Source organism: Panthera onca, chromosome B3, assembly GCF_046562875.1.
Source record: "Panthera onca isolate mPanOnc1 chromosome B3, mPanOnc1 haplotype 2, whole genome shotgun sequence".
Lineage (NCBI taxonomy): Eukaryota > Metazoa > Chordata > Mammalia > Carnivora > Felidae > Panthera > Panthera onca.
Genome location: NC_138344.1, coordinates 32,163,694 through 32,224,641, shown reverse-complemented (window position 1 = coordinate 32,224,641; position 60,948 = coordinate 32,163,694). Strand labels below are relative to the sequence as shown.

General features: G+C 54.0%; 1 protein-coding gene and 1 long non-coding RNA gene across 5 annotated transcripts; both read right to left on the bottom strand.

Annotated features, from left to right (window-relative positions):
* Positions 1-11,286: 11,286 nt before the first annotated feature.
* On the bottom strand, positions 11,287-22,861 carry INSYN1 (inhibitory synaptic factor 1). 2 transcript variants are annotated; one of them, XM_060618101.3, is made up of 3 exons: positions 21,331-21,369; positions 11,994-12,068; positions 11,287-11,898 (listed from the first exon to the last, which is right to left on the bottom strand). In XM_060618101.3, exon 3 carries the CDS (start codon positions 11,799-11,801, stop codon positions 11,346-11,348), a length of 456 nt encoding a protein of 151 aa, XP_060474084.1. In that variant the 5' UTR covers positions 11,802-11,898; positions 11,994-12,068; positions 21,331-21,369; the 3' UTR covers positions 11,287-11,345. The 2 variants fall into 2 exon arrangements, with proteins under 2 accessions (XP_060474084.1, XP_060474083.1); XM_060618100.3 differs by adding an exon at positions 22,482-22,861 and having other exon boundaries at positions 11,290-12,068; positions 21,331-22,054.
* Positions 22,862-24,278: 1,417 nt separating this feature from the next.
* LOC132668905 (uncharacterized) lies at positions 24,279-36,469 on the bottom strand. Of its 3 annotated transcripts, XR_009605835.2 has the most exons (4): positions 36,163-36,469; positions 35,948-36,057; positions 32,180-32,423; positions 24,279-25,845 (listed from the first exon to the last, which is right to left on the bottom strand). It is a non-coding gene; the product is annotated as an uncharacterized LOC132668905 (long non-coding RNA). The 3 variants fall into 3 exon arrangements; XR_009605834.2 differs by having other exon boundaries at positions 35,948-36,469; XR_009605836.3 differs by lacking the exon at positions 24,279-25,845 and adding an exon at positions 29,682-30,387 and having other exon boundaries at positions 35,948-36,469.
* Positions 36,470-60,948: the final 24,479 nt, after the last annotated feature.

Sequence of the window (60,948 nt, the reverse complement as noted above, 5' to 3'; positions counted from 1 at the left end):
AATACCTTTTGCTCTTCCTCTGAGCCTCACGGGCTTGTGGGGTTGAGATCGTGTTCCCATCCCTGGCTTTCCCCCTTGCGTTGCTGGCTGTCCAGGCAGCCTGGCCCCACCCTGGCTGATCCCTGTCCTTCCCAGGGCATGCCTGCCTCTATCCGCATCCAAAGCTGATGCTCAGGAAGTGGCTCTCAGCCAGTGGCCTCTGGTTCATTTCTTTGCGCAGCCTTCCTTTATGTGAGATCCCAGGCTATGGTTGGATGGAGTGGCCATGATTCACTGGGGGAGATAACATTTATACAAACTTGACGTAGGAAGAGCTGTGGGGTCCAGAGGAAGGAGGAAGAAGTCCTGGAAGAATTGGGGAAGGCTCCCCAAAGATGGTGACATTTGAACTGAGTCTTGGAGGTTACTTGGACTTTTAGTCATGGTTGGGTGCAGGAAACAGGCACTGGATTTTAAGCAGAAAGAGGTTGAATGCAGGGTCCTGGGTGTTTACGAAATTGTTGGAAGGGCTGAAGGAGCAGGCTTGAGGCTGGGTCTCCAAAAAAATGCCTCCCAGAACACCACAGAACTAACCAGCTGGGACACGGTCAGAAAGGCATTGCGGTGGGCTGAATATCCCACCAGGTTCCCGGACGCTGTGAATGTTATTTTATATGACAAGGGAGACTTGCCGGTTGTTATTAAGTGAAGAGTCTTGAGATGGAAAGAGCACCCTGGATTATCCAGGAGAGCCCAATATAATCACAAGGTTCTTATAAGAAGGAGGCAGGAAGCAGAATCAGAAGAGGGAGAAAACAAAAAAGGAGATGGGATGACAAAAGCAGAAACTGACTTGAAGACAGAAGAAGGGGCCATAAGCCAAGGAATGCAAATGGCCTCTAGAAATTGGAAAAGGCAAGGAAATGGATTCTCCACTAGGGCCTCTGGAAGGAACACAGGACTGCTGACCTTGAGTTTAGCTCAGTGAGATTGATTTTGGACTTCCAACCTCCAAAGCCATTAGAGAGTAAATCTGTGTTGTGTTAAGCCTCTAAATTGTGGTCATCAGTTATGGTGACAAAAGAATATGGGGGGGGGGGGCGGGGAGGAATCATTGGAATCAGTGGGTTCGATGCTGCCATAACCAGGCCCGGGGATCAGAGATCGTGCTGCTGCCTTTCCGCACCCTTGACTTTGAAGATTCAATGCTGAAATGCTCCTGCGTTTCCACAACTGGGCTGCTGGCCGAAAACAGCCCAGAGCAGCCATCGACAGCCTCCAAATCTGCCTTCCGAGTCTTGCCAAAGTGCCTCTAATTGCTGGAACCTAGCTCACACACAGAGTCTCAGCTGCAAGGGGGCCTGGGAAGTGTCGTTTTTAGCTTTCCAGTCACAGACGGCCAGCAAGGCCACTAGGAGGGGGCAGGAATGGGATGCTGAGTGTTGATCAAACATGTCAGCCAGCGGGGAATAATGGATGATTACAATGAATAATATGCCTTAAAACCTGTCTGTGGGCGTACTCTGAAAGCCTCACCCCGGCCCACGCGCGGGTGTTGTTTAACTGTCCTCTGTAATCCCATGCAGCTAAGCTATTTGCCCAAAGTCCCACAGCAAGCAAGCGCCAAAGGCAGGGTCTGAACCCAGCTTTGCTTGACTGCAGAGCCCAAGTTCTAACTGCTATACAGGACCGAGGAGAAGCAGGGTCAGTCCATGAGGGAAATGGTCCCGAAAAGCACAAAGGCATGAGGGAAATAGGCACTTGAAGCCTGTTTCGTTGCCTTGAAAGCAGCTCGTTGCCTTGAATGGAAGCCGAGACCAGCCGAGTCCGGGTAATGCTCGTTGTAGTCCTAAAGGCCACCAAGGAACCACTGAAGTTTTCTTCTTCTCTTTCTTTTCTTTCTCTTCCTCCTTCTTTTCATAAGAGCTTTTACTTTATTTTAATTAAAAAAAAGTGTTTATTTATTTTTGAGAGAGAAAGAGAGGGAGAGGGAGGGGCAGAGAGAGAGGGAGACAGAGGATCTGAAGTGGGCTCCACACTGACAGCAGTGAGCCCGACACGAGGCTCAAAGCCACGAACCGTGAGATCATGACCTGAACTGAAGCTGGACACTTAACCGACTGAGCCACCCAGGCACCCCTTTACAATTTTTTTAAAGTTTATTTATTTATTCATTTTGAGAGAGAGAGAGAGAGAGAGAGAGAGAGAGAGCACACGTGTGTGCACGCACATGCGAGCGGGGTAGGGGTGGGGAGAGAGGCAGAGAGAGAATCCCAAGCGGACTCCTTACTGTCAGTGCATAGCCCGACGTTGAACTTGATCTCACAAACCGTGAGATCATGACCTGAGCCGAAATCAAGAGTCGGATGCTTAACAGACTGAGCCACTCAGGTGCCCCTCAAAAGAGCTTTTAAAGCAGGACGGTGACAAGCTATTTTGCATTTTGTATGTAAAGAGTGGCTTATACTAGAGATTGGGGAGCTGAGTCAGAGAGAACAGACTGAGTCCTGACCTGGTCATGTACTGAGTCCCAACTCTGGTCACACACTGAGCCCTGGCCCTAGTCACACACTGACCTGGGACCCTAGTAACATACTGACCCTGGATCCTGATCACAAACTGAGTCCTGACCCTGGTCACACCCTGACCCTGGCCTCTGATCATAGACTAAACCTTACCTTTACACTAGACTGAGTCCTATCCTTGGCCTCTTCCTGAGCCCTAACTCCGAGTGTAGACTAAGCCTGTCCAGCCGCTGAGTCCTTATCTCCAATTATCCTAGGCATGCCACTGGTCACTGGGGCACTCCGATGAGAGGACGGTTGATTCAATACAGATGTTCTCTATTGCTGTGTCCGTGGCCTCAAGCTCACGTCTTTAAAAAGTGGAGAAGTGTCAGCTTCCTCATGCAGGATGACTGGACAATGCTCGCTTTGTACCTGATGAACCGAGGAGGAAAAGGAGCAGAAAGGGGTGGGGGAAGAGAGCAAAGTGAGTTTCAAGAACACTAAGCTGCTTTTTCCATAAGGAAGGAAGCTCTCATTACAAACCCGTAGCTCCCTGATAACCGGGAAGGGGTGGGGTGGGGGAGCACAGAGGGACGACCTGGAGTGGGTGTCCTCTGCTGGGCCTCTCGGAGAGAGCTCAGACCCCAGGCCCTGCCACAGCCACACCCAGGTGGGGTCTTAGTGAGAAGCAGTCTGAGGATACCAGGTAAGCAGGGCAAGCCCAGCCCAGCCCAGCCCTCACTGGTGCCCACCGGCGAGGCATAGAGATGGCAGGAAGCTGCATGTCAGAGTAGGGCAGCTTTGTAACTGGTGCTCCAAGTGGATTGATGGAACAGCTACAAGACCTATTCGATTTGAAGATTCCTTTATTAAGAAGTATGAAATCGGGGCACCCGGGGGGCTCAGTCGGTTGAGCGCCCTATTCTTGATTTTGGCTCAGGTCATGATCTCACTGTTCGGGAGATCGAGCCCCTTGTTGGACAGTACGGGCCTGTGTGGGATTTTGTTTCACTTTCTCTCTCTGCCTTTCCCTGTGTGTGCTCTCTCTCGCTCTAAGTAAATAAATAAACACTAAAAAAAAAAAAAAAAAAAAAAGGAACTGAGGGCAGGTGGGAGCAGCAGGGTTATCAGACTTGCATACCTGAAGGGGCCAAGGCAAATGACTGAGGGCCGCCAGGGGAGGTAGCCCGGAGGTGGGGTTCTGTGGGCACTGGTGAGCACCCGTCCCACCTGGAGGGGGTCCTGGCCGCTCCGTTTCTGCTGTTTCCATGTGGGATACCAGCCCAATATTGTCAGATCTTTTTTTTTTTTTTTTAACACTTATTTATTTTTGAGACAGAGAGAGAGAGAGCATGAACAGGGGAGGGTCAGAGAAAGAGGGAGACACAGAATCTGAAACAGGCTCCAGGCTCCGAGCTGTCAGCACAGAGCCCGACACGGGGCTCGAACCCACAGACCGCGAGATCAGGACCCGAGACGAAGTCGGACGCTCAACCGACTGAGCCACCCAGACGCCCCATGTCAGATCTTTTTTTAAGACAATTTTTTAATAGCGAAATTGAGGGGATTTTTCTCCCCCAAAAAACTGAAATCTGATTTTTATATAAAATCCACTTAAAACAAAACAAAACAATGTGTGGGGAGCAAAACAGGTGTGCAGGCCACCAATGTGCAACCTCTGCATGAGAGGAAGAGAAATGCCCAGGAAAATTGGCTGGAGGCAGGGATCTCTGGGCTAGAGAAGTTCTCAGAGTGCTCCCTCTGGGGCAGGAGGACCTCCTGCAGCTTCCCTGATCAGCTCCCCGCCAAAGCCTGAGCCCAAGAAACCCTTCTATGAGGAAGCCAGAGGGAAGGGCCTGAACGGGGCTTTCCTTTTGAGAAAGGTAGGAACCCATTTGCTGAGTGGGCAAGAATGTATTCTGTGGCTAGGGCTCACCCTGGAAGACGCCTCCTCTTGCCTACACCAGATTTGGGGTGCAGTCAATGCTGAGAGGCATGACGCCTCATTCTTGGGCACTGGGGGCACTGCAGTGAACCGCTTGGGGAAGGAGTATCAGGCTGGGTACCCCTGGGCCTTGTCCTAAAGTTGTCTCCTCACCAGGCTGATCTCTCAGCTCATGCTCCTGGCTCCTCTCCTAGACAACTCCTGTCCCCCCCCCCCCCGCCCCCTCCACCCTGCCCCATGCCTCTGGGATCATAGGCTGTACCCAAACATCTTCACCTGGGACTCATCCTCTCTTGTCTGTTGGTAACTCTCTACTGTCACCCTGGGTCTCTGGGGCAAATACACCTACTCCCAACATTGTCCCCAGAGGGAGTGGTCAGTCTTGGGGGCCAAGCGGAGGGAGATGGTACTATGAGCAGACTGCTATCTGTGAGCAGGTGCCAGAGTTCTGTCCTGTCCCTTGCACTCCCGGGCCACCAGTGAACTTCTTCCCTTCGCTACGTCTCCAAAGTAGACATAGCATTACAACCTCCTTTGGAACCCTTCCCACAATCAGTATACTGCTTGGATCAGGGAAAATTCTCCATCCCTACAGAAGTCTCCTAGGAAGGCCCTACTGCTGACCATAGAGAATCCCCACAAAAATCAGGGTCCCCAGGCCTTTTCCCACTGTTCCTCTACACGCTGTGGCCTGTAGTGATCCCTGCCCTGTGTTGCCTTCTTGAGGGTGGAGGATAGGTGGGGCAGAGTAAACGGTAGGTGAGTTGGTTCCTGGAGACTGGAGTTCCGTGGCACTTCTAAGATGGCAGGTGACAGGAAGCGTGCCCTGCTGGGTCCCACCACCGTGTGGTTGCCCATGGCGGGGAGCTCCTGCCCTCTGCCCGTTCCAGCAGGGATAGGAGAGACAGCAGCCTGAATGGGGAACTGAGAGCCTCAGGCAGGTGTGTGAGCTTGAGTGTTCCTGGCAGGGAGGCAGATCCGGTCAGGCTTGGTGCCTGGGTGTGGACAGCATTGGCCTGAGGTCACCCACCTCTGTCTCCTTGGTTGGCATGGCTGGGGACAGGTAAAGTGGGAGAGGTAGGTGTTGACAGCGGCTGTGTTCCTCTGTGTAGTTGGCTTTCAGGGCAGGCAGGTGGGCAGAGTCAGGTCTCATCAGGATCTCGGCTAGTTCCTGTAGAAGGGAGCAAATGTGGCCCCAATGTCCCAACCCCTGTCCTGATGGGAGAGGAAGGTTTAATGAAAATGCACTGCAGGAGGGATGTTTAACCTGTTAAGGCACAATGACTTTCAAGGGCTTTAGCATATCTATTTTACTCACCAATGCGCTAATCATGCGCTGTTCTTATCTGTGCATTAAAGTGGGTCCCTATCACGATGGCCTCTACTGGGTAATGCATTACCCAGCTCTCTTAAATCTATTCTCCCAGTCTCAGACTAGACGGGAAAGCCGGATTCCTTATCCCACAGTCCAGAGGATGCAGTGGCTCTGAGCAGATGCTCCCATCTTTCCGAAATGGTGCCAGGGTTGGTACCCTGTGCTGTAGCGAGGCCTCTTTCTGCTGTCCACTGAATGACCGCCCAGCCATCTTTGCAAAGTTCCCCGGCCCCAAATGCCCCTTGCCCCCTCTTCCAGCTGCCCAAGTTCTGCTCCATTGCAAATGCATTCCATTTCAAGTCCCTCCTCCTCCCAGAAGCCTTTCCTACATACTCTAGCCCCTAACAAATGCCAGTTCAGTCCAGACCAGAAAGGGCTGAGGGTCTCGTCTTCCAGGCTCTGCTGGAGAGATGAGAAGAGGAAAGGTTACTCTAGACCTGGGGCTGTTTTCTGCTGGGGCAGTGCCCCAGACCCACAGGGAAGTGGGGGTAGGTTCTAGGAGTCCTGCCTCCTGCTCCCAGAAGCCTGAGGGGGCTGAGTGGAAGGAGGCGGGGCCTGAGCTCTGGTGAGCACTGGTGAGTTGTGGGGGGGGGGGGGAATCTGTGCTCTGGCAATGTCTCAACCTGCAGGGGTTCCAGGCCCCCCGAAGCACGGGGGAAGTGTGAAGTCTCCATCCACATCTCGTTTCTGTACTTAGGAGCTGGTTATCTGGGACAGGATACTATACCTCTCTGGGTCTCAGTTTTCTCATTTGTAAAATGGTGATAGTTCCAGTTACCTGGAGGGGTGTTGTCGGTGGAGCAGGGAAGATAATTTACGGTGCCTAGCACACCACGTGGTAGATATTCTGTGAACAGTAGCTCTTGTATAAATAATACTAGCCACGTCAAATCCCCGGCTCCACCAATTTTTGACCGTGCAACTTGGAACACGCTCCTTGTTCATTCATTAGCACCCTCACCTTTAAAATGAAGATTGCATTTCGTTCATTTATTCGATAAATAATTATGGAGCAACTTATTATGTGCTGGGCATTACTAAACCTGTCATTCACTGTTAGTTCAAAGAGGCGGCATAGTGCCTGGCGTATATGAGGTAGTCAATAACCGTCAGTTTTCTTACACAAGTCACAGCTGGCCAATGGGAGAGGGAGGGGTTGGCAGGGAGGAAGGGAACTCAGGAGGGGGAGGCGGGTAAGGCTGGGGCTGCCTTGAAATCCCAGCTTCCTCCCCACCATTTCCCCCTCTATCAACTTGGCCTCGCTCTGCCTCCAAGGGTGGGGGGTGGCGCTTGGGTCTCTGAATCGTTTTCTGTCCTTTCTGCCCGTGGTCCCATCAGATCACTTGTGCAGACTAGATCATCTGTCCACCTTTAAAATGGAGACAGTGGTGCCTCTTGATTCTCAGACACCGGGGACACTGCCATGTGCCCACCTCCTTAAGAGTGGTCTCCTCATCAAGCTGTTCTCCTGCCTCAGCACCTGGCTCCTCTCCCGGGGGCCAGAGTCTGGACCCAGTGTCGCCTCTGGATTCTCAGCACGGAAATTTCCCTCCCTTCCTTTTTGACTTTGTCCAGTCCCCAGCCATACCAGACCAGATCCTCACAGGGGAGCTGGGTGTGACCGTGCATAAGCAGTGTGAGACCTGACACACATGAGGTCTACAATAAAAGTTGATTGAATGAAGCCACAATGGATGCCCCCTCTGCAAATGGGGCTCATTCACTCAATGAACAAACATTTATCGGACTCATAATCCATTTGGTGCCAAGCTCTGTCAAGGGCCACGGCATTTGCGTCAACAATCACCAAGCTCTCCAAAGACTGGATGTCGTGCACAGGTTTCCTGATCTCAACACCTCCCCATCCCCACCGGGCCACCTGACTCTCAGACCCCTGGCCCCTCCCTCACCCTCAGAGACGAGACCATGGCTCCACCACCGATTTTGGCTGCAGCAGATGTTTGAGTGCCAGCTCATTGAATTTGGGGTCAAATTCTGGTGCCATGACTCACCCCGTGCCCTTCGGCGAGTTAACTTCTCAGAGCCTCATTGTCCTCACCTGGAACACAGGCATGACTAAAATTGCTGATCTCGTATTTGCTGTGGGGAATAAATGAGAGGAGGCGTATGCTTAGGACACTGCCCGGTGCATAGTACATGCTCAGTGAATGTGAGCTGTTTATTACGTTATGACCTCTCTCTGCCACAAGTGCTCACCTCCCTCCCCCTCTGCCCCAGCAAGGTTCAGCACAAGCCTGAGCACGCAGTAGCCGGTCAGTGAAATGATTTTCTGGAAACAGGGGGATCTGATAGACAGGGTGGGTGAGGATACCCAGAAACTGGCAGAGGTTTCGAGGTGGGGGTGAAGGGCAGTGAGGGGCTGTCCGTGGAGGCGCGGGCAGGTCTGGAAGAAGGTCTCAGGGATGACTGTGTCTGCCTGAGGGACAGGGAGCTCACTACTCAGCAGTGGTGCATTCCACGGTTCAACAGCTCTGACGGTCCCAGCTCCTTCCCTGCATGGCCACACTCTGCGTTTCAGGTCGTAAGCAAGCCACGGGCATCCCCCGCCACTGTCAGGGAGGCCCACACTGGGTGTGGTGTGATTACGAGAGAAGTCCATTACTTTTTGGTCCAGAACCTATACCCATTTCCCTCTTCCAGGACCCCCTGGCCCCTTTGGCTCATTTGAGGCAAGTACCCAAGTGGTGAACCAGGGAACAACCGACAGATGTCAGCCATGACCACATGTGATCACAGAGCCAGAGTGGGTGTGTGCGTGGGGGGTAGGGGGGGGACTGCCGGGAGAGGACAGAGCCTTACCCAGGGCTCTCTCAGAGATCTCTGGCTCTGGGCCTCAGTTTCTTCCTCAGTGAAATGGGGACCATTCTGTAGGTTTCTTTCCCCTGACTGTTGTAAAGATGAGAGGCTGTAAGTCTAGAAACAATCTTGCCATTGGAGAGGCAGGACAAGTCTAGGAGGTAGAAATGGATGTCTTCCCTCTTAAATACAGAGAACTAACTGAAGGTTGCTGGCGGGGTGTTGGGTGGGGAGATGGGCTAAAGGGGCGTGGGGCATTCAGGAAGGCACTGGTTGGGATGAGCACTGGGTGTTATATGGAAGCGATGAGCCACTAAACTCTATTCCTGAAATCATTACTACACTATATGTTAACAAACTTGGATTTAAACTAAAAAAAAAAAAAATTCTGCCGTGATAAATATGTTCACTACCTTGGTTATGGTAACCACACATGGGTGTGTACGTACATTCAAATTCATCCAATTGTACACGTTAAGGATATGCAGCTATGGTACCTCGAAAAAGCTGATAAATTACACCTCAATAAAGTTGGTTTCATATATATATAAAAAAAGAAGAGAATGTCTCCCCTCAGAGCTAGGGGTACCGGGCACTCCCTCACTGCCCCCTCCTCCTGGTCACATAGGGCAGAACCCAGCGGGCCCCTTCCTCAGGGCAGCCCCTGGCATTCGTGCTCCCAGCCACGTCCTATCACCGCACTGCCGGAGACAGAAGGGCTCAGACCCCTGGCTCTCGGGCCTGGCCCGGGGCAGACATTAGCACGGCCCATCTTACCCCCGGATTTCCACCCTGGAGGCCGCACCGTGGCTAGCTCTTTAGGACTCTGACTTCAGTCCACGATCCCCACGCTGCAGCCCACACATCCTCGACCCGGCCCGTATCAGGATGGGCCGTCCAGATAGCTTCCCTGGCCTCCGCGCCAGGTGGCCTGCACAATCTCTCTGTCTCCCCTCGGGCAGAGACAATGGTACTACCCGGCTGCTGGTCAGGCCCTCCTGGTACCCCTGTGAGGAGCAGAGACCCTTCCAAAGGGTCCCGGTGGGCTGTTAATCTGCTTTAATGGAAACGTGCAGCAGACCTCCCCCCCACCCCCGCCACCGACACCTCCCTGTTCTGAGCGCACGGCGGTGTATCGTGCTGACGTGGAGGATGAAGCAGAGCAGTGACCCACGGACAGCTCCCGTGACTGTGACTTCTTTCCCACACCCCCCTCAAAGCTCCTCATCCTTGGAAAACGCTGGAATCCAGGTTGGGGTCACACTGACCACAGTGCCTATCCAGGGCCACGGCGCTTCCCAAGGACTTTCACGTTTCCCATCTTGTTGAGGCCCCACAGCAGCCGGTGAGGTAGGTGAAGATTATTAGACCCATTTTATAGATGAGGTAGAGAGGCTCAGAGAGGCGAATGGGCTCGCCCAAGGTCACACGGCTGCTAGACAGCAAAGCCAGGTATAGCCTGGGAACCACACGCTCATGGGAGGCAGGGCGGCACGGGCTCTGTGACCTCGGGCCAGTGACTTAACATCTCTGAACCTCAGCCTTTTCATCTGAAAAATGGGGCTAAGGAACATTTCCTATCACATGAGGTTATTGTGAAGATTACATGAGATAATACTATAAAACATACTTAGCGTCGGAGTGGCCCAGAGGCCTGCCCAAAAGTGTGAGCAATGATTATGATTATGATCTCCAGGATATCCAGATGCTGTGCCTGGGTCGGCCCCCCACCCCAGATGAAGCCTTGTTACCTGCAGGCTCCCATCTTGTCTCTGTTGGTGTCATTCAAGACCTGCGAGGGTGGGTTCGGGGTCCTTGTGTGAGGAAGCAGGGGCAGAGTAAGGCCATGGGATTCCTCTCTGGGTCTGCCTGCCTAGAGAAGGAGCTCAGGAGCCTGCCTTTAGCCCTTTCACAGCCCCACAGTGGCCGCTGGTTGCCCTCTCACGTGGACCTCAGTTTCTGCACAGGGCCAACTCAGGGGCTGGCTGGCTTTGCCCTAGAGGACAAAGCTGAGGATAGGAGTTGGAAGGATGGGGGTGGTCTAGTCTCTCCAAACAAACCCCTTCCGAATCTAGTCTGGTCCTCTAGGGTCTGGGGAAGCCCAGCTTCCCAGCAGGGAGGCCTGTCCCATGGGAATAGCTTGCTCCTTCTCTGTGTCCTGGGGAACCCTGAGATGGAAGGGGAGTGGGGTGGGGTTGTGTATCTCCAGGTAAGTCTGCCTTTGGGAAGGAGACGCACAAGCCTCGGAGTGGAAAGTATGGGGGGAGGTGTGTGTGGAGTGATGCCACCCCGAGGCCCTCCATCCTGCAGTCAGACCTACGGTTAGCCCTTGGCCTTGGACACTGCTCCTTGGGAGCCTGCTACCTGTCGATGGATCCCCTCTGGGACAGGGCCCAGGCCAGCAGCCAGACTCCACCACTGTGCTCGGGGGCCTGGAAGAGGAGTCCCACCTAATTTACATGCTTTTGGACGCCCCTTTCGGGAGCCCTGCAATGAGAAGGAAGGGAGGGTGGTTCCGGCCGCACCTCCTGGGACCTAGATGGTGAGTAGGCATCTTTGTGTCTAAGATGAGCTCCGTGAAAGCTCTGGGGCCTTCGGGGTTGGATCCTTAGCATTTTAAAATTTTATTATGACTGCGTTTGTTTAAATATATATATATGTATATATATATATATATTTATAGCTCTATGTGCCCACTGCCCCCCAGCCCCCTCCCCAGCCCCTAGTTTTTCCCCTTGGCTTTCTGTCTGGCAGCCGTGTAGGGCAGCAACGTCTGCGTGCTTTTGTCTGACACTGTTTGGGTGCTGCTGTTCCTTGTGACCCTTCGGGTCTGCTCAGGGGCCAAGGTGGGGCCTGAGCGGCGGCTGGTCACTGGAGAGCGTCTCGGCTTGTAGGGAGCCGGGGAGGGCTTGAGGGGGCCCACGTGGGCCTCTGTACGGGGAGGCTCTGGGGACAGGCCCACCTCCTCCTCTGCCACCTCCTCCTCACCGTCCCCTTCCTCATCGTCACAGCACAGAGCGTGGTAGAGTACTTTGTCGCTGAACCGCACCCTCTCCCGTGTGCCTGGGGTCCGCTGGGGCAGCTGGCCCTTTGTGGGGCCAGCACTGAAGGCCTCCTCACTGGAGGAGTCCGGGGTCTCCACTCGTGGCCCATTGGGGATGGGCACGCCACCATTCATGAGCCGGTAGTCGGGGCCAGCCCCTGGCCGGGTCGACTCTGGGCCGTCCACGGAGTCCGAGGGGGTAGATACATCCAGGAAGGAGCAGAACTCCCAGCTGTCCGAAAGGATGTCAGCTGTCATGAAGTCTAGGTGACCCAGGTCGAAGGGGCCGCCCACGCCCGCCTTGTCACTACTGGAGGTGCTGCTCACAGTGGCCGTGGTCCAGTCGTCTGGCTCCAGTTCAAAGTCGAAGTCTGAGGTTAGCTTATCGATCTGGCTCACCACCTGGCCACGGAAGGAGAGACGAGTGAGGGGGGCCTAGCATCACGCGGGTATGAGCGTGCCCCTGTCCCACCCTGCTAGATGCCTGGCTGATGACCCCAGAGGATGGTGACTGGGCTTGAGGTCACAGGTTCGTTTGCCCCAATGAGGGCCCACGCTGGACGAGGGTGAGGAGAGCCTGTCTGGGCCATTCTCCTATTTTCTAGTCCTCAGTCCCTCCTTCCAGACCCACACCCCATCCACTCACACACCCCTCTCCCCTCAAGCCAGCTGCTGTTCTGGTGCTCAGAGTTCCATCTTCCTTTGATTGAGAGGCGGCCATTTACAGAAGCTGACACTCCAGCCAGGCCACACGGTGGAGAGATGAGCAGACCACATGATGGATGAGTTGGAGAGGAAATGATACGGGGTGACCACGAGGAAGACTCTGCCCAGGTTTTCCAAAGCATCCTGGACCAGCCTGTGCCGCTGGTCAGTGACTGTCCCCCCTGAGTCTCCATCACCATACCCCCACGTACCCCAGAACCTCCTCCTTCTTTCCCTTTCCTGCCCCCTGATGAGTGGAGATCAACCCTGGCTTGTTGGGGAAGGAATAAGAAAACCCTTCATCCTGGGTCCAGGGCCGCTCATCACATGCACTCGGGGGGCGGGGGGCAGCTCGGTCACAGAGACCACAGCACCCCACCCATCCCACATGAAGCAGCACCCTGCCTCTACAGAGGTGCCCTGCCTCAGGACTCCTCGCCTAGACCCTGTCAGTGCAGAAATCAGGGATGAAGACAGTGAGGGGGGGGAAAGGGAGACCCCATCAGAGGGTCCAGAATGGGCAGAGTAAGAGAAGGGGGAAACGATTCAGACCAAAAACAAAAACAGCAAAACAACAACAATAGCAAAGCAGAGGGACCAAGAGACCCAAGGACAAAACATACACAGTGTGTCCCCAAGCTCCCGGTGCCTCTCTGGTGTTCTTTCCCTGGGGTCAGAGCAGTGAGGTAATGAATTAACTAAGGAAGCCCCTAGTCCAACAAACTTGTATGAGGATGACTGCTGTCCAGTGATGTGCTAGGTGTCTGGTGAGGGGTGGGGGTGGGGGATGCCCCCAAATGCAAGACAAAAGCAAGGGCATAAACAGTGGGCCAGGAGGTGTATGGGTCAGTGAGAAGTTTACTTGGTTAGGAGTCAGAGGGTCCTACGTGGGTGACCTGATCAGTCATTTTCCCTCTGAGGTCTCAGTTTCTTCATCTGTAAATGGGGAGGTTGGGTGAATGGTTTATTTCCAAGGTTCCTTCCATCTCTGAGATTCTATGACTCTGGATTTATAGGGATGACTGAGAAGCTGTTTTGGGGTGTCCATGCCTAGGGGTACCCACTCCCCATGGCCCCAGGCCCCAGGGGTGGCGGGATCATTTGGCTGGCGCCTGCAGAACTGGGGGAGTCAAGACACTTGGGTTCTAGATTCAGCTTAGACATTGCTCTGTGTGTCTTTGGGTAAGTCACACAACCTCTCTGGATCTCAAACCTCATTTGCCACCATTTGAATACAATGACTCCAGCACTACCATCCTCACCAGGGCCCTCATTGAGGAACGGTGAGAAGGGCAGTAAAGGGGCTCTGTGGGGCACTGGTGATAAAAATGACATCATCTCCCATCTCTGAGCACCAACTAAGCGTTAGGCTTTCCACCCATGAGATCATCACCTCCTGAGCTTCTAGAAATTGCACCCGAGGCACCAGTAACAGGGGGGAGCCGAGATTCCCACCCTCTCCTGCCGCTCCCCTGCAAGACTGCTCACCACCGTGAGGTGCTACTGTGATGTCTGGGCTTGGGCAAGAAATGTGGAGAGGGCCCCACCCTCCAATCCGGCAATCCCTTCTTGTGTCCCCCACCCCCGAGTGACTCCCCCTACCTCAGAGAAGCTCATCTTCCCCAGAAGCCCCTGTCCAACCCAAGCCCCACCTGAGGGGTGGGAGTCCTGGCCCAGAGCAGGGGCTCTCAAACCGGAGTGGGTTGATGCACACTGGAGTTTCTGATTCAGTAGGACCCGGGTGGGGTTTGAGAAGGTGCACATCCAACACGCTTCTGGGTGCTGCTGATCCAGGGGGGCATACTTTGAGAACCACTGGACTAGGGGTCTGGGGATTTAAGCTGGTAAAGACATAGCACCTCGGAGCATTGCCAGTCTCAGGGGAGGCCCTGAGTGTCTGGGGCAAATTAGGCTCTCCTGATCAAGTTCAGCCTGAGCCTTCTGCTGTGGAAGCATGGAGACACAGCTAATAGAAATGTCATTAAATGACTGGGTGTGACCACACAGGGTTGGCTGAGGCCAGGCCAAGCCCAGAAGCTGGGCTCCTAATGCCCGTGAGGAAGACCCAGGGTGCACAAGGCAGGGGCCCTAAAGCTGTCAGGCTTGGACATACTCCTTCCCACCCAAGAACTTCTGGCTGGCCACCTGCTCAGGCAGCCTTCACATTCAGGCCCTTCCCCTTCTCCATTAGAACGCCCTTCTCTGGTTCCATCCTGGGGTGTGGAGGGACAGGACAGAGGGAGGCTTGGGTTCAAATCCCAAGTCGGCCACATCTTGGCTAAGGAACTTGAAGCAGGTGATTTTCTCTCCCCGTGTCTGTTTCCTCCTCTACAAAAATGGGACGGACAATCCTCTCCTCACCAAGGTGATGGGGGTTTAATGGAACGTGATTTAAACTGTAGAATCAGCACAGCCAAGCACTTACGAACCTGGACTCTGGAGTCAGACCTAGCTAGGTGCAACCACCGAGTGGCTGTGTGACCTTGGCCAAATGACCCGGTGTCTCTGTGCCTGTGTCGTCATAAAAGCGAATTCTAGTAGTACCTACTTGACAGGACTGTTGGGAGTAGTTAATGACATGATGCCCAGAAAGCAGGTAGAACAACAAAGACTATCAATCTCCACTGTGCACCAGTGGGTGAAAAGGTAGAACCAGGCCCCTGGCACCAGGCCCAAGAGCTGATGGGAGTCACTTCTTCACCCACAGAATGGCATTCTGAGGGGGACATTTCCAATGCTTGTGGCAGCATAATGGGATATTCCAAACCCCAGCACATGGGTGGCACCTATGTTCTCTGCTCTGTCTCCGGACAGAGCAGGAGCAGAAGAGGGTCTAGACGCCAAACGGTAATGAAACTCAAAGGCAAAGCTGGCCCAGACCATTAGGGACAGGCACACCCACTTGATGAATGACATGAGTGAGGACCAGAAAGAGGAATGATGTGCCAAGGGTACCCAGCCTGTATGCAGGGCCTGGGTCAGTCCACAAACCCCACCACCTGTCCCTATACCTCATTTTGTGGGGCCAGTGGGGCGGGCAAAGGACAGGCAGGCCCCACATTACCTGCCCCTCTGCTTCGGATGCCTTGAAATCTGTGATTTCTCTCTGAGATTTAATAATCATTTTGCCTACATGTAATTTAGGATTGTCTTGGAGGACAAGGAAATAATTATATATACAGAAGGAAAGAGATGGGGAGAGAGCAAATGGAGAGAGAAATGACAGCGTAAAAATCGCAGAATCCTAGAGCCTCAAAGCCAGAGGACTGGAGTCGCTGTCGGCTTCACCCCTCTCACTGTGCTTGCTGAGGGGGAGACTGAGGACCAGAAACTGGAAGGAGCAGAGCTGAGACCACAAGTCAGGAGTCCTGACTGCTGGGTCTGGCACCTTAAGAACAAGAATTAGCTGATCTAGAGTAGGCAAGAAGGAACACTAGAAAGGCAGGGCTGAGTGCCGTGACAGACCGGCTCGGGGTTCCAGGCCCCGTCCCAAGGGCGCCCCCAACCTCTGTCCTGCTCATAGCCTCAGCAACCTCACCTGAACAGCCGCACCCATCTGCTGGCAGCTTCCTGCCCAGCTCCTGCTGCGCGTTGCATTCAGGGCATCTCAGAATCAGCCAACAGGACCGCGTCACCCCTCTGCTTCCAGCACCGCCCTGCTCCCCAAACCCCCGAGTGTCTCAAACACAAACCCCACAACTCTGGCCACAGGGACTTTTCTCTCCAGCAGGCAGCCACCGCCCTGCCAGGCGAGCCTCCCCAGCTCTACCCACTCCACCCAGCCCACTTTGGCCTCTGGGCCTCACCTGGAATGCTCCCTCTTTTTCTATTCACCCCATCTCACTTCCATCAGGAGTTTTCCCTGATCCTCCGTAGGGAACAGGTTCCCTAGGATAGGCTCTCAAGGCACTCCGCACCTTTCCTTAAAATATTTTCCAATATTTATCACTGCTGCAATTGCATATACATGTATGTTACAGGATTGATGTCTTCCCACTAGACAGTAAGCCCCATGAGGGGTGGGACTGGGAGCATCTTGTCCGCTATGGCACCCCTAGCTTGGCACAGGGGTTGGCACACTCCTCACAAATACAGCCATGGGATGAGTGGATGAGTTGAGACAGGAGGCTGATAAAAACTGTTGGGGCTGCTTTTCTGAGAAGGAGTTGCATGGTCCTATCTTGCCCGCCCCAGCCCTCTCTCCAGCCCCGGCTGAGCCCCCTCTCCAAGGAAAGCACATCTGTGTTCCTTAAGGCCCCAGAGCCAGGACCGAGGACCCAGGAGTCCCAGAACCAGCATCTCCCTCACCTCTGGCCCCTTCCCCTCACTCAACAAGCTGTTACCTCCTCCCCTCCCGCCCAGCTCCCCAGGCAGCTGGTTACATAACTGGGGATCTGCATTATTTATGACCACTGATTATTTTTTAATTCTGTGATTATGTTATTTATTGTCTTCGGGGGGGGGGGGCTGTGGAGTGGGGGGTGGGGAGAGTTGACTGTGATTCATGACTCTCATCCTGCAATTTGGCCTAATTGGCCAGGGAGCTTTGTGAATCTGTCCAAAGGAGGAGAACGCAAAGGGAAAGAGGGAGGAAAGGAAGGTGAGGGAAAAAAAAAAAAAAATAAGAAGAAAAAAATCCGCACAATTCTTGCTGAGCTGCGGGTGATGGCGCTGACCCACTTTGGCACAGCTCCGTGGTCCCCAGCCTCTCCTGCCCCAGCTGCTTCTTGGCTGGGCCACATTCATCTCATGCCCGCACGGCCCTTGGCTTTCCATGCCACGTCGTACGCAGCACCTTGCTGATGGGACTGCATGGTTGCCACTGGGCCTGTTCCCCATGCAAATCAGGTGGGGGGACCCTCCGCTGCCACGCCAGGTGGGCCACTATGCTCCTAAGTTAGGTCCCACCCAAGAGTCAGTGACGACATGACAGTCACCAGCGGCGAACTCGAACTCGAACTCGAGGATCACTTTTGAGCCCCCATGCTGAGTGACATCTTGGGGAGGAGGGGGAGGAGGAGGCCAAGTACCTGGTTAAGATGCGCTCACCATCTAAGGGGCCAAGGATAAGGGCCCTTCCCCTTGCCCTTGGGGTCCCCCAGCTGGTGAGGAACAGGGAGCCCAATGGGGAGGCAGATTCCCACCCAGAAACACAAGCAGGAGCTTCCTGGAGACGGTGGGGGATTCTCACTGAGGATTAATCTGAATTTCATACCAAGGCCTTTAAGGCTCTGTGTGATCTAGCTCCTGGCTCTCTCTTTGACCTTTCTTCCTGCTTTTCTCCTCCTGGTTCACTCCACTCTAGCCGCCCTGGCTTCCTTGCTGATTCCCAACATGCCGAGCGCACTTCCACACTTCCTTCTCAGGACCTTTGCACTGGCTGCTCCCACTGCCCGGAAGGCTCTTCTCCCAGATACCCATTCGTCTTGTACCTTCCTCTCCTTTGGGTCTCCGTTCAAAAGGCATCTTATTGGAGACCCCTTCCCCCCATCACCATCGCTCTCTACCTCTTTCCATGCTGGAAGAGGGCGACACTGCCCTACGGCCGAAGATACTGAAGGGTGCCAGCCAGGAGGCCAGGGTCCTGGCTCTGACCACTCTGATCATGGCTAAGAAGCTGATGTGACTCCAAAAGAACAAGGCTATCCATGGAGTAAGAAGCCGGCCGGTGCAAGAATATCTCCTTAATAATCTCTAAAAGATGTGGAGCTGGTTTTGTTTCCCTCACGGTGCATGTAATTTATACATGGTATCACATTTAATTCTTACCCTGGGGTAAGAATTACCCTGGGGCAGGGTTGTTACCTGCCCTGGGGCAGGGTTGTTACCCTGGGGCAGGTGGGCAGGCATAAGATTCAGTATCCCCATTTGCCAGAAAACAGAAAACAGAAGCCCAGAAAGGTGAAGTAACTTTCCAAAGCTCACACAGCTAGGAAGGGGGTGGAGCTTGGATTTGAACCCGAGACATCTGGCTGTAGAGCCCATGCTCTTGGCCTTAAGGCTGTGCTGCATCTCTATCTAAGTTGAGATTCGCAGAAATTTAAGGAGTCTGGAGACCCTGCTGGGATTGGCCTGGCGTCCTGGAGTACTGGAGAGCCTAGGAGGGATGAGGGCTAATTAATGATTGACAGTCACATCCCTCTGGAACACAACTTCAGCTTTCAATGCACGTTTACATTCTTCACCTTACTTAGTCCACGAGGGTACTTTCCTCACCCATGGGACAGAACTTGCTCCCTATCACCTGGGGAGCCAGTGACAGAGCTGCAGCAGGGGTTTGGGAGGGTGAGCAAGGTATGGGAGAGGGAACTCCAAAACCTTTAGGGGTGTGAGTGTTAGCGCCACCCCCCCCACCTTACCACGTGCCAAGCCTCTGATAAACCCTTGCAAGACCACTCTGAGATGTGAATGATCAGCATCCCCATTTCAGAGATGAGTAGACTGAGGCTCAGGGGCCTCAGGAGAAAGTGCTTTAGGGTCTCCCATCTCTCTGTGAGTTTCAGGCTTTGTGCTCAAGAGGATGAGGAGGGTTTGCCTTGATCAGTGGTATGTGCTCTCCTGATGACAACCCAGCTGATGAGCGCTGACCCGGTGGTATCTGGGGAAGGGGGTATAATGAGGGAAGAAGTGCCTGCCACCCTCTAGACCTTGGGTCGACCCATGCCCCTGATGGAAAAACGCCACACAAAGGGACTGAGAAGAGCCAGGTAGATCCAGCTTTATAAGCCCCCTTTCAGGATCAAGAGCCAAGATTGCAGGTTCTAGGGAACAGAGGGCTGCAACCCTTTACCCCAAACTAATACCTGGCACCCCCACCGGGTAACCCCATTCCTGATAAACCCCATCCCACAGGAAGTCAGTTATGGTGTCTCCTCTTCTGCCTGGGCCTCCCAGAGCCTTACCTGCTTTCCCCAACACTTGTTTCTGCCCATCTCCCCATGTCCAGACCCTGCCTGGGGGCTGGGGGAGCTCTGAGGCCTGCCCCCCTCCCAGCTGGGTGCCATTGGCAGCGGGCAGGCTGTGGCATACGGGGTAGACGCTGGTTGCCGTAGCAACCTGCCAAAGTCTTGGGTGGAGGCACATGGCCTGCAGGGTGTGTAGGGGGAGGGAACTCATCTCTCTCTGTCCTGGCTCAGGCCTCTGGGCTGCACGGCCTGTGACCCTGAAGCTCTGCTGTGCAGGACATGGGGCTGGGTCTACATATGCTGAGAAGGGAGAGAGGGAACATCTAACAGATCTGCAAATAAATCCTAGTGCTTCTGATCTCCCTGCCTCATCCTCGAAAGGGCATCCCCTCAGAGCATCACAGCACGAGCAGAAGGTGTCATCTCTAGAAGGCCCCTGTCAAAATGCAAAAAGGTCACCCACTAGTCCCCCTGCTCCAGCCTCAGAATAGGCCACGGGAACCTGAGTTCTGGGCTTAGTTCTGCCACTAGTAGGCTCTGTGACTTTGGATAAGCCCCCAGCCCTCTCTGGGCCTCAGTTTCTTCAAACAGAAAATGGACAGGGCTGGTATGGGTGATCTGTGAGATGTCTTTAAGCTCCGGGTGACTATGCTTGGGGAGACAGGAGAGGCAGATCTCAGAAGATGCTCAGTTGAGAGTAGGCTCCGGGCCATAGGACTCCCAGGCTTAGAGTCCATCCTGGCTCTTTTCTGGGTGGGCCTACTGGGGCACAGGTCCCATGCCCCTGCCCAAGACTGAGACTCTGGATGGTTCCCATGGCCCTGATGGACCCACAGGAGCATCTGGAAAAGATGGGGTAGAGAGGGATGAAGGGGAGTTGTAGTCCTTTGGACCAACGAGTTTGGGAGTTGCTCAGGGGCATCTGGTCTTCGACCACAACGCTGATTCTGGGCTGAGGGGACTGCCCTGCCTCACCTCAGTTCTTGTTCCAGCCTCTCCACAACCCCTCTGCTTGGGACACAGCTCCCTTCAAACATGCCCTGCTCCTTGGCTCTCCAGGCCAGAGTGGGTACCCACCATCACTCCCCTCTCCTCAATCCTCCAGGAGCCTCCCTGCCCAGCTGGCTGCGGAAAGAATGAACCCATAACTCCCATTCAATCACTCTCTCTGCTGTCTCTGCAGGGGCCCTGGTTACAGGGAGTTGAAATTTGCCTAAAGCCCACCTGGCCGGCTTAATGGCACCCAGTGGGCAAATTCAGGCCAGCGGCCCAGAACGCTGGTCATGCATTTTGGGCTCGAACACAGCCCAAGGGGCAGGGCTGAGGACGTGTGTACCTCATTACCCCAGCGATGTGGGAAGCAGTAATTAAACCGGGCTCCACTTAGACAGAGAGGGACACACATCCCGGGATCTCTCAGTGACTTTTCAGCCTTGGCAAAAACATTCACAACTGTAGACGGGGATGCATGCCTCTAGACGAGACTCCTGCCCCTGCCAAGGTACCCAGGAACTCTGGTACCCACTAGTGGCCCCCCAGACACATTCCCACCTCAGGGCAGGGCAGGCCTAGCTGGCTTTAACTTTTTCCCGGATCAAGGGTTCTGAGTATCTGTGTGATTTCTGGAGAATGCTCAGAGCTTCTCAGTAGGGCCAGCAACACTCTCTCAGAGCCACCTTCTGAGTAGGTCAGAGTCTGCGAGGCAGATGGTGGGGTCAAAAGCCAGCTTGGGCCCCAGAAGAGTGTCTCCCACTAAGAGGCTATGGTAGGATTTAGTCTATATTTGTCACCTTGGCAGCCCGGAGGGCTAACCATAGGCCACGGGCCCACAACACATTGCCCAACTCTGCAACACTGAGGCCCCTCCAGTCCTGGAGTATGGTGAGATTTCTAGCAAAGCAGATTTGGCGAAAGAAGAAGGAAAAGGAAGTCCCCAGCAAAGTGACACAGGTGCACACAGCTGTGAGTACACATACACACTTAAACACGGATGAGCATGTTTTGGTGCCGGGCCCAGGAAAACTGGCCTGGGGTCTGGCCGGCCCCTCACTCACCTCCCTTAGCTCCTTGGCCACCTCCTTGAGCTCCTGCAGGATGCCCTCAAGCTGCCCGATGACCATCTTCATTCGCTGTCGAATCCGCTCCCGCTGGCCACCACTGCTGGGGTCGTCACTGGGCTGCCCGAGGTCCGGGGTGCCCCGAATGTTCATCCTTTACCACGTGGCTGCAGGCCTGCCCATACTCCCCCCAGCCGGGCACACGCTGCGTCTGCCTCCACGGAGCCCCCCTCGGCCAGGCAGAGCTCCACATCTTAACGGCCCCCCAGCCCACCCTGGCCCTGGGTGGCCCTCACCCAGCCCCTGCCCCCTGCCACCCCGCCTCCTCTGCCTCTGGGTGGGGAATGGGACACCCAGAGGAAGACAGAGTCTGACAGAGGGGGTCAAGGTGAGGACACAGGAGAGCAGGGGGAGGGGCCTCGGGTCTCAGGAGTGGCCTCCAGGACTTGAAGTGCCTGAACGTGTGCTGAGCTGATCTCTGGCTGAGCCTGGACACAGAGGCAGGGGGATGACTCTGCAGGCACTAAGGGTAGGAGATGCCCTTGGGATGGGGGAAGGCAGCAGTCATCCCTCACAACTCCTAGGCAGTTGCAAAGGCAGAGGTCTCCTGAGGCAACTGACACCTGCAGAGGGACGGTGGCTGGGGTCTTCCAGATGTGGAGGGGGCTCCAGCTGTGGGCAGCTCTGAAAAGGGAGCTGGTCGGAGGAGAAGGGCAGCCCCCTGCAGAGAGAGCAAGCCTGGCGTCAGCCCTCCCAGGCTGCAGCACCAGCCGGCAATGCCGCTGCCTCCCTCCTCTCGCCAGCCTGCACCCTTCGTCGCTGGGGAATTTTTTTCTTTGTGGGGAGGGGTGGTGGAGGCAGATGGTCTACAGCATAGCCCCTCCTCTAGAAGGAAAAGGAGCCCCTGCTTTGGAGGCAGAAGTCCTCAGCCTGCGACGGGGCACCCTGCCCCAGCTCCCCCAGCTCCCCCGTGCCTCCACTCCCCCCCTCCCCACCCCCAGCCAGGCCTGGTCCCGCTGGTTTGCCAGAGGGCCTCTCCAGTCCTTCTGTCCTCCCTCCCAGTGCCCCCGGGTGCCCTCACTCGCAGCGGACCCTCCCTTCCCCAGCCCCGCCTTCCCTCAGAACCCCAGCTCCGCTCCCGGACTCACCAAGGGTGGGAGCACCGGCCTTTCTTCCGAGCAGCGTCGGGGGCCAAGCCCCAGGAGGAGGTTGGGGGGCCCCCCCAAAGGCTCCCTAGGGCGGGCTTCTCTCTCTGGACCCTTCGGCCCCTGGCCTCAGGGAGGTCCTCAGAGCCGCCACGGGAGACATCTGGACGGTGGGAGGGGGCGGGGCCTCCGAGCTCCAAGGAAGGGGGCAGGAAAAATCTCCCCCAACCCCCGCCGGGCTCCGGGTCGGGACCGAGCGAGGGTCCGGTGGGCTTGGGGCTCCGAGGCCACAGGTGACCCGGGCGCAGGGCGACCAAGGCGACGCCGGGCCGGTCCCAGCGCGTGAGCCAAAGTCGGAGGGATCGGAGGGCGCCGGGATCCCCTCAGCCCACGCCCGGCATCCCCCGGGCTCTGCACAGTCCGGGATTCGCTCTGTCCAGTCCAGATCGGCCGGCTCCGGGCTCCGCCGAGGTCTGCCTGCCCTGCCCCGGAGTGAGCGGGCACCGCCGGGCGCCCGGGGCGCGCTCAGCCGGGACCCAGAAGGTCCGCGCTCCGGCACCCGCGGCGCCCGGAGCGGCCGCAACGGTCCGCTCCGCCCGGCCCAGCCCGGCCGCCCGCCCGCCCGCCGGGGGCGAGAACGCTCCCACCGCTCTGTCCGCGGTCGGAAAGGTCCGGAAGCCGCCGGGCCCCGGGGGGAGGGGGGAGGGGCGGTGGCGGCCGCGGGGACCGGGTCCCCGCCGGGCCCGGCCGAGAGCGCGCGAGGCAGGGGGCCCGGCCCGGCTGGGTTCGGCGGCCCGGGCGCGGGCGGGAGCGGCGCCGGGCGGAGCAGAGGAGGCGAGGAGAGCGAGAGGAGGAGGCGAGGCGCCGGCGAGGGAGGGGACGGGAGGGGAGGGGGCGCGCGGCGGGCCCGGCCCGGCCGGGGCGCTCGGGGCTCGCAGCCTCCGCTCGGCTCCCGCCGCCCCCCGCCCGCTGCCACTCGGCTCGCCTGCCTGCCGGTGGGGCAGACGGGCGCGGGGTCGGGGCTGGGCCTCCCTCCGCTGCCTCGCCCTGCCCTGCCCCGCCGGGCTCCGCGGGGCCTGGGCCCGCTCCCCGAGCGCCGCCGCCGCCGCGCCGCCCGCGCCCCGGCCGCCCCCGGCCCGCCCCGCCGCCCCCCGCCGGACTGGCCGCCCGGGCGGGCGCTGGCTCCCTCAAAGGCCGCCCGGCTCGCTCGGCTCCGCTCGCTCGGCGCTGTCAGAGAAGGGGCCGGCCCTGCGCGCCGGGAGGGAGCTTTTAAAGCGACACACACGCCGCCCAGCGCCGAGCGCCGAGCGCGCGAGCCGGGGGGTCTCAGCACCCGGGTGACCGCCGGGGTCCTGCGCTGTCCGGGCTGAGGCGGACTAGCCCGGCGGGACTCTGCCCGACCTCGGGGCGCGGAGGGGCAGCGGGCTGGGGACTTAGCCCTTCCCGCCTTTCCAGGCAACCCTGTTGCCCCTTCCCCCACTGCGGTGCACCCCAAGCGTCTCTTTTGGCTAAAGTTTCCCGCATCCAGACCCTCCCCTTTCTCCTTATCATATCTCAGCCTGCCCCAGAGCTTGCGTTGAGGCAGATTAATTCAGAAAATAGAATACGGACAACCTTTACCGAGCGCCTACTGTGTGCCAAGCTCTGGGCTAGGCACAGTTGGGAGCTGGAGGCTCCGGTGCCCGGGTAGGTGTTAGACACTGATCATTTCTTCGGTTACTCATCCATTTACTCAACATTTATTCAGCGCTTTCTGGGTGCCAGCCTCCATGCTAGACTCTGGGGTCTCAGGAAGGAAAGGCAGCATTTTAGGAAGCTCACAGCTCCTGGGGGCAGTGGGGGCACTCCTGAGTAAGCTGAGAGGTGGTAAATGCAGGACAAATGCAAGTTCTAGAGGAAACGGTAAAGGAGTGGGGAGGGCGGGGAGCAAGCCAGGTCAGGGGCTGGCAGGCTCCCTCGGGAGGCAACCTCTGAGCTGCATGGGGAGGGAGAAGTAGGAGTTACCCCGGTGACTGTCAGTGTGGAGGAGGTAGGGATGAGCGCTCTGGCAGGGAGGAGGGTTAGAGCCGAGGCTCAGAGGCAGAAGTGAAGAGAGGGGATTTGACGCCCTGGGCCCTTTAGCGATGACCTGTTTGACAGCTCTGTGGACAGTGGATTAGAGGAAGACCAGATCCTGGAGAGACTTGGAAGCCACAGTTGGGCGCTTGGATTTTCTCCTGGGGCAGAGGGGAGGGTGATATCAGGGAGGAACCTGGTCCTGCTTGCCTTGAGAAGCAGGCAAGGCCTCCTCCTGAGAGGAGACCGACTGTGGCCTTGTGGATGGGGGAGCTGAGGGCTAGGCCACAGGGAGGGGACCAGTTAGGAGGCTGTTGCATGAATCCAGCCGAGAGAGGAGGGGCCTGAGCGGGAGTAGAGACGGAGAGGAGGGGATGCTTTGAAAAAAAATTTAGGAGACTAGAACAGGGCTTAGAGTCTGGCTGGACTTTGAGAGGGAGGGAGTCCACAATGCCTCTTACAGCTTATGGCTTATAGCTGGGGAGGCTGGGTAGATGCTTGTGCTGCCAGTTTTGTCGGAGCACAGAGAGGAAGAACGCATCTGGGGTGAAGATGAAAAGTCCAGTTTGGGACAGGTGGAGACATCCTGAAGACAGTTGAGTATATGGATCTATGTCTGGCCTTGAGGGTTGTTTTTTTGTTTACTGAATCATTATTTGAGGGGATGAGATTAAGCAGGAAGATTGTGTAGACTAGTACTAAAAGCAGTAGGTCCAGGCTGGAGCTTTGGGAAAGAGTCCCTGGAACAGGGACAGTCAGGGAGGTAGGAGGAGAATGAGAGTAGGGTGTCGTGCAGGCCTGGGAGGGCAGGGTTTGGAGGAAGGCATGGTCGGCCATGTCACAGGCTGTGGAGAGCTGCCGGGAGGGAAGGAATGGAAAGTACCCACTGGCCTTGGCACTTAGGAGGCCACTGGTGATGTGGCAGGGGAAGGTTTTGGGGGTGGGGAGGGAGGAGATGGAAGGTGGTAGGAGCCATATGGTTGGGCACTGGGTGCTGACTGGTTTAGTGAGGAATAGAAGTGAGTCTAGGTGACACTGACAAAAGTTCAGATGGCAGGGAAGTAGAGATCTTGAGCTAGAGGTGGAGGAATGATCAAGAGAGATGGGGCTGGATGGTTGTTTTGAGGCTGGCCCCACAGGGAGACCGAATTCCAGGGGCAGCGAGGTGTTAAGGGTACCAATGGTTTCACTTGTGCTCCAAGCTCTCTCAGAGGTGTGTGCACAGGGGTCTTCTGCAAGATTCTGGGTCTTCCAGAAGCGGTGAGGGTGGGAGTCCAGCTGCCTGGGGCGGGGGAGATATCCTCCTGGGGACCTGGGGAAACGAGAGGCCCCAGCAATTATCACTTAAAAAACTGTGGTAAAATACACATGAAATTTACCATCTTAGCCATGTTTAAGCGTGCAGTTCAGTGACACTAAGTGCCTTCACATTGTCGTGCAATGACCACCACCATCCATCTGCAGAACTCTTGTCATCTTGAAAACCTGAAACTCTGAATGCAGTAAACAATAACTACCATTCTATTTTCTGTGCCTACGAATGTGACCGCTCTAGGTACCTCCTAGAACTGGAATCATATAGTCCCGCCGACCATTTGCACAGAAGCTATGATGCTAAGACTAGCCAAGATCAAAAATGGGCTGAGCCTGAGGAAAGAGAACAAGTTTCTCTAGCCTGAGGTCCATGGAACCATCTGCCCATGTCTGGAATGGGGGAGATGTGTTTGAACTGACAGTGTTAGGAGACAGAGAGCTTGGTTTCAGAGGGTAAGATGTGAATGCTTAATACCTAATCGATCTTGGGTCTCATTAATAGAAGTGAGTTGTGTAGAAAAAGGGAGGTGACATTTCTTCTGTCACCTGTGGGGATCAAATATCTAGGACCCCAGTCCACTGGGTGAATCCCTAGGAGGGCAGCCAGGATGGAGGAGAGGAGGGGACTGGTGTAAATGTCCTGTGAAGAAGGGGTGGGCTGGTCAGAGCAGGCTTAAGAAGAGAATTCTCAGATTATAAATCTGATTATAAATCTCCAAAGGGCTGTCACAGGTGAGAGGGAATAACTAGGTTCTGGGCGGTGCTCGGGCTTGCCTTCCTTAGAGTTTGGAGATTAACTCATTCTCTCTTCCCCTCAACCTCCCTGGCCGCCTACCCAGATGTCCCAGCCTTCAGATTTCTGCTTAGATCCATATCCCATCCCCCTGCCATCTCCAGACAGCCTTCCCTAGTCCTTAGTTGGCAGAGAAAAACAGAAGCACTCTTTTGGCCCTTAACCAAATGTTTCCCAGGATGTTCATTTAATGTGCTGGCTGTGTGACCTTGGGCAAGTCACTTAACCTCTCTGAGCGAGGATAAGGAGCCCATAAACATTTTTATTTTTCCCTATGTTGGCTGCCTTGCCAAAAAGGAAAAAAAAAGTTGTCTTCTAATGTCTCTTTGACTCAGAAAAATAGGGATGATAATGGTACCTACTTTCCAGGGTCATTGTGAGCTTGGAATAAAATAATGCCTGTGGAAGTGCTTGGCCCAATGCCTGGCACCTGGTAGGTACTCCATGGATGGTAGCTGCCATCAGTTCTTCTTAACGGCTTTGTGTCTACAAGCCTTATTTCTTCGGGAGGCTGTGACCTCCCCCAAGATGGTGTCTGTGTCGTGCCCGCCCCCGTCTCTCACATGGACCCGTGTAGTGGACTGTGACGGCGACATTTACCTCTTCAGCCCGTTTTCCATCATCCCACTTCTGACATCCCCTTCCTTTGGGAAACTCCCCCGTGTTGTCACATAGACCTGGTGGGTTGTCCGTGGCAGAGCCCGCTACTCCCACTTATCCTACCCCATTGCCAGCAGGTGGGCTGCAGGTGTCAAAGAGCCTCATCCTCTAGCACCAGGGATTGGCCCAAGGGGTGGGCACACTACCCAAGCGGAACCAATCAGACTCGTTCCCGGAGATTGATATGTAGATGCAGGGGGGAGGGAAGCCTTCTTCCTACCAGGATGCAAAGTTTGCTGACAGCCAACTCTCCCACTAACTGGAGGAGCCAAGCCAGGCAACAGAGGGGAGAGGAGTTTAGAGAGCACGCTGGTGGCACTGAGTCCCAGTCTTGGCTTTTATGGCCTGGCAGCCTTTCTTTCAGTCCTGGGAGCTGCAACTACATCCTATCCATCTCTAAGAGCCAATAAATCCCTTTATTGTTCCAACTGGTTTCGTTGGGTTTGTGTCTCACACAACCAATAGGAGTCTGACAAACACACTCAGGGAATGCTGACGGATGACTGAGTGATTGGATTCCCGGATAGGGTGGGATGTCAGAGATCCTGCAACCCGAGGGTTGGGAACCGCTGCCGTGTGGCCATGGAAGGGGAGAGTGGGTACTGGAAGGTTTTGCATCAGGCAGACTTGGGTTTCAATTCCAGCTCTGCCATTTACTAGCGGTGTGATCTTGGGGAAGTTACTTACCCTCTCTGAACTTGAGGTTCCTTACCTGCAAAATGGTCAAAGTCATAGAGACTGCATAGGGTTGCCTTGGGGATGGAATGAGATAAGAACAGGAAGCACCAAGCATTGTGCCCCAGGTGGGGGCATGGGAGGCAAGAGCTAGAAAAATGGTAGCTGTTTTTATTAGCCTGCAATCCATTGTGACTGATAGCATAGGACTGAGACTGGCATGCAGGTCAGGAGGAAACCAGGATTCAGTCTGCAGGCTGAATTCTCAAAAAGAGTGGGTCCTGGCACCAGGGAGGCAGAGCCAGAGCCAGAGAGAGCACGTTCAGAGAAAATAGATAATAGAGAAGCTCTCACTTTGGCAGTGGAGTTGGAAGGCCCACATGCTGGCTTTTCTGTTAATCACGTGACTTGCTAAATCTTCCCAAGCCTCAGTTTCCCTTCTTTCTTGGTAGATATCAAGATACCAAGTATCTTGGTAGTTATCTTGAGGGCTAACGCCATGTAACATGTTCAGCACAGGGCTTAGTAAGTGTTCATAAATATTGTTGTCAATATTTGCAGCCTAGGGAAATTTCTGAACACAAAGGTGGGATCGATGGATAATATTATAGGCAAACTTCCCATGAGAAAATCCCCAGGTAAAGGAGTGCCTATATCTGATCTCCTAGGAAAGGCCATTTCGGAATGAGGAGGCGACGACATGTGTTTTTCTGCAGCTGGACAGCGGTGGGGCTCCTATCGAGGAAGTCATGTCTGGGGACATTTCTGTCACCTTCCTGCTCGCTGTAATCTCCCCAGCCAAGGCAAGGTTTTCCAAAGATTTTTGTACACTGGTTGCCTCTTCTTCCTCACTTCCGATCATTCCTTAAACTTCACAGCCTGGTTTCAGCTGTCATTGCATTGTTGAAATCACCCTCACTGAGCAAGACCTTGTGCTTGCTAAGACCAGCAGACCCTCTTTGTCCCCTGTCCACGGTGATCGTTTTGTGGTCCCGACCCTGATAACTGGGGCACCCTCTACTCTATAGCATCATAGCTCATTTTCTCCTGGTTCTCTTCCTACCTCTCTGAGTGCTGCTTCTGAGTTGGCTTCAAGGATTTTTCTTCCTCTGGTCCTTGGGATGTTGGTGATCCATGGGGATTCTCACTAGGACTCTCTTCTCACTCTGTACACTTTCCCCCAGGGCAGTCTTCCACACTCCCTAAAGGTTCTTGACTTCCAATTTGCTATTTCCAGAAGAGACTATTCCAAAATTTTAGACCGTATTGCCACCTGCCTGCTAGACATTTCCATGAGGATGTCATGCAGGCACCTTAACTCAGTGTGCCCAAGCCAGAACCCATTGTCTTTCCCACCCCCAAATGCATCCCCTCTTATCTCCCCCATCTCGGTCGACGGCGCCACCCTCCAGCCTTCCACATAAGCTGGAAACTTGTGATCATCTTAGACTCTTGCTTTCCCATATCCAACTGGGCACTAAGTGCTGTTCATTCCACCCTCTTAAAATTGTGTAGACAGGTTTCTTCTCTCTACTGATGACCAGGCCCTGTCTTGGACCCACTGGCCCCTGCATTAGCTGATGGCCAACTAATGGATCTGCCAACCTTCAGATTTATTCTGTGGAGTCCACTGTTGCTGGAATCAGCCCCCCCCCTTTTTTTAATGTTTGTTTATTTTTGTGAGAGAGAGACAGAGCACGAGCAGGGGAGGGGCAGAGAGAGAGGGAGACACAGAATCCGAAGCAGGCTCCAGGTTCTGAGCTGTCAGCACAGAGCCTGACATGGGGGCTCGAACTCACAGATCACGAGATCATGACCTGAGTTGAAGTCGGAAGCTGAACAGACCGAGCCACGCAGGCGCCCCATCTGACATCAGCTTTCTGATCTACCTGTTTATGACCCTCCATGGCTTCCCCATTCCTACAAGGAAAATCCGGTGTCCTTAGTTTGGCATTCTGCTCTTTTCAGGAGCTGGCCGTTGTCTGTCTCCGCAACTTCCTCTCTGTGGCCTCTTGCTCCCATCGCTTCTGCCAGGAGGAGCTACTCGCAGCTCTTCAACACACTAGCCAATACACCTGCTCTCCTCTTTGGGTGGAATGCCTGCCTTCTTCTTCTCCTGGAGACCAACCGCCAGAACCTCCTGACATATTCTCGCCGTGCGTGAGGTCCCTCCTCTGCACCACCACAGAGCCCTTGTCCGCTGCACGTGCGGCACTTGCCACACTACACTGTCACTGTGAGTCCGACCCTCCCCCACCGGACCATGAGCTGCTGGAGAGCAGATACCTCCGTGTCCTTGATGTCCAGCAGAGTCTGCTGTAGTGACTTCTCAAGCCATGTTTCGTGAATATGGAATCTCTACAATGCTTATTTGTCTTACATCTTTATGAAACAAAATAGCTTTAAGGTGACCTGGGATGGAAAAAGCTGGAAAGAAGGAACAGGGCATGTAACTCAGCACCCCCGCCCCCAGGCCCCAGTGCACATTCCGAGGCTTCACACCCCTCCCTCCCCTGAACCTTTGACACCCAGACCCCGCTAACAGCATTAGTCTGCCAACAGCATGAGCAAGCTGTGTTGTTATCATCCCCTCCTGTCTTCTGGGGAGTCTTATGTTATCCATTACCCCTCTCTCTCTGTTCTCCTGTCAGTGAAGTCACCGTCCGCCCCCTGCCCCCCGCCTCTTTCTCCTGGTTTCTGTCCATCAGCATTTAAACCTGCTTTCTAAACTCTTCTGTCTTAAAAGTAAGATCCCACTTCCCTCTCCAAGCACTGGCTCGACTTTCCTCTCTCCGCAGCCAGACTTACCCCAAGAGCTGTCTCTTCCCCAAGATGCCCTGCCTCTTCTTCCCCAGCCCCCGCTGATTCTCCCTCCCTTAGCGATCTGGCACCTGCTTGTACCTTTCGTCTAGTGAAATGCTAAGGTCACCGGTGACCTCCAAGACACCCCACTCCGGGTCCTGATCTGACTTGTCTTCCCACTGCATTCAGTTAGTTAACCACCTCTTTAGTCAGCCCCCTCTTTGCCCTCAACTTCAGGGGCACCAAGCCTTCCCGGATTTCTGCTGGCTGAGTGTTCACCCCTGGCTCTCAGCTGCCTCCGCCGCTTTCCACCCTGCCCTGTCGGAGCACTGGAGTTGCCCCAGGCTCAGCTTTACGTCCGTCCTGTTCATCCTCAACCTTCATCCTACCCCCCCCCCCGTCCTGTCCTGCCCCCCCGCCCCCACCCGTCTAGTGGTCGCCGATGCCACCGACAAGGCTCCTCATCCCTGAAACGCATCTCCAGCCCAGATTCTCTCCAGGTTCCAGACTCGTGAGATCCTCTGCCTCCCAGGGAGCTCAGATTCAAAACTAAACCCGGGATATTTCTGACACAAGCCCCCCGCCCCCACCCCTGCGCAACCCCGATCCCATATCTCTGCGGCTCTCACAGAAACTCTGGAATTTTTTGTACCTTCCTGTCTCCACCCCCCACATCAAATCCACCTCTGCTCATTCTGCCTCCTGCATATTTCCCCTGTCTCCATTCTCTGCTGCCACCCCCTTTGTCTGAGACACCATCATCTCTCCACCAGACAATGAAATCCACCCCCTACCACGTGCTCACTGGTCCTTTCAAGGCATTAGCCCCATAGTGCCAAAAGGATCGCAAAACACTGAGTCGGATAGATCCTTCCCCTGCTTAAAATCGTCACGTGTTTCACATCTCCCTGAAATCCCAAATTTGTAGGGCGCCCATGAGCCCCTGGGTGGTCTGGACCCTGCAGCTCTCTCAGCTACTCTCCCGGCTTCCTGTTACTCCCGCACATCAGCCACACTGACCTTCGTTCAGCACCCTGGATGCACATGTTATGTGTCTTGCCTCTAGACTGTGGCACATGCTGTTCCCTCTGCCCCAGGGGCACTCTTCCTCCGTCTTCATGCAGCTAACTTCCATTCATCCTTCAGATCCTGGCTTCAATTTCAGTCCTTCCCAGGACTCTCCCCCAGACTATGCCCCCAGTTATTTGTAATAATGTGATGTCTGCATTCCCCGTGAGACTGCACGTACATCCCTTTGACGGCCTACAATGCAAGTGCTCAGCAGATACTGACGGACAACGGAGGAAGTTCAGAGTGGTTAAGCAACTTGCCGGAGGTCACACAGCCTCTGCCATGGGACCTCACAACACACAGATTCCTTTGATCAAAACAGTGGTCTCACCTTGTCCTCGCTGCCCGATCATTGGCAGAGCCTCGAGCCTCCACGGCAGAGGCTACGCTGTGCCCCGGTGCTCCCAATCGGTGTCTGGCCTGTGCCGAGGATGGCTGACTCCCTGCTGATGCGCCTTCGAGTTTTTTCCCAGCCCTGCCTTCCTACCCGGCACCAGTTTCCTTCTACAGCGCCGCTATGGGTTGAGCCTTCTTTTCATTTTCATCCTGAGTTAACTCTTCAAGAGAAACTTTTACTAAAAAAAGGAAAAAAAAAGATAAATGAGTGAATAGTAATTGGGAGAAGCAAAAACGAAGACCCAAAATATAAAACACAAGAGCCTAGAAATGGTTGAGACAAAGAGGTTCGGCTCCGTGTAGTCTGTGTGGGCTGAGGTCTTACGGATCACTGTCCTTTTGGTCCTCGGGCCAGTACTCCCACCCTTTTCCTGTAGTCTGGGCTCAGTCCTGGTTGGGGGGGGGGCACTCCCCTGGGCGCAGTCACCACCCCTCTGGCTGACAAATCTGTGGGAAACACTTCTAAGGGGGTTGGGGTCTCTCATGATGGGGTAACAGAGGCCCAGAAGGAGTTAGGGGGAGTGGAGAGTGGGCTTCTGTGTTCGTTCCACAGGCCCAGATTACACCTGTGTTGGCCGAGCCCGTCTGTACACCCCGCCCCACCCCCTCAGGGGCTGGCACTGGATGACTTGGGGGTAAGGGTGGTGGGAGCCGAACTGCCAGAGTCAAGCTGGCAAGGCTGAGCCTGAACGCAGGAGGAAGGGAGGGGCCGACGGGGCCGGGGCAGGACAGAACAGCAGGTTCTTGTCAAACACACAATTTAATTCTGAGGCTGTATCCCCCGTGCCTGAGAGATTTTCGGCTTGCAATAGTGTCATTTACAGATGGATTTGCAGCGGCGAATTACAAGTTTGTAAGCAACAGCTTCTCTGACGCCTCGAAGAAAAAAAAAAAGCCTTATCCCTTTGCAAATTATAAATTCATAACTAACAGTGTTATCCAACTGAATGCAAAACAAATTCATTACCAGCTACATTATTCCACTGAATACGAAGTGAATGAACCGCACAGGGTTTTGTGCGGATTAGGGACACGGCAGGAGATGGGGCCAAAACAGCCCTCCCCCAGTTCCTCTTTTTTGTGTCCCTTCAGGCCCACCTCAAGCTAACCCCAAATGGAGGCAGAACCGGCTGGATGAAAGGAGGCTGGAGGCTACGGTGGTGATGGTGATCTTCCAAAACACAGCCACCCTGCTGGTACGTGTGTGCATCTTTTGTGTGATTATTGAAATTGTCGTATGTGTTATCTTAAGATACCATGCTGTGAATGCCTAAGTCCTTGTGAGTTGCGGGACACCCCCTGTAAAAGGGGGTCATTCATGTTAACCACACAGGAAGATGTGGGTCCTCTGAGCAGATATCAGACTGAGAAAACAGACCTAAGTTTAGACACAGGATTGGGAATTCCTTGTATCTTCCCAGAATGTTACTCTCGGGACCAGGTTCCAAGGTACTGAACATCTGGATGGATGGTCCTGGGTGGGGGGTGGGGGGGCGCATCAAGACTGTGCCCACAATGTGCAGGCACTTTGGGGGGTCTGTGGTGGGGGGTGTGGGCCATTCTTTTAAACTCAGGTGATCTGGTTCCGGACTCTCTGGTGTATTCCCAATGTGTGGTTCCTGAAATTTACATTTTTTTTCATTAATGTTTATTTTAGAAAATCAGAAAATACAAATAAACAAAACTAAATCATGCAGGTACTATCCCATCATATACCCCACCAGAAACAACCACGTGGGGTGGATCGGACCTGAAATTGGGCCCCTTCTCCAAGTCCATTCTGAATGAATGGAAAACTTGGAAGCTGACGACATATTTGATGTGGGAGAGAAGAGGAAATAGCCCATATGCAGCTATGCAAGCAGAGGCCAGGGACCCCCCCCCCCCCCCCGCAAAGGTCTTCTATCCCGCCCCCAAATGGCCAGGGAATTTTCCTGGTACACATGTCCCATCTCCTCCAGGCCAACTGCCCTATCTCTCTCCCTTCTCTGATCACTGTGTGTTTCTCTGCTATCCTCCTTAGGAGCCAAATGACTTCCTCTCCTTGTCTCATGCTGAGTGGTTTGCGACCATCATCTGATTAAACAGTTGACCAAGCTATTTTTTTTTTCTAAACAAAGACAGTTTCCTGTCCAAGAAGAATTTGGTGCCAACTGTGAAGATAAGCTATTTTCACTCTGTTTCATGAACACGTTTATATTTTTCAGAACTGGGGGGCTATTCTACAAATGCTGATATCAAACCTGCTTTTGTTCACGAACAATGCAGAGTTAGCATATTTTTACGTCCTGAGATAAATCTATATTTTCTGTTTTAATGGCTGCATATTAATCCATGTGATTTTTTAAAAGCCATCTCTTTTTTTCTTTTTACATTTAGACTGTTTCCAGTTTTTGCTATTATAACACCCACACATCATCCTTGCACATTGATCTAATTATTTCCTTAGGTTGGGTTCTTAGAAGTAAAATTTCTGAGAATGCACTTTCCAAGGGCTTTTGTCATGTCACTGAACGACTCTTCAGAAAGTTTGTGCTGATTTCTACTCTCTGCAGCCGCTCATATTATGGCCCCCTTACTGTTAGTGTTATAGCTATGTCTCAGTCATGCCCTGAGGTGCTACAGAAAGAGCCCCCATGCCCTACTTTGGTGACAACAATGGCAACCAGTGAGCAATTAGACCCAGGGAGCAAGAATGAGGGGCCATGTGACGCAGCTGCCCCTCCCTATATGGATTCTTCCATGGCCACCATGGAAGGATTTGAAATTGACTGACTGATCGAACCACTGATCATATGAAGGAAAACGTTACATCCCTCCAAATGGTGGTGATGATCACGAGTCCAGCCTAGTGCTGGTAATGATAAGCGGTCATGCAGTGAAGACATGGGTGGTGACAGATAACAGTGGAGGTGAGAGGGGGTGCGGCATTGTGAGGAGATGGTGTGGGGGCGTGGGGGAGCACTGACAGTGAGAAGGCAATCACGGTGGTGGCGATGGTGGCCGTGGTGATGCTGGTGGCAGGGAAGGGAGTCCAATGGTGGTGGCGGTGGTGGCCGTGGTAGAGGAGGGTTAGTGACGTCCCTGCAGTGATGTGGGGTGTTGTGGAAATGGTACAAGTGATGATAAAAATGTAATATGGGAATACACAGACATCATAGGAGGGAGAGGTTGTCTCAGGCTTGGGGAACAGTGTGATTAAAAGAAGCAACCTGAGTCTAGCGCCAAGAAAAGGGAGGAGATCTACTGGCTGACAGGATGGTTGGGGAGAAATTTCATGGCGGTGGGTGCTGGGAAGGGTCTTGAAAGTGGCAAGAGAAATTTGGGCTCCCGGAGGGCAGCCGAGAGACTTTGGGGATCGTGGGAGGAAGACGGGCCAGAGTTGACTTGTGTGCAGAACAGAGGTGGAGAGGAGGAGCTGAGCTGTCGGCCCCACTGCTGACCTCTGAGGGGAGCAGTAGGTGCACTGGGCCCTCTCGAGTGCCGGCGAGCATCCACGGTCTGTTGGAGCATGCGGGAAGAAGGGCTAAAGGGTCTGTGGCACCAACCCTGACCCCTGCCACTCCTGTGTCAGCCCCAACCAGCGATCCCCACTCTCACCTTTGGCCGAGGGGGAGAAATGTCTGGAACAGTGGTCTGGCTCCCCCTCTCTTCTCCCACAGCGGCCCCCACCACCACCTGGGTCTGATAGATGAGCATTTACCTGGTAGCGTTGCCTGGGAAGAGCCCTTTCTCACTTCTCCGGGGGTAGCATGGAGCCTGCTTTGACACGTGTGCAAAGATGCGGGATTCTTTCTTTCTGGGCAAGGATGCCTGAAAATGTTCAGGGATACAGAAGGCTTGTGTCTGAGCAGCCAACATGCTGGGTATCAAGGGGTTAATCCATCCCTGAGGATGGGGCACAATCTCTCCCCTCACCCTGCATGCTGTCCTCCTCACTCTGACACGGAAGCCACCGGAGCCAAGCGGGTGCTCTCTTTGGGAGAGGGAGAAACACTTTTTCCCTCCCATTTTAATGATACTGGTGACCTCACAAGGTTTCCATGGTGACAAGACCAAGGAGCCAGGGGGACGTGGTGAATTAGGCCAGACAAACCCACCCCGTAGAATCTTCTTCATGATACCAGGCTTCGGAAGTGGACTCTAATCTATGAGCTTGCAGAAGAGGGAAGGGTGGGGAGTGGGGCACAAAGGCAAAGCTTGCAAAAGAACTCTGTGCCCTCCTTCCCTTTCTGTGCTCCACCCTTTGTCCTCTGCCTAAACAGGTCCCTTCCTGGAGGGCATGGTGCTGAGTGTGGCCTCTCACAGCCAGACCTGGACGGTTACCGAGCACTGATAGGAGGGCAGTTCTGATCCCCAGTGTAGGAAGCATAAACAGGGTAATTCTAGGCACCAAGGTAGATGAGGTGACTGAGGGAGGTGGGAAACAGAGCAGAGAAGTAGGTTTGCAAGGGGAGGAGATTAGCATCTGGTGAAGAATTGGGGGCTGCTGCCTAAAGCTCAGTTTTCTTTTCTTTTTTTTTTTTAATTTTTTAATGTTTATGTATCTTTGAGAGGGAGAGAGACAGAGCTCCATCAGGGAAGGGGCAGAGAGAGAGGGAGACACAGAATCTGAAGCAGGCTCCAGGCTCTAGCTGACAGCACAGAGCCTGATGCAGGGCACGAACCCACGAACCATGAGATCATGACCTGAGCCGAAGTCAGATGCTTAACTGACTGAGCCACCTAAGGCACCCCTAAAGCTCAGTTTCTAAGGAGCAGACAGGGGCCAGTGCCTTAGAATACAGCCTGTGGATGTGGAATCCAAGTGATCCAGGTGTAAATAACACCTATGCCCTTTGGTTGTGGATTTCATGGGACATCATAGTTAAAGCACCTAGCAGGTGCTTGATATATATTTGTTTCCTCTCGGCTGCCCTTTCCCTCCTCCCAACCATGGGGCCACCACAGCTTCCTGAGGGGTTTGAAGCACCACATTGCCTCTCATTAATTTCTTGTTTTCAAGCACTGAATAATTCAGTCTTTACCTAGTACAGTGACTAAAATGCCCCTATCTGTTGTCCTAGTGCCGAAAATTTCACCACGGAAGCTCCACTGCTTTGCACCGAACCTCCCTGTAAATGGCAACATCTCATCTGAGAGGAGACTGTCCTATCCTTGGACCCTGGACAGGGGCAGTAGTGCTGAGGGATGGGGACAGTGGTTTTTTTAAAAGTGTAGATGGAGTCTGTAAGTGAGGGCAAAAGAGAAAGAGAAAGCAGGCAAGAGAGTTTGCTACCCTGAAATGTTGGCCAGTAGTCACGCCTTTGGCTGTGGGATTTCTCCGAGGGCGAGTGATGGAAAAACGCAGAGATTACCCAACATCCGAGAGGAGCCACACAGGGATATCATGCCATACTCACACCACGGAAAATGGAAGAGCAAACTACAAGCTTTACTTTCTGAGACTAGGTCCTAGAAGCCAGATGGCCTGTGCCAGATACACCAGCAGTTCTGCTGGGTGCCTCCAGGGGAATCATGCTACCTCAAGCAAGACAGGGCCCAATTGCTAGGAGTCTGGAGGCAGAGAGCTGGGGAGTGGGCCCCTTGGCATCAGAGTGGAGCTTGGAGGTTGGTTGGGTATGTCTCTTTGCCTTGACAGGTTCTCTTGGAAAGGCAGCTTTAATGAATCCTGAAGCACAATTTGCAATCAGCCCATCAAATGTTCAGAAACACTCTTTTAGCTAGAATCTCACTTGCTGGGAGTCTGTGGCCTGTAGTGGGTATAGATTTTACATCAGTGTCTGCAGCCCTCTACCCTGTATCCGGTGCAGCCTGGATCCTCCGGTGGGCGAGTCCTGCCCCTCGGTGAGTCCAGGTTCACCGAACCATTGGGAACTACCTGGGTCTCACTGTGCCGAGCTGCCGTCTGCCAGGGCCGCGGGAATCGGGCCCAAAGGCCTGGGGTCTTCTGCTAACAGGGCAGCTTCCGGCCCAAGCCCACCAGTTGCGAGCCCTGGCGGATGCTCCGGGACACCCTCCTCTGCCTCCTTTCTCTGCTCTCCCCATCTCCGCCCTGTGTCCCATCTCCCTTTGTCCCAGCCAGGTCCCTGGTGCTTGGAGCTTATTCTTGAACTTTGAGTGCCCTTGGGCTGATTTATCGCTCCATTTGCTCACGCTCAAGGAATCACTGAAGAATTCGTGAGGTGGGGGGGGGGGGGGGGGCAGGGCAGTGGGGGGAGGGTGTTGCGTGGGTGAAATAGGTGAAGGGGATTAAGAGTACACTTGTCTTGATTAACACTGAGTAATATGTTGAACCGTTGAATGGCTGTATGGTACACGTGAAATGAAGATAACACTGCATGTTAACTGCACAAGAATTGAAAAACAAAAACAAAACCCAAAACTTCATGTTGGGGAATTTGTTTTCTTTTCCCTTTTCCATTTTCTAATTGGATTTTGCTAGCGTATTTATTGATACTGGCCATCTTCCTGACCTCTTTCCTAGTCTCTTACTGGTTTTTCAGTCTATCCTCTGGAGCGTTCTGGATAAACAATCATATCATGAACAAATAATGATAGCAGTTTCTCCTTCCTGAATGTTATGCTTCTTTTTATTTGTATTTTTTTTATTTGTATTTTTAACGTACTCTTGCGTTGGCTAGAACTTCTAGAACGATGCAAACTAATTGTGGCAGCAGCAGGCACTCTTGTGCCACTCCGGCTTAAATATGAATACCTCTCGCTGGTGTTTTATTGCCAAGAATGTTGTTGATGTTAGGTTGAGGACAGATGTTTTTCATCATGTCAGGGAAATGTTCTTTTGTTTTTATTTCACGAAAGAGTTTTCACAGGATGGATGTTCAGCTCTGTCAAATGTGTTTGGGGTTTTTGTTAAGATCGTCAGGTAACTTTTCCCTTTCTGGTAAGTGACATGATTAATTACATGGACTGATTTCCTGATATGTGATCATTTTCACCCCGCTGCATTTCTACCATGGCTATCTGTGGAATAGGGGCGGAGATCTGTTGCCCAAGAGGAGTCTGGGCTGAATAGCAGCTCTATACGCTGCTCTGAGTCCCAGGGCTATGAGCAAGCTTTGCCCCCAACCCCGCCCCCTAATCCAGGACATAATCTCACGCAGGCCCCTGGGATGTCTAGGGGCTTGAGCCACAGCTCTGGAGATCTGGGGTGTCGGCTGATCGCAGAGTGATCTTTGAAAGGCCAGGCAGATCAAATGACTCCCTTCAGTGACTCCCCATTGCCTTCAGCAGAAAATCCAAGCTTCTAGGCACATTGCCCGGGCCTCTTACAACTGGCCTTTGTCCAGCGCCACCCCCCTGCCCGCCATCTTTTCCACCTTCTGCCCTCTAACCGTGTGGAAATCTCTGCAGGTGGCAAACCTGTCACCTTCTGTGCCTCTGGGCCCTCTCACACACTGTTCCCTTTGCGTGGAATGTCCTTCCCCAGGGAGGGCTCATCAGTCCCTGGTCCAGGGAGCCTTCCTGACCCAGCCTGCTGGGTGCCACAGCCAATGAGTTCACTACGTCTTTTGTACTTTCCAGGCAGAAGGTAGTTCTGTGTGTACCTTTATCTCCAGGAGCCCCAGCAAGGGTCCCTCTCCCAGCCCGGCGCCTGCCCTACAACAAGTGTTGCTCTGCCAGCCCCACGTCAGACACACTCTGAACACATCCATGAACACAGTCAAGTGTTCATACTCATGAGTGCACCCTGCTTGAGCCCCCACCCCACCTGTGACCCCCAGGGCTCACTGTCCTCACTCCAACAGCTAAGTGTGTACAGAGGCTCACGGGCGGCTACAGCTCCCTGGAGCCTCTTTTAAAAATGCAGTCGGCCTTGTTTCCTCTTCATAAACAACGACTTAGCACAGCATCAGGCCCCATGGGACAGTGTTCCCCCCAAAGCTGCTGCCATTGGAGACGCGGGAGGGAAGGCCAAGTGAGCCCAGGAGGGACCAGATGACTGGGGATCCATGGGAGGGAGCAAGCAGGAGGGGCTTTGATGGGCTGTGTCCCCCTGGGTTTCCTGCACAGCTCAGATGCCAGCACCTGAGCCGGGCCTCGGCAACAGCTCAGCCTGGTCTTTTCCGTTGGGTCTCAGGCTCTCCCCTGGCCCCCCCGGGGTGTCCTCAGGCCCTCCAGAAGAGGATTCATTTTCAACTCCCTGCCTTCCTCCAGTCACCAGGTGACCTCTGGGAACAAGCTGATGTCAAATGGAAGGGTACTAAGCCTGGGGTGAGGTAGGGGTAGCTCACATCTACCCCTCTCTTTTGTCCCCCTATCTACGCCCCCCCCAACCCCAGCAATCCTAAATTACACAACACATCCCTGGATAAGGATCTAATGAGAGATCAAGAAGTGACATGGCCTAAAGGGCATTGGGGTCAGGTGGTGGAGTCAGGCAGACCTGGCTTCAAATTCCAGCTTCACCTCTTGCTAGCTGTGTGATCTTGGGCACATTGCTTAACCTCTCTGAGCCTCAATTTCTTTATCTGTGGAACAATGCCCACCTACAGAGCCGTTGTGAGGATTAAGTGAAATGACTGACTGTAAAGCACTCAGCACCATGTCTGACATATAATAGGAACTCAACTAAGGGCAGCTATTGTTATAAATTACAGGTCGGAGCAGGCTGGGCACAGCTTCACCTCACACAGCCTTGTCCCCCATTGGTGGGTGGAGAAACCGAGACCCAGAGAGAGCAGGACATCAAGCTGCCGAAACACTCAGCCGGGGCTTGTGTCTGTTGAGGAGACTTTCGCCATAATTTCGATCCCTAAGGCCTCGCCGCCTGCAGTCTTGGATCTTGGGCTCTGCCCTACAAACATCCTGGCAGACCTGTTTATTCAATAAACCTTTGCATTGTGCTTGCTAAGTACCCAGCAGAGTTAGAGGCCCTTTATGTATATTAACTTTCTCTTATTATTATCCCCATTTTACAGATGAGGGAACTGACCAGTTCGCACTTGCCCAAGGTCGCCCCGCCCTCCGGTGACACAGCCACCTTCTGTCAGCCGGGACACTCCACCGACCAGGCTCCCACCCTCAGGCGAGCACAGACCAGGCTCTGGAGTGGGATCAGGAAGGGCACCGGGGACATCTGAACCTGTCTTGTCCCACATTCAAAGCTGGGGTGGAGGAGGGATCCTTGGGGGCTTGGGCCTGTGACTGAGCATGATGGGGACATCAGCTTCGCCCTCCAAATGCCCATCACCGGATGCCACATCTCGGGCCACAGCAGGTATTTCCCTGGAGAGAGGACAGTGAAAACTTGGAAGAGGAGAGCTCTTTATTATTCAGAATAACCACACTATTTAATTTACTATTAATAATAGCTCTTGAGTCAACCTTCTCCTGAAGAGAAATGAGAACTGAAAGAATGGCCCTGTCTTCCCTCCCCCCTCCCCTCTCCCTCCCCGCCTGCCTCCCTTCCTTAGAATACTGGGAACTCAGTCACGAACGATTGTGTTGTGCCGTTTGGGGATTTGCAGTGGGAGGACTGAGGCCCAGCGGTGAACCTCTTACTTTCCTCCCTGAACAGCCCTGCTCTGCTGGTCCTCTGTGGGGACCATGGAGGGGTCGTGGGGCCGTGGAAGGGTCGTGGGGCCGTGGAGGCCACCACCCCTCTGCTGTCAGAATTCTGGAGGGAGAGTATGGCTTCTGTCCTCTTAGACTGAGCCAAGGGAAGAGGCCAGGGGGCCGTGTTCCAGCTGAAGCAAAGGCAAATGTGGACCCAGCAATCCTTGTCTTAGCGCTGCTGGGGGCCATATGGGCCATAGGTTGGGATGAGGGATCAGGGCCCCATCCCCTGCCCTCTGCATCCAGTAGGGGCACAGTGTCAGAAGGAGCACACCTGCAGAGGAGCAGAGCCAGGGAGGAGACCAGAACCCGTGCCAGAGGAGTATGTGACTTGGAGTTCAGAAGACCCAGGGGGACCTGAGAACTGCCTTCAAGGAAGCAGAGGGATTTGTTTTCTCGACTGTAAGTCTCCACTGAGGGCTACTCTGCCAGGTGCTGGGAGTGTATGGCCCCAGTCCCTGTGGGGGTCCCAGAGTGGCAGAGGCGGTGGGCAGGAACATGTTATGTTTATAACTAATGCTGCTGCAGGGAGTGCTTTAGGGACGGGGCCACGTCGTCCTGACGGGAGTTGTAGGAGACAATCAATTGGCCTGATTCGGAGCTAGGGGGTTTGCTGGCTCCCTGAGGCAAGGATGCAAAGACTCCTCTGGAGTTGAGTTTGGCCCTTCGGTGTTTATTCAAGATGGCACCCGGGCTCCTGGGCACCCATTGTCCTTGACTCTGCTTCCTGAATTAGGGCCCCTGTGTGGCCTGGGCGGGGGACGAGTGGCCCACTGGGCTGACCTCCCAGAAGGCAGGGGTTGCGTTTTCCCTTTCTTCTAACTGCCCGACTACCCAGAGCTAGAAGACCATGGTTGCCCATGGGTTGTGGGTTGAAGGTCCTGGGCAGTACAGCAGCATTCTGTCCCCCTTCCTTGAGAGATAGATAGCCGTCAGCTTCCTCTCCTCTCCCGTCCCCCTCTTCACGTGGGCTGAGTCCTAGACATCTTTAGGTGATTGAAGACTGCTTTGTAACACTGCCATGGGGTGGATTCAGACTTGTTGATGTGATACTTGAGCTTTCTTAGTCTGCCAGAGCTGAGTTCCATGTACCTGCACACACACACACACACACACACACACACACACTCCTTAACACGCATACATGCCGGCTCTCATTGTGAGGGCCCCACTCTTTATTCAAGCAGCGGTCTCGGGTGTCTGAATGGATGCTTGAAGACTCCCTCTTTGCAATTAACACGCTGTTGCAGTATTATTAGCCTCTGATAGGCAGGTCTGCCTTTGCCAGAGACTATAAATATGTGGGGCCAATGACTCAGCAAATCTGTTGCTATTTTTCTTGCAGATCCGTGTGGATCTGTCTGTGTACACCATGGCCCCCTCTCCCAGCAGCTCCCATGGCTTGTATCCATGGAAACGCAATCCTCCCAACTACAGTACTCTGGCTGACAAACACCGGGAGTCTCCCCAGCCCCCTACCCACTTTGGAGAGGGAACGTGGACCTGGAGAGCTCCCGGTGAGCAAGAGGGTGGCCCTGATGGAGGAGGTGCCACTTTCTCAGTTGCTTTGAAGGTCTAGGCAAGGCTGGCCTCTAACCGCCCCACCCCTGCAACTGGTCTGTGGTCACGGCTCTGTCACCTGTTCAAGGCAAGTGGCCTGGTGAGGGAGCCCTTCCTGAGGCCTGGACCCTCATGGGAGGGAGATTGGCAGGGCAGTTCCTGGGAGCCGTGGGTGGTGTGGCAGGCCTGCTGCCCTCGGCAGTGGTGGGCGGGGGGGGGGGGGGGACACCAGCCACTGGGAGAGGGAGACTGGGAAGAAGGGGAAGGGGCAGTGGCTATGAGAGGGGGAAGCAGATCATATTTGGTATAAAACCTTGGGGCATGGGGTTCTGTCTCTTGACCTTGACTTGGTCAAGCAAAACCTGTGGGATGGATGAAAGAGCGTGAGCTCTGGAAGTCCTTCCTCCTTCCTTTCCTTCCACAAATATTTACATTTTCTTACTCCGTGCCAGGCCCTGTGCTGGGCATGGGGGTGCAGAGATGAATCGAAACTAGAGCCTTGTCCTTGAGGATTACGGTCGGGGAGGAGCAGACGGACTCAACATCAGATCAGGGAGCTCAGGTGTTCTGCAGGTCAGGAGAGAGCAGCGGGCCACAGCAGAGTGGGCAGAGCCAGCTGCAGGGCCAGGAGAGGCTTCCTCGGGGAGCCGCAGTTCACGGAACATGCCAGGAGGATGAGGCAGGGTGCTTAGGAGGCAGAGTGGGCATCCCACGTAGATGGTAGGGTAGCCCCCGGGAGCTGGTTGGTGAGACACACACAGAGCTCTAACTCTGGCTCCTGTTTGTGGTGTTCCCTTGAAGAGGCAACCTAAGCTTTCTGTCCTGTGAAATGGGAAACCACAGTACCTGCCTCACAGGGCCCAGTGAGAATTAACGCCAAGTATCTGGCCCCAACCATAGCAAATGTTTATCATACTAGCTCTGTGCCAGAACCGTCTGTGTGGCAGTTACTTTCTTCCTTTTGGGGCCTGTTTACTATGTCAAATGAGGAGGCTGGGCCAGATGACATCTAGAGGTCCAGAAGCCCTTGATTTTCCCTGTCCTCAGTTTCCCCATTTTCCAAATAGGGAGAAGAGAATTCCAATAAGTTTCGGAAGTGAAGGAATGGATCGTGGAATTATTCAAAGAACATTAGCACATATTTATTAAGCTCAGCTTGCTTTTCCTGCTTAGGGAAAACAGAGCCAGGCTGATGTCATAACTGCCACCGCCATAGGATACAGAGGATCAGGAGACCTGGCCCTACCCCGAGAACATCCGCTATGGCTGGAGAAGTGGGGAGGGCTAGAGATCCTGGAATCTGAGGACCCTGGTCCTCTAAGGACCATTTGGCCCACCTCTGGCCTCCAGATCTTTGTTCTCAAAGCCCCAGGGAGGCTGGGGAGCATAAACAGTTGAAAACCCTCTTTGTTGGCTCCAGCAAAGTCACACTGACCCTAGGAGGTAACTACGGTTATTAGAGAGTTTAGGGACTGGTCACAGGTCACCCAGATACAGGTGGCAGAGATGGGGTATCAATCCGGGTCAGCATCATCCTACCACCCACGTTCTCTCCATGCCTCTGCACCCCACCCTCTGGAACTCTGGTAAACCTCCTCAAATCCTTCAGGAAATAGAGAAGCTAAAAATAGCACGTGGGATTGTGAAGTGAAGAAAGCAAGTTGCCAAACAATACATACAGGATGATTGCAGTCATGTAAAAAAACAACCTAGTACTGATATGTGTGTATGCATAGAAATGTATATGAGCCTAAATGATCCGGAAGTAGATCCTAAATGTATATGAGCCTAAATGATCCGGAAGTAGATCTGGAAGGGGATCTGTCCTGTTGTTTGAACAGGGCTCATCTCTGGGTAGAGGAGTGGTGTGAAGGGGGATTGGAGGGGGCATGTTCCCTTACGATATGATGTGCTTCTGAATTGGTCGACTTTATCACGATGAGAATGTATTCATGTCTTACTTGTGCCATAAAAACGTCGTATCCACAAGGGCGACCCATCTCCCCATGTCCTGGGCAGTACATGTGAGGGCTGGGGCAGGCGGGACCTGGGGTGGGGGAAGGCCCTGGTTTGCGAGGGTGAGTCTACCATGGGCCCAGGTGGGCTGGTTCACGGGAACTTTTTAGACGGACGTGGCAGAGGTCTTCTGGGAGAATCAGTGTGCCTAATCTGTTTTTCAACAACCAAGAGAGCAGCTCATCTACCCATTTTCTAGGTAGGGACCCTTAAGTCCATTGACGGCTTAGCTCAAGGTCAGAGAGCCCTGTTGCTGTGGTCTGCTTGGTTAGTATGCCTGCCTAATTAGTAAGGGTCAGAGAATCACGAGCTTTATCTTCAGATGGGCCTGGCTTTGACTTTACGCAGTGTCATAGATTCTCTGAGCCTCAGCTTTCCTACCTGTAAAATGAGATGGATCCACCTACCCTGAAGCATTTTTGTGAGGGTTGAATGAGGTCAAGTTTGACGGCAGCCCCGTTCACAGTTGCTCCCCAGTGATCTTCTCCTTTCTTTGTCTAAGGGATGCTGTTCTGGACTCAGCGTGGGGCAAGTAAGACATAGGCCATGGCTTCAGTCCTGGCCTTCGCTTCAGTCCTGGCTTAGAAACAATTATCATTCACTGAGCACGTGCTAGATAGGTGCCAGGGATCATGCCAAGGGCTATGTATGCATACAACTCCCTTAACCCTAATTGTTAATACTAATTCTCCTCCCTACCTCTGAGATAGGTGCTACCTGTTATTGTCCCCACTTGACAGATGTGGGAGTTGAGATGTCAAGGTTATGCCGAGCTTGTAAAAGGACTCAGAAAGAAATCCACCTTTTCCTATTACCAAGAAGGCTGTGTGATAAGGTATATCTATTTTTCTTAATGTTAGGTAGAGTTCACCAGCAAAATCATCTGGGCCTGGAGGTTTGTGAGAAGAGTTTTGATTACAAATTCAAGTTTTGGGGGAGTTTTGGGAGCATCCCTACTTTCTATTTCTTCTTGTGTCAGTTTTGATACCTTTGCAGATGTAAATGTAAGAAGATAGTAACAATTCCTGCCAGACAGGGTTATTTGACAATGACAGGGCTTACTTACTTGTGTGTTGTAACAGAGTATACCCACTCTAGGCTTGGGACACAGGTCTTGGGACACTGCATTTGGCATCCTGCTGTCCCCTGTCCTCCATCAAAACAGGAGGGCCAGGTTGGGCACCTCCCCATTGGGTGTGGGGCTTGAGCTTTTCTCAAATGCCAGAGAGAGTTGGGCCAGGGCAGGAAGGCCCCAAAAGGTTGGCACCTGAGACCAGAGGGGCTGCCCGAGGCCGAGACAGCCTGGAGGGCCAGTGGAGCACTGGGGACCTCTACGTCAATGGGCCCCACCTCTCTGGTTTTGAAATGCTGAGTGCCCAACTGGCACTTGGGTAATGCTTATTGAGGGAGGGAAAGGGAACAAGGGAATGAGGGCAGGGGAAGTGCAGAAGAAAGATTTATTGGTGCAGAAGAAGAAGCGGGGTAAGTCCCTACTGATGAGGGGACCCATCAGTGGGCCCTTAAGGGGCTTCCCTCTCCAGTAAGCCTTTAAGACTAGATGGGTGCAACCAGAGGGGATGTCTCCTGCCCTGCCCCCTCTAGGATCCCCAGCTTCCAAATCTGAGTGCTGGAGTGGGTGATTATAATCATCAGCTCTGCGAGGTACTCCCATGACCGGCCCTCCAGCTCCAGAGTCTAGGCAATGGGGGAGTCTGCCTCATACTCACCTTGACTCTCCTTCCTCACCAGATAGCAGGGCTGAATGGGAGTGAGGGCAGAATGGCCACAAAGAATCTACTTTGCTATGTTGGCTCCAGGCTTGAATCCCCTCCCTGCTCTGTGAAGCTAGGCCCATGCTGGAAGAACCCACCCGAGTCCAGGCTTTGGGGATTGCTCCCGGGGATCCCTATGCAAGGATGCCCTAAGTCCTGTGACAGCTTGACACAGCAGAGCTGTTCCATGTGGCATTGGGATCTTTCAGAGAGCTCCACATCCTTGGAACAAATGAATGAGCAAATTAACGATGGCTCGCTGAACGATGAACACCTACTGCATGTGCCAGCACATTGAGATAAAAAGACACCTAGTCCGATGAGGGAGGCTAACACACCCATGCCACATTCTACCTTTGGGTGATAAATGCAGTGCTAAGAGGGGCCCAGGGTATTGTGGGGGCACAAAGGAGAAATGTCTAATCCACATTGCAGGGAGGATGGCATCAGGGAAGGGGGCAGCAGTGATTTCTTGGAAGAGATGGCGAAGAATAAACGGGAGGCTGCAGGGAGGCTGGCGGAGCTGGGAGAGAGAGCAGGGAATAAGAGGTGTGCGGGCCCATACAGGGGGCTGAGTCCTGACCTTAGTCTGTTAGTGAAGTTACTGATGGTCAACACTCAGCCTTATTTCCAGGGCACTTCCTGCTCCCAGAGGTCTTGGACTCACAGTGCATTGGAAGTTCAGTGACCCGACCTCCCTTGCAAGTACCAAGGTCAGGGGAAAGAGATCCTTTTTTTTTTTTTTTTTAATTTCTGGAGAGAGAGAGAGAGAGAGAGAGAGGGAGAGAGAGAGAGAAGGTACATGTGAGCAGGGGAGGGGGCAGAGGGAAAGAGGGAGAGAATCTTAAGCAGGCTCCACATTCAGTGCAGAGCCCGACGCGGGACTCAATCTCGTGACTGTGAGATCATGACCTGAGCTGAAATCAAGAGTCAGACGCTTAACTGACTGAGTCACCCAGGCACCCCGAGAGATCCTTTTCTACATAGGCTCAGCATTTCTAACGGGGGGAGGGTGGTATAACAATTAAGGATGCATATGGCTATAAGAGATAACCTAAAAAACACTGTCCTAAGACATAAAGGGGGCGGGAAGGTATTTGTTCCATACAGCAAGCAGTTCAGGAGTGGGCAGTCCATGGCTGGTGTGGAAGCTCCGGGCCCCAGCCTCCCCTCTGCCAACTTTAGTGTGAAAGTCTTTGTCTTCATGTTCGTTGCCTCATAATAGCAGGATGGCTGCAGCAGCTCCAGACCTCTGTCTACATTCCAGGCAGAAAGGAGATGGAAAGGCTAAAAGGAATGCCAGTTCTGCACCCTTTAAAAAGAGCACCCGGAAGCCCCACCCAGCGCTTTACTTGCATCTCCTTAACCAGAAGTGGGTCACATGGCCATCTCTACACCAGTCACTGAAGGTGGCTGGGGAGAGAGGGGTTATGAAGGGGATTGGGTCAACCAGCCAGCAGTGTCAGCTCCCCTACCCAACCTCAGATGGAGGGCAGCTCCACTCTGGGTCCGGTGAGACACCTCCAAGGCTGGGCATCAGAAGGCCTGTGTGACCTTGGGCAAGTCAGTAAACCTCTCTGGGCCTTTAGTGACACCTTGTGGCAGCATCTGCTTGAAACCACGGTGCTTGGATGAAAAAAGAAAAAGAAAACAAACCTGTATTTCCCGCCCCGGTGTCCCTTCTGCCACCCCCGGGGCCTGTCTCACCTCAGAGCAGAAGGGCAGTCTTCCAGCACCTTTGATCCAGCCCTTCCCTGTCCCCTGTCCTTCCAGTCATGTGATTTAGCCACACCAAAGTGAGCCGGCTTCCCCAGGGAAGTGGTCACAGCTCAGTCCTCAGGACAGCTCAGTCCTCTAGTCCCGGGGCTCTGGCCTGTGTGGTACTTACATCAGTTCTGGGAGCAGGATGTGAGAAAACCTCCCCATTTTCCGGAAAGAGAGTCCATAGCCGAGTCAGGTTACTGCCTGGGTTACCAGCCTCAGCCTCCCATGCTCTGCCCCTTCTCTGCTGGGTGTAGGGTCTCGCCTAGAAGTAGTCAGTTTCCTTGGTGTGCATGTGTGTGTGTGCACACGTGTGTGCGCGTGCATGCACGTGTGCGTGTGTGCGCACGTTCAACCCAAACACCAGCTGTGAGGCAGGGCCCTGGTGTGTTTGGCTTTTGAGATCTGTGCCCATCCCGGGTGGTTGTCAGTGGTCAACGTTCTCGGCTTCCCTTCCTGCCCCACGAGACCGATGCCCTCTGCTCTGATCCCCACCATCCAAACCTGCCCCTCCCCAGAGGTGTGCTGGTTAGGAGGGATCTAATAAAACCGCTGCTGGAGGCAGCTGTTCCTGACTAATAAGGGTGCCCAGAGGGGACTGACAGGTTGAGAAGGGCCTTCCAGGCCCACAGCCAAGCGCTAATGGTGGAATTTAAAACCAGGTCTCCGTGGCCCAAAACATTTTCTCTTCCGGCCTGCCAGTCTGACCCACTGGCACAAGGAGGCAGTTTTGGGCAGGAGGAAAAAGCTGTCCTGAGCTGGCCACACTCCCACCCAAGTCACCTGAGGATTGTAGGAAGGGGGCCTGGGGCTGGGCAGCTGGTAGATCGGGCTTCGGGGACTTGGGTTTGGGGCTGTGCAATGTCTGGCCCAGCTCATATCATCAGGAAGATTAAGGGTAATTGAGTAACTGCTCTGGGCCAAGATGCTTACTACTTGGAAGTTGGAGGTTGGCCTGACACCCTCCTATTAAATGTGCTCATTTCCAGGCTTTGAGAGCCCCTCAGAAGGCAGGGAACCCGTCCAGGCCCTCCTTTGGCTGGAAGAAACCGGTGGCAACCTTGAGCAGATCTGTTCTGACACACACATTATGTCCTTTAACGCTCTCCAGCCCACGAGGTACGCATCGTCATTATCCCATTTCAGAGATGAGGAAACTGAGGCTCAAAGAGGTGTGGCTGATTCCTACCGTACCATGTCTCGTGTCAGGGTAGCTTGCTGCCTGGAGCCAGGTGGCACAGACAGTGGCATAGCCAAAGGTGTGGCACCAGCCTCTACATTATTCCCAGCCAGATCCCCTCAGGCCGAGCTCTAAGAACCATCTCCCCTGTTTGGAGGTCAGGGACCAGAACAGTCTCCTGACATTGCTGTACCCTGCCCCCCTCCACCCCATGACACTGTTCCCATGGCCTATTCTTGGTACTTGCTGCTTCTCAACATTCAGTGGCTCCCCATCACCTCCAGGACCTGCTGTCACCCTCCCCTTTGCCCACCCTCCTCAGGACCAGGGACAACACGGCTCCACTTTTGGCCATCGGGATGCCCTGGACAGCTGGACTTCCCCCCCCTCAGCTTCCTGAGCACTAATGGGGGACCTTCAAACCGGCCTCCTGAATGTGTGTCATGGGGGTGGGGGCACAGCCCGGGCTGGGAGCCTACCCCCTCCCTGGGCTTTGGAGAGCACTCATTATTAGCCTTCCATGCGAGCTAGGCCTTGGGGGGAAGCCAGCCTTTAGCCTTGGGTGGGAGGAAGCCTTAATTACCTTCTCCAGAAGAGGGAGAGGATAATGAGGCACAGATGAAAATCCTGGCAAGGCCACTCCTGCCCAGGGCCCCCTCCCCACCCAGCCCCCAGCCTGCCCCACCCCTACCTCAGCCTCTCTGGGCTCATATGAAGACCTTGTTCCCTGGTCTACAGTGGGGATTGGGCAGCCATGGCTATCACGGGATGCACAGACCACAGGGACTGCCCTGTGCCTGGACCCCCCTCCCCATTAGCACTTCTCGTTGGTGTCACCCCTAGTACTCCTACCCAATATGGAAGGAGTGGTCAGGATCTCCTAGACCACACTGGGATCCTGGGACCCCTTGGATGAGGAAGTGACAAAGTCAGATATGGGAGTTTCTGGTTTGTATGTTGGAACCCTGATGGAAGGGAATCAAGTCATAGCTTTCACAGAGAAGAGTCAGTTGGGGGGTCACGGGCTGGCCTCCCACGGCTCCTGGCAGGGGCCTGCCACTTTCTTCTGTTCATTGGCCCTAGCCAGCCCTCATCATGTGCTCTTGGCTCTCAGCAGGCAGGGAGGAGGGGAAAGGGAGGAGGTAGGGAGGAGGCGTCAGGAGTGTCTGAGCAAGAACACAGAGGAGAGAGAGAAGCTGGGCAGACAGATAAAGAACATCCTTACCGGGCAGACCCAGTACCCAGGATTCTTTCTTGTGGATGGCACTCAACACTGTACCGTGAGCTGGGGACACACCTCTGCCCTTCCCCTGGAAACGTCCTCAAACTCAGCCCTGCGTAGAGACCCTAACTATGGGCTCCGAGCCCCAGTGCTGCATACAAGGCTCAGAAGGCGTCTCTTAGCCTGATGCCAGCCGGTCCTCCCTGGCAGCAGGCACCTCCAGGGCAGGATCAGTGGAGAGGGGCCTGAGGGATCGCCTGGAATAGTGCCCACCCCTATTCTGACGCCTGACGTCCCCATGCCCACTTAGTGCTACTGCTTTTCAGAGAGGCAGCCTGGGGGGGGAGGGGCTGGGGGCGTGCCACTTGGGTCCCTTTGGCCGCTGACTAGTTTTGTGATCCTGGGCAAGTCACTTTACTCCTCTAAGCCTCAGTCGTCTCATCTGTGAAATGGGGATTGTAACAGTACAGGGTTGTCATGAGGTTTAAAATAAAATCGTGTAGGTAACCGGCTTAGCATAATGCCTTGCGTGGGGAAAATGGGCAAATGCTACCTTGTGTCTGCTATTAGTATGGTTGTGGTGGTGAATCCCCTTGGGCAGTGTTTCTCAACTTTGAAGAATTCCAGCCTCCCTTGTGGTAAACATAGAGACCTCAAACTCCTCCCTTTAATGGTACAGGATTAAAATGGCAAAGAAATAAAAGTTCGAGGCCAAAAACAAATCAAAGTGCTTATTATATGGAATATGTTTTTTCAAGTGAAAGAACACCGCCCCCCCCCCCCCACACACACAAATGAGTTTCACTATGGGGGGTGGGAGGTAAGAATAGTTTGGGCTGGATTTGTGGGGCCCTCGGGCCAACCAGAGAGAGACCTGGCAAAGGCCTGGGAAGGGAGGACAGCAGAGGGCCCGGAGCCCAGGGCGGCTCCCTTCTGGAAGGTGCCTCTCTCCCCTTCCTCTCAGTGGCCTCTGGATCCCAGCCTGGCCTCCCAGCTCTGACAGCACTGACTTTGAGGCTACAGAGGGAGCTCTTTGGAATACAAATACCTCTGGACCCTCCTGATCCCAGCTGGTGCCCCATTCTCATGCTAATACAGAGAGTTTGCCAGTAGCTCCTAGAAGAATTTGCTGCTGTAGGAAATCCACCCCAAGCCTTCCTCCTGGCGACCGGGACAGTGTCTCTGGGGTCCTTTCCAGCCTGGCCTCCTGGTACCCAGCACTTGGTTCCCGCCCCACATCCAGCGGTCCTGGTAAGTTCCCTGGTGGGCTGGGTAGAGTCCACAGCTCCTGTCGTCCATTGAGCTGGCCGGTAGCCCCTTCCCAATCTCCCCATGCAAGTAACAATCCGCTTGACCATGACACTCGCCTCACCTCACCCTGCTTGTGCCAAAGGTGCTTCACGCACCTCAGTTCGCTCCTGTAACGCTCACCAAGCAGCCCGTGGGAACGAGGCTCACAGAGGAAGGCTCTTTGCCCCCGACTCTGCAGCTGTAGCTTCAGCATCCAAATCCGGGGTGCGCACCCCAGGACTTCAGCTCCTAGACCTTTTGGCTCCACACTAGGTTCACGGGCTGGTGGCATTAGAGACCCGGTGAGACGCAAGGTGGCACCGGGGAGGCCTGGTAACTAGGTGAGGGAGGTGGGATCTGACATAGGCCAAGATGGAGGCCCTGGGAGGTCGAGGCATAGGCAGGATCCAGGTGTCTGAAAGGGGCCCAGGGAGGGTGGCTCAGGTCCTGAAGGCCCAACCCAGGTCATGCTGGGGGGGGGGGGGGGAGGGGCAGGCAGAGCTGGGCAGGAGCTCTTAAAGGAGCTGACATGGATTTTAGTAAGGTGCTCTGCTAACAGCCTACAGGGTGTGCCGTGGGCAGGCCCCAGACCTGGACAACCTTCGCCTCCTTCTCAGCTTGGTGAACTCTTACTCATCCTTCAACGCCCAATTCAGATAGCACCTCCCCTGCGAAGCCCCCCTGACTCCTCCAAGCTCACTTCCTCCTCTATGCTCCCACTTCCCATGCCTCTAAGGCATTGCCTAAGGGTAGGTCTACCTCCTTCCCTAGCCTGGGAAGTCTTTGCTGGAAGGGCCCATGCCTGACTCACCTGCATGCCTCCAGCTCCCAGCACAGGGCCAGGCCCTGAGAAATATTTATAGAATATAAATATTGGCGTGAATGTGCAGGATGGTTCCAACGGAGAAAGCCTGTGATCTCCACTCTTGTAGGATCTCTAACAAAATGAAGCCACTTAAACCTAAGCAGGCAGGCAACACCTAGAGCGATGGATGTCTCCCTGCTCGGCACAACCTTCTCTCTGCTCATTGCTCGTTTCAGCCAGAGCCGTGGTAGACGCTTCTGGGCAAGTTCGGGTTCGCCCTGTCTTGGAAGTGTCCCTCCTCAAGCACACCCCTTGTCCCATGCCAGGAGAGCCCTCTTGGCCCATGAACAAAGGTAAGCCAAAAGTGCAGGGGAACACCCCGTGACAATCCTCAGCCGATGGGGAATGGGAGCCTGTGGGTAATGGCTCCAGTCCCTGCTTTTCAGGTGGACGGTTCTGGAGAGGATCCGTGGGCTCCTCAGAGGTCAAGGCGGGATGGAGCCGTACTCTCCACCAGAGAGACCTTGAGGGTATTCTGTATGCTGGCTGGTCCCCTCTCCCTGCTTGCTGTCCTACACCATCAAACTTTCTGCTCTCGAGTCCTGGTCTCAGGTTCTGTTTTGGAGAAAACGTTTATCAAGACAATGAGCTACGCAGAAGAAATTTCTTGACTGAAGACTCCTCTCACCGGCTCTGACCCTGATTCCTGGGATTTCTTGTCTGACAAAACCCTAACTTAACTTCCAAGGGGTCTCTGGGGCGTGTGCGAGGCTCCGTGGAGGAGAGTTATTCAGGGAATTATTTCCTGAAATTAAACTCCACGGTCCCTGAGGGAAGGAGTGAATGGGGCCCAGTGATGCCGGGGTGGGGTGGGAAGTTGTTGGGGGTTTGATGGGAAAGCCATTGTGCTTTAATTGTATTGTGCACATTAAACCAACAACTACAAGAGCAAAGGCGCGCGGTGGGAGGAGGCAGAGTGGAGAAACGGCTGGAATGAGCTGGCAGGCAAGAGGGGGTGGGTCTGAGGATTCAAGGGGGATAAAGGATTGGGGTTTAGGGATCCCTTGGCCAGGCAAGGACACCCCACCCCACCTCTTACCAATTGGAGTGTAGAGAAGCTAGTAGGCAGAGGGTAAGGACTGGAAGTCTGCTGAATTGACCTTCTCCTAAGGCCAGGCTTTGTCCCAGGTGCTTTGTTGGATCCCACTCACTTCTAAGCTGCTTTATATGCATCACCAGATGTAACTCACACAGCAAGCCTGTGAGGTGAGCACTTTTGCTGTTCTAATTTCCCATGAGAGAATGGCACAGAGAGGCAAGTAACTTGCCCAAGGTCACACAGAGCTTTAACAACCCCATCCACGCCAGGTGGGAGATGAGCCTGATCTCGATAGTGGGAGGGGAATTGGGGCCAGACCCATGGTGAGGGACAGAGAAGCTGTTTTGGAGAAGCCCTGGGTCCTCGATGCCTGTGGGTGGGGGCTAGAGAGCTCTGAGAGGATCCAAGGCATCAGGAAGGCTTCCTGGGAGGTATGGAGGGAACTTGATGACTACTTTCCCTCTCTGGACCCAAGATACCTCATCTGGAAAACAGGCTGTGGTATCCCTGCTCCACTCCCTCCTTCTAGAGGTCCCTGGGAGGGAGTTCCATGCTGCAGGGTGGGGGTGGGGGGCATCTGAGAGTGTGCTGGAGGGTGATTAAGTAAGATTCTCTCTGGGAAGGCTCAGGCTAGCAGGAAGCCAGAGAGGAAAAGGTGACTCTCTGTGGGAGCCCAGGAGGGTACCTCACTCTGCTAGACCTGCCCAGTGTTCCTGGGGAGGAGCTCTTGGGACCCTTCTCTTCCCTGTCAAGTGGGCTATGTTCCCAGTAGGCAGGGCTGGTGAATTAGTTGGACAGACATGGCCCTCCCCACCATGCCATCACAGAAGCTTCAGACTCTGGGCAGCTCTGCCCCAGCTTGGCCACCCTACCTGCTGGACACCTGCGTGGTGCACCTGCCGGGGCCTGTCTTCCAAAATCCAGAGCGTGACCACTGGAAGAGCCCCTTCTGGATCCCAAGCCTCCAACCAGACTCCCAATGTTCCCTTGTCGGTCCAAATGTCCCAAATGCTTACCGAGGAGACCGTGATCTGAGGATAGCTCCCAGGAGCCCAGCAGCAACGACCTGCTGAACACGTGGTGGCACTGGCCATTGTTTTGAATGTGGACTTCCATCCCTAGTGTGTGACCAGGTCTGGGGGGGGGGGGGGAGGGGCGGGGTCTGTGACCAGGCTCATGGCTCCTTGTGTGACTGTGTTCAGAGTTCAGCCTGGAGCTGCTGTCAGAAGGGAAAGTCCCTAGGAACTGACTTGCCTTGAAGCGGGGTTCCAGGGGCACAGGGACAGCCTGCTAGGAGCAGTGGAAGGTAATCCTTAGGAGAAGGAGCTGTGGGGTCCAGATCCCGGGTGCAGCCCCGTCCCAGGCTGGGTGCAGATCCTTGCTCACCACCGGCCAACTCTCACCTTGGGCAACGTCCTTAGCCTCTAAACCCTCCATGGTTCTGGAAGTGGGGATGTGCCTCATAGCTTGGGAGGGCTGAATGAGGTGACAAGAGGCTAGCTCTGAGGCTGACACATGCTGAGTGTCAGGAAACATTAGCCTCTGTGCATATGCGTGCCATCGTCATGGTTCTGCAGGCTCTGGGGCTCACCGCATCACAGCTGGTCCCAACATTGCCCTCCTGACTCAGCGGGGCGGGGGTGGGGGGGGGGTGGGAGGGGAGGGAGGCCAGAAAGCCAAAGGGATCAGCTTCCCTGCTCATTCATGGCCAAGAGAACCATCGGGTCCCGGGGTGGGGGGGGGGGCAGGGGGGGTGGAATTTAATTGGAGGCAGGAGGGCTTGGGGTAGAAAAGGTTTGGGGACAGGAGTCTCATCCCTTTGACAACTTTTCTCAGAGGTCTCTGGCACTCTGCTTGGCTCCTGCTGCCTGTGCTCTCCGGGGGACAGATCAGCCCTGCAGTCCCAGCCCTCAGTCCCCAGATTGGAGGTGAGGACTCAAGTCTTCTAGATGGTAGCTTGCTGGGCTCCCCCCTGTCTTCTGGGTCCCACATGCCTCTCTTGCTCCTGCTGCCCGTGGACATACCTCTCAGTCCCTCCATCACTACGCTCCAGGATTCTCTCATTCCCTTTGGCCTTTCTCCTCCTCTCTTCTGCATTTGGATGTCTTCTAAGAGGACAATGTTCCAGGCACCAGCCAGCCTTCCCTGCCCTGCCCAACAAAAGTGATCATCTGCTCTCCATTTTCCAAGAGGGGAAAAGGAGAGAAATGGGCTGAACTGCAATGGGGCAGTGAGGATGAGACAGATGGGCTGGCAAAGGAGAACCGTGAGAAGTAGGACCGGGCTGGGGCTGGGGCTGGGGCTGGGGCTGGGGTGCTCCTTTGGGACCCCGGCCTCTGATCTCTGTTTGGGGAGGAGCCATCCTGCCAGAAGCAAAGGATGAACTCAATAATCTTGGATCCCCACCCCCCCCACTTCCTGTCCCAGGACCCCAGTCTTATCAGGCAGGCATTATGGATTCTAATCCAGACCACCAGGGAGCAACCCTAGCTAGCCATATATCTTCCAGGCTGAGCAGCCTTCGGAAAGTTACTTAACCTTCCCACACTCTAGTTTCCTTATCTATAAAGTAGGCTGTTACGAGGAACAAATGAGCACGGCACCTAGAACGTGGCAAGTTCCGTACAATTGTCAGCTATTACTGTCTACACTAGTAGCCCCGAAACATTTTTGACAGCCCACTTCTGTCAGTAAAAAATTTAAGGACCCCTCTCATAGAGAGTGATATTAATTCATTTGTAAATTCCATGTGTCTGTTTCTGTGCTAACATGCTCTGTATGTTATAAAACATATACAAAACAGTGATTTCAAAAGGATGAGTTTAAAAATCAAATGTAAATAGAAGCTCTAATACTGCCTTCCCACATGCCAGTGGATTCTTTTGTGTCCCCCCACCCCCCCACTGGGGGCAGGCACTGTCCTTTGGAGACCGCTTCATGCACTAGCAGCCTGCCTGAATTGTAGCGATTTGGGCAGCAGCCCCTTCAGAAAAGCTTGTGCCAGGCCGACGTGAGAGGAGAGCAGCTCTGGGGCCCCCACGTGGGAGCCAGAGAGTGCTAATGTGGGTGATTAAATCATTTGCAATAATCCATTTGGAACAGCAGCCGTGTCTAACATGGGGCGTGATGACTGCTTCACAAATAGAAAGGTGGCCAGGGAGGCAGTTGGTGAGACATATTCCAAGGGCATCGGGTAGGCACGTGCAGACTCACCCTTGCTACTCAGTGTCTTCCCGCTGCAGTTAACCCGCGAGGCTCTGCGCTTACCCAGGGCAATGGCTCTGTCTACCCCTTCCCTGCCCAAATATACCTGTCCTCTTCTGCCCCTGAACCAGTCCCTCCCCTTCCAGGAAGCCCTCCCTAATGGCTTTTTTCCCCCCTTTAATCTCCCTTTGGAACAAGTCCTCTTATGTCTGAATCTTCCTCCCTCCTTTCCTTTCCTCCTGTCTCCCTCCGTTTCGGTCATCAAATAATGGCTGTGCACCCCGCCTGCTCTGCTCTGTGTGTGCTATATGCAAAGCATACTTGTTCTTGCTCTCCCTGCATTGGCCTCCCCTTCTACTGGAAACCACACCATCTTTTCCTTTTCTGAAACTTCCCTTCTTTCCATCTGTGAGGTCTGGGTAGGGTTGACCTCACCCCCATGATTCTAAGGATGGGCACGTCAGCCATGCTTTAGCCAATCAGAGTCACAGTGGGGGCCACGTGATCCATCCCAGGCCAATGAGACCCTGCTCTGGGACATGTGCTGGAACCACGGAAAGGGGGTCTCCACTACAATCGCTAAGCTGGTAGAAGGTAAACCGGAAACTGCTGAGGACTCCCTTGTACCACAAGGGAGGTGGCACAGAGAAAATCATATGGATTCTTGATGACCCCGGGTGAGCCCCTGATCCAACTATACCTGAAACCTACACCTTTATGTGAGCCAGTAAATTCCTTTTTCCGTGCTTAGACCGTTCTGAGTTTTTTGCTGTTGTTGTTGTTTTTAAATCAAATGTACCTGACAGCTTTGACCAAAACATTCACTACCTCCTGTGATCATTATAATATTCTCCCAGCTGGTCTCCCTGCTCCCACCCTTGCCTGCCCCAGCCTACATGCCACACTGCGGCCAGCTCAGCATCCTGTGTCCTCACTGTGGTCTCCTAGGCCCTTGACGACATCTCTCCTGTTACCAACCTGATCGCCCTTCCTGTCCCTCTTCCCTCACTCTGTTCCAGTCACACCAGCGTCCTTGCTGCTTCTCAGCCCCCACCTCTGCACCTTAGTACTTCTTACTGGGCCTTCTGCTTGAACGGCTGGCCCCCTTCTAACCTGCATTCTCTTTCACGACCCCTATCACATCGATAATTACTTGTGTGTGCGTGGTGGGGGGCATCCATCTTCCCCATCGCCTCGCCCCTGCCTGATACATCCCAAGTGCTCAAAACAAGTTCACTAATGAGGCTCTCGACAGCACTGGCCAAGGCAGCCCCTTCCAAGGTATCCAAATCAGTTTTGAAAGAGCAAGCAGTTAGTTTGCTCCCTAATTACCAGCCTCGCTGTGGACATCCTCAGAAGATGCCTCTTTCCTAATTAAAACAGCAGGGTGGATTGTAGGCTCTGGGCAGCATCCTGTTCCTCTCCTGGCAGGAGCTAGAGGCAGGCAAAGGTGTTTCATTAGAAAAGAGCTGGGGAAGGGGGTGTCGTGGTGCCCACCACCTTCTAGAAGAGTTATTTGGAGGCCAGCAATTTAGACGCACGAGGAAACAGCAATAGAAGATGGAATATAATTAAGTCCCTGATCTGTCTCCCCATCTCGGGCCCAGGCCTCACCCGGCCAGTCCTCCTCCTGCCAACTCCCTCCAGTGTAACCATAAACTCCAGCCAAGAGGCAACTCTACAGGCACCTGCTCAAGTGACCTTTGGCCTCCCACTCTCTAGTGGGACCGGGAGGTGGTGGCTCAGGGGCAGGCCTGGGACTGCGTGGAGCCCCTGTCTTTCCTGGAAGAGATAACGTCTTGACCCAGACCAGCCGAACTCAACGTTTGGGGGCTTATCTGGCTTGTTGTGGTGGCTGGCTGTGACACGGCTCACTTATTGCAGTCCTGTAGCCATTCTCTCCCTTTTTTCTTTTCTTTTAAAACATTTTTTTAAATATTTATTTTTTAGAGAGAAAGAGAGAGACAGAGTGCAAGCGGAGGAGGCTCAGAGAGACAGGGAGACACAGAATCCGAAGCAGGCTCCAGGCTCTGAGCTGTCCACACGGAGCCTGACGTGGGGCTCAAACTCACGAACCGTGAGATCATGACCTGGGCCAAAGTCAGACGCTCAACTGACTGAGCCACCCAGGTGCCCCTCTCCCTTTTTTCTTAGTAATAGAACTTCAGTTTTATTCCAGGTAGCAAGATACCCAGCTAAAAGACAGTTCCCGGCCTCCCTTGCAGCTAGAGGTCACCCAGTGATATAGAAACAGAAATTGTAGGGTGGACTTTCAAGAATACTCCTTAAGATGAAGGTAGACAGATAACACATGCCTTTTTATCCTATTTTCCTGATTTCTGCTTCTTGCTTGGAATGTGGAGGTGATGGTTGGAGCTCAAGCAGCCATTTTGGGCCCTTGAAGATTAATGCTGTATGCTAAGGATGCTGGGTCAAAATACAGAAAGAACCCAGATTCCTGATAATCATGTGACTGCCACACCAACATGAACTGCTTACATCCAATCTTCTCTTTTGAGAGAGAATGAATGTCTAATTTGGTTAAGCCATTGTTTCTGTTACTAGCAGCTGAATGCAAATCCTAACTAATGCACTGACACCTTTGAGAATGTGATAAAGCATGGTATCCAATTCTACAAGCAGGGATGCACATGTATGTGCTTTTGCACTATTCTGCACACAACTTCAATGGGAAAGAAGCAGTCATGGATGTTCTCTAAGAGGTCAACAATCTCTTTGGTCCCCACCTCAGACTTTACTATGGCTCACTCTTTCTGAGGCTTTGGGGTACAGACCCATGATCTGGCATCTAGAATTTGCTTTATTGACCGCCTTTTTGCTTCTAGTGCTGTTGGGCCAAATTTCTACATCATGGAGTAGAAGAGAACCCAGGACCTGCCCTCGCCAAGTCCTGGGGGAGACTAGACTCACACGGCCTGGTTTATTAGTGATACAGACAGGATAGAATCCGGGTCCACAGAGGTCCGTAGCCAGGAAGTGCTCTGAATCTCAGAGGAGGTGATGGCCTGTAGGAATTAGAGGTAGTTTCTTGGAGGCAGAGGGAACCCTGGACCTGGAAAGGCCAAATAAGGGCAGCATGCCTTGAGAAGGAGAGATACAGAGGGGAGAGAGGCCCTCTGAAAGCAGAGGCTAAGATAAAACAGCACTAAAGGGACTTCGACCTCTGTAGGGAACTGAGCAGGAGGAATGCCTTCA

Bases quoted from the DNA above. Each gene is read 5' to 3' on its own strand.
- INSYN1 (XM_060618100.3), bottom strand. From the start codon at position 21,486: ATGAACATTCGGGGCACCCCGGACCTCGGGCAGCCCAGTGACGACCCC. The intron at 12,069-21,330 runs GTGAGTGAGGGG...TTCCGTGGCCAG, and splicing joins TGGCCAAGGAGCTAAGGGAG to GTGGTGAGCCAGATCGATAA.